A 72,089-nucleotide genomic window follows, 5' to 3' on the forward strand; every position below is an offset into this window, starting at 1 on the left:
TGGATAACCTGTCTATAGCGGCCACCTGTCTATAACAGCCACTCTTTTCGTTTCCCTTGGGTGGCCGCTATGGACAGGTTTGACTGTATATTACAGAGGTCAGTGGGTTCAGCCCACAGAACTCTTGGTTCAGCCCACTGAACTGGTGCAGTAGTCAGGAAGCAAATTGAGCGATAGAGGGCGTATCGGGGATACTGTATGTTCCGCGGAGACTGCGTCTGGCCAGTGCGTCTGGCTTCACGGATCCCCGATAAGAGCGTGAAACGTCAAAAAAATGAAAGACTCCTGAGCTCCGGACAGACGGATCTTTCTGTCTAGTGTTTAACGTGACCCTAGAGCGGGTTCTCTATAAACCCGCTCTGCGTGACCCTATCGACCCTATGGAGTTGTATTTGCCTTTCATTTTCTCCTATTCACTCGGACAGAGCATACATGGTAAAAGATGTATACTTCGGACCTCATTACGGCATGGAGAAGTGTCATTCCTGCCTGAGCACGAAATAGAAATGAAGAAATGCCCTTTATTATCCAAGTTGTGGTCCCTCAAAATTCGAGCTAACTAATGACCTTATGATAGGGAGTACAAGTATACCTAAACCATGGTGTTTGATATGCGTGGGGGTGCTCACAGCTTCAGACCCCTCTCTCTCTCCTCCCCCCCCCCCCTCCCTCTCTCTCCCTCCCTCTCTTTCTCAGCCCTTCTCTTCTCTTTTGAAGAGCATTAATCCCACCAGGGCCGGCGGAGCGTTTTCAAAAGTGGGGGCCCACTTCCGGGTTTCATGAGCTAACAAAAAAAAAAAAAAAAAAAAAAAAAAAAATCCTCACTAGCAAAAAAAAGAAAGAAAAAGAAATAAAAATATGAAAAAAATAACAAAAATAAAAAAGGTCCTCAGCTCATCTCTCCCCTTCCACTTCCGGTTTTCATGAGGTGACAAGAAAAAAAAAAGGTTCTCTGTTCATCTCCCCCCCCCCCCCCCCCCCGTTGTTCCGCCGGCCATGCATTATTCATATTTGTTGTTCTCTCTCTCGTTTGCCCTTCTCCTACAGCCCAGCGGATAGTCCATCATTCATATTTTGGAGTCGTCCGCTGTTTGTTTCTTTGTTGGTTTTAGTCACAATGTAGGCTCATAATTATGATTTTCCCCAAAACAACCAACAATTTTAGTTATTCCTCCTCTTGTATATCAAAGAAATTAATCATGACAATATCAAACGTGGTATTCACAAGTCATGAAAATATAAACAATAATTTACATTACAATAATATAATCATAGAATATGAAAGGACAAAAAAAAAAATAAAGGACAAGATTAAGGGGGTATCGTACCCGAATAGGAAGAGTAGAGAGAAAAGAAGAGAAGAGAAGGGAAGAAAAGTGATAGCAAAGCAGAAATCATTGTAGGCGGCCAATAGAATTATTCTTTCTAATAGTCTTTTACAGGAAAGCTGCAGAACATTACTTATTTCTTCTTTTTGGTTATTTCATCTTATTTTTTTTTTTTTTGAGGGGAATGTAGAACTCTTGATCCGCGTGAGGTTTATCATAAAAGTACAAATGCTACATCCAAAAATGATGTCAAATTATATACGTTTTTGATCAAAGTACCACAGAAAAAAAATCATTATGTGGGACTACACGGACATTGCTAACATGTCTCACAATAATTATGCAGATATCTCAGCAGTGAATAAATATAAATTCCTGAAATTTTCGTGTTGGTGTCCTAAGATATCAATGTACAAAATTTGGTAGAAAATTTTGGAAAACCATCGAGGAAAGTTTGATATATACTATAAGTTTTCATATTTAAAAGATATATATATATATATATATATATATATATATATATATCATGGAATTTGTGTTTCGCGTATAGAATATGAAATTGAAATTTGAAATTCATCGAAAGGATTTTTTTCGTTAAAAATAATGTCCAATCTTTCCTTTTTTAAATGAGGTATAACATGACATTAAGACAAGAAATGAAATGTTTTTAAATAATTTTCAATATATTTGTGTGGTCAAAAAGCTAGAAATGCTGAATATACCCTCGGCAGTTAACGGGATTAATCAAAATGGAGGAAATGAAAGAAGGCAGAATTTACTCCGACAGGTAACGTAATGCCCTTGATAATCCTGCTGTTTGCTTCCTGAAATGGCTGCTGTTGCGCTTCCATATTCTTTGGTACCATGGACCCTATATAGGGTTCATGTTGGTACTATACCGGCTCCGTACATGAGATGGGTGGGTATACCCTACAGAGTAACACTGAGTTGGTGACTATGTGAAAGCACATCGATCCGTTTCCAAGCAGATTGTTTCTTAGTAGATACATACTCTATGCCAGTGTCTGATCAAGAGGAGCATTGAATTGTATCGATATCAGCCTCAATTCAATGTATAATGTCTACACTGTCCTATACATCATGTGACAACAGTGTTTTATCATACAAAAGGGAGGTCAGTGATGGACGGTGGCATCCCTGAGCAGGACACCACTGGGCGGTTTCCCAAAGAAAAATGAATTTAACTCCTCAGAAAATACAGAGAATAAATCAAATCAAATAAAATAAAATCAAATCAAATCAAAATCGTTACCTCCTGGGATAGCTACTCCTATAGGGTTTGTTCATGCACCTTTTTTTTTTTTCGAGTCTGAGAGATTGTTATGACTCACAATCCAAAACATGTTTCAAAACAGCGTTCAAGCAATCGAAAGTTTAATTCATTATGCTGATTTTAAGTTCTTTAAACTGATCTCAGCCGTTGTGTAGCTATCCAACTCTGCAGTTTCACCGGGAAAGTGAAGGTCAACTTATAGGTATACGTTGAAAGTCTCGTTCCTGTAGATATTCTCCTTATAGATCCACACGCTAAAAGTAAATAATAAAATGATTAAAACATGTGTAAGATTCATGCAGAGTCCTTTGTACTTTGTATAACAAAGTAGACAACTTACTTCTCTCCAATACTGAAACTGCAAGGGGAAGAGGAGCCTTCTCGAAGGCAGCTCAGGGCCCCATTTCATAAAACATATTAGGATAGCAACTCTTGCTGGAATGGCAACTTCCCATAGCAACAGCCAATCAGGAAGCTGAATTCTTGTCGTTACTATGACAATTGCCATTCCAGCAAGAGTTGCTATCATATCAACTTTTTATGAAATGGGACCCAGATGTTTTACCGCTCAACAAAATGATTTAATGGTGTGATGTTTTCATTGACACTATACATCAAAACAAAATGTAGTCCCCCTATATAATACATTATGTAAAAGAAGCCATATATCCAGTCTCCAAATAAGATGTATTTCGTAAAGGAATTCACCCTTATCTGTTATCACACCTAATTAGTTTGTAATAGGCTTGTGTATGGCTTGTATCGTCTATTCTTTTTCCAGATTTATTGTAAAGTATCTAAGTTGGTAAGAGAAGTGATGAGGCTCGGACTGGCATAACCAACCATGTGTATTTCTTGATTATTTTTTTCCTCTTTATCTTCTCTTCATTTTTTCTTTATTTTATTATTTGCGTTGCGTCCAAGTCTGCCGTCATTTTCATAATTCCCCATATGCAGTCATTTTTTGTTCTTTCCTTATTATGTTACTTTCAAGTAACCTAATTCTTTGTTTTCTTTCATCTTCTCGCTCGTTTTTTACGAGTCTCTAATTTTGCTTCTATCATCTCTTCCTTAATATTTATGTTTGTTCATATCTAATTCTTTCATTTTATTCTGTCATAAATAGCTTATGATTTTCCCTATCTTTCCTTTTGTTGTTCTTATTTTTATCATATCATTTTCTCTCTATCTTTACTTTTCCCCTTCATCATGCCTTCAGTACTCAGTCATGAAGTCTTATACACAAGGGTGGGGACGCTGTGGCATCGAGTGGATTAGACTCCCGACAGCGACACCAAATTGTGGAGATGTTTTACCCACCAGCGCTCCCCGATCAGGAAGATCCGAATATTCGGTTGTGCATGAGCCTTTCTGGTTCCCCCCTCCCCAAACTTTCGGCCGCTAATGTCTTGAACGAATACAGACGTTACACAATTTGGAAACATGATTATACAAACTCATCTATCACATCATACAGCTTTGAGAGTATAAGGAACCATGCAATAATCACTGCTGGTGTGACATTATGTGTTGAGCTGATGTGACGATATATGCGTGAGAAATCTGCTGTGACATCATGCATCAAAGATGAGATGCTTTGCGTGCATGTTGGATAATAATATAGTCAACGCATAATATTTGCAGCAATTTAGATGAAACGTTTATAATGATGATATTGAGGTGGATGCAAGACATGCTTCTTGTGTTTGTCGGAGAAGGCGTTGGCATGGTAACCACAATTTTCCCAAAACCTTGTGGAACGAACTACTTCCACAGTACGTATTTATTTCAAATTTGGTATGTATAATGGTCTAAGGTGTAGTTATGCAAGGCACTCTTTGTGTTTGCACCCGACAAGGCGTTGCCATGGCAACTGAATACTTTCTTGAAAATCTTGTGGAGTGAACTACTTCCACAGTTGTGACGCAATTGAAATCACATTTGGTGGAAATTGTGGCATTGGGGTATAGATGTGGGGACTTGATTTTTGTGTTTGCCAGACAAATCGTTGCCATGGTAACCACAATTTTATAAAAACCTTGTGACATTTGGGAATCCCTACATAAGCTTGGGATGTACAAGAGCACGGCAGACCTGATCAAACTCACAAGGTACTCAAAAGGTACCACACACACACACACACACACGCACACACACACACACACACACACACACACACACACACACACACACACACATATAACCTTTTATCAAACCCTAGTTCAATTCTTTTTCATAGGACTCTGAGCTCAGCTGCTGGAGCGGAGTAATTAATCACCTTCAGTGCTATAGTTCTAGTTAAAATAGATGTTTCGTTTCGTTTCGTTTATTTCATTTTCAACAAAGAGTGACAATGTACAAACATATCACGAGAAAAGAACATTAATATGGAAATAAAAATACATATTCTGAATACGTCGTAATATCATATAAATACCATGAATTAAGGAAGAAATAATAAACGCGTATAATGGTTATTTTGTATAGGCCTACTGCGCAATGTTGAGTGGAAGGGATGCTAAAAAATAGAACTTGTAATATGCTTTCCCTCAAAACCAGACAAGACACTGAAGTCAAAGTGACTAAAACACATCGAACACTAACAACAGAACTAAAACCTCACAAAGGCTTTCACAAGGTTGCCTTCTTGCAGCAAAAAATGGGGTTGGGAATTAAGGAATCACAGTGCGTTTACTTCAAAACAGATCACTTTGAACTATTACAGGATAAAACATTGCAGATGAGGAGTAACACATTCTCTCAAAAGAAAATAAAAACCTAAAAATTTAGAGAGAGAAGAATGAGCGTACTGCATAGCATCAGAATTACTTTAAACGAACAAATTGATAACAGAATAGATGTAGACCTGGACTGTTGAACCAATCATTCAATGATCAATGTAAGTAACCGATGATTTACTGAATAACAGTTTGATGTGACATGCCCGGATGTGATAATCAACAGTAATACATGCATGTTATAACAATACAGTGAATCATGGTAATGGACCTCGAGAAGCACAGCTTATATTTTGGTTCATTAACACATTTCACTCACACACAAAATACATGACGCAATGTAGGCTCTGGGTCTATCTATCCTTTACTAATTTGCAGAAGCTTGAGTTCCCTCTATTGATATTCCCATAAGTTTATAGCAGACTAGCCTACTAAAATGTCCCTCTTAACTAGACTTTTTACACTTTAATAATGCACGTTCCACAAGACTTCGGTAAAGTAGGCCCTATTTTTCTTATCAAGAACTAGACTTTTTACACTTTTATCCAGATCACAAACATTATCATTTTTATGTTTGTTGTGTATTTTTCCCTTTTGGTCGAAATGCCAAGACTGCCGTTCATCAGTTGTACTGTGAGTAAAATACTTCAATGAGTTTCTGCGCCTGAGAGCAAGAAAGATAATAAGCACAAATTGCTTGTATTTCTGAGTGATACACGCCAATAAAACCAAAACAATTTACCCCTATGTCCGTATGTTTAGAACTACGTGTACCTGTACACTGTACATGTACCAGCTGTTATGCCTGCGTTGTTCGATTGCGCGTGCGCAAAGTAGGTCGTCCGGCTTCGTCTCGCGAAAATAATAAAGATGGCTGAAAAGTGGTAACGTACGAAGGAATGAATGGAGTGATTCTTTAATATTTCATCGTTTCTACTTGCTCTCTTCAAAGCATTGTCCAGTGCGAATCCCTTCCATATTCTGCAGTCTAAAATGAGTGAACTCACGCCCGATGAGGTATGATGACTTGGTCCTTATTTCTCATAAACTTTTTGTTTACTTTTTGTGCCGTCATCATGGATTCATAGCTGATAGCGCTTTTTCGTAGGACCGAACAATACCGAAGTCCCACTGCTTAATAACCGCGTATGGTGAACAGCGCATAGTGAATGAGTATGCAGACTGTGTATGCAGGATTCATCGCTTTGTCTTGATCGACAGGGTAATTGGCCTGTGATAGTGTAATTACAGACTTTCTAGAGACTCCCACATTTTACGTCACCAGAATTTTGGGAATTTACCTAAATTAATCTTTTTTGAAGGCCCACGCCCTGCCAGCGCCAGTGCACACGCACAGCTTCACTAGCTGAGGCTTATGACTAGAACTATGTGATGACTGATGTCGTTATCAGGCCTGAGCTGACTGCAGTGCATGCATGCTGAGCTGAGCTGAGGCGAAGAGGCCGTGCGGAGGTGTAAAAATCAGTGTTGTCAATTTATGCAAAATCATGCTCTATATCCTCTCCTAACCTTGTCAGTGGGTCTCTGGTGCTAGTGTACTTTCGCATCACTAGCGCTTGGCTTGGGTACGGGTTTCTAGTTACATGTACCTCCGCCAATGGCCAAGGGAGGCCGGAGGAGGTTATGTTTTCGTTACCGTTCGTTGGTTTGTTGGTTCGTTTGTTTGTCCTGGTGCAAAATAACTCAAAAAGTAGTCAATGGATTTGGATGAAACTTGCAGAAAAGGTTTAGAATGATACAAGTAACAGATCAATGATTAAATTTTGGTAGTGATCGAACAATTTTTGGGGAATTTATGAAGGATTTTTAATATTTTGGCAGGTAGGGTCAATGAACTTGGGAGCCAGTTCAGGCTGCGCGTATTTGAGGTTTGCATGTGCACACTAAAGTGCGTGCTCTAGTTTCTGCTAGGGCGAGGCATGCCGTGCAGCTGAGGGTTTATGACGTAACAAATAATGCACTTGTCAATGTAATGACTCACCCCACTACCCCCGGACATGGGTGCGTCATTTCCTCGTTTGGTCCGTCAAATTTGTGACCTAGGTGTCCGTCATTTTACCAGCTTTGTCCGTCAAATTTTTGACCGAGGGGTGCGTCAAAATCCCATCATTGTCGGTCAAATTTTTGACCGAGGGGTGCGTCATGGTACGTCACTTGGCTATGGAAAATAACACGCATTATTCTGAACCGAGGGGTGCGTCACTTGGCTACAGCCTATGGAAAACTGCACGCATTTTTGCACGCTACCAGTATACCGTATACGCGTACCGCGAGTGAAATTACGGTGAGCGTTTTCCCGCGGCAAGTGAAAATCAAAGTCGGGAAGCATTTTGGAATAAGAGGGAAAAATGCTTGCCAGAATCTGGCAAGCAAACAATTTAAAAGCCACCCTTTCTCCTCACATTTTCTATCCAACAAACCCATGAAATCACGCATACTCAATCTCAAGTCAAACCAGGGACTTGTTTAGGCTGTGCGAATCTCTACGTACAGCGACTGGGCTGTTTATACTCGCGGGAATGCCGTGGCGTGGTGTGTACCTGCGCTGCAGTATGCATCCACCGGACTAGCAATGGCCGCGCACACACAGCGCATCTGCACACATGTGATTGTCGTATGGATGGATTGCATGCACAGAATACATACTACTGTACGGAATATCGTAGCAGCAGCGTGATGTACGGTGAATGACGGTACGGTGCTTGCAGGGCCAGGGTAAGGGAAACTTGCCGAAACTTTTACAAATTATGCTTACGAACCAAAAGAAAATGAAATTGCTTGAATAAAACGTATGCAAAAATCGTTTCAGTATTTTCGGGGGTGCGTCAAATGTACCGAGGATGTCCGTCAAAAAAGTGACCGAGGTGTTCGTCACTTTCAACGTGTTGTCCGTCAAAAAAGTGACTGTGGTGTTCGTCACTTGCAGCCTTTTGTCCGTCAAAAAAGTGACTCTGGTGTCCGTCAAAAACCCCGTGTGGTCAGTCAAAAAATGACCATGACGCACCCATGTCCGGGGGTAGTGGTGTGCGTCATTACATTGACAAGTGCATAAAGGCTTCTATCTCGTTTGGGAAATCGGGCGACTTTCAGCACACTAAGTATACTTTCAGCATGCTATAGTATAAGTACATGTACGTATGGGTGGAAATCACTGATATCTCTAAAGAAGAACAAGATCAGTGATGGAAATGAGCTGCATGCTTGGCGGAGGTCTGCGCTCTTAAGAGTGCTTTTCTAGTTGAGACATGTTTCTAATTCTGCAGAATTAAAACATCATGCACAGGAACATGTATGGCAAGCAAAAATAATCTTGTTTTTTTTTTTATTTTTGCGCTAGTTTTTGGCTGTGCGAAATGAGTGAAAATTTCAACACCGTGAAAATTTCTACTTTTACAGTACTCTAGGCCAGGCCAGAGCTCACCACTGGATGCTGCTATTCGAGTTAATTAAATTTAGCCTTAGGGCCTAACCTGCACAATGCAGTTTTGACAGGCATTCTCAACTTTGTACTTGATCAACTGTTAATGCCACAACAAACCTTAAAACTAAAGCCTAACTGTAACCTGATTTTAGGATTTAAGGATTCATGCTTGTGCAGTAGCACCAAAGTCTTTATATGTGTAATGTTACATGCATGTTAGTTGTTTTTAGCTGCACATAGAAAATTGTAGAGGATTTTTACCTGCACACTGTACACCCAGCACTTGACAAGCACAAGGTATGATAATACGCCAGCGGCGGACTGTATCAGCTGGAAGAAGAAGCACGCAATACGGTGTTTGTTTGCTAGTCGTATAGACCTGTGTTGAACAGTGAGCACCAAAATGAATATTAATGAATATGATTCATTGCAATGGTTTGAACAAAAGGCAGTAGAATCAGGTTTATTTTGATCTTCATTTCTTTGTTTAATTCATTTCTGGAAGTCTTGGAATGACAGCCAGCTCATGAATACAATCTACAATGTATGGTGTAGATGGTTTTGAACCAATTGCTGTACAAAATGTATATGTATGCCATATATTTAGCAAGTCTAATTTTTTATGAATCAGGACTTCACAACAATTTTGCGAGTGGTTAACTTTGCTATTGGGGAGTCCAGCATTGAATGAAGAAATGTACGGTGCACCTCACATTCATGTCGGGATCAGAGTTATTGTTTTTGCCTGCTTTTAAATTCGCAAATAGCACCCGACTTGCAAAATTCACAAAAATGAAAACCTTGCAAAATATTTGGCCAATACAGTAAGTGTAAACTTCTTCAAGGGCCATCAACTACTATTATATTTATTGTGTTCTGATGAAATTGCAATTTGTGAATGTCCAAGTATGTTTGTGTGTGTTAGATATCGTGGTGCTATTGTTCTATACAACCAAATTGCACAAAAATCTTAGGGTATACTCTGTAGCTTTATTTCTGAACACTCTCATAAATTTGACCCACATCAGTCATCCACAAGCGTTGATATAGACATTGACTTTAATGTTGTTGCTCAAAACAACTTGCTGTGTGCTAACAATCGTGGTGAAAGCCGCCTACAACCTGTACATGATATGAAGCTGAAGTTAGCCATCTACTTAACACTATGCAATGACTCTTTCAAGTAATTGGAGCAAAAAATAATGTACATAATGATTCATAATCATGTAAGGCAAGTTGACTGAAGTCTGATGAGACATGCAGTTTCTACATTGCACAAGACGGCACACATACAGACAGAAAAACAGATACATGTACACTGTAGACACACCGACACCGACACTGACGCATGGCCCAGATCTTCAAAGTAGACTTGGTAGTGTCTTTCTACCTCAATCTTTCCATCACTTTCTGCTTTGAAAATTGGAGATATTCAAAAATTGTAAATCAAATTCTCTTCATTTGTTCATGTAGATCCGCCGCCGCCGTCTGGCGCGACTGGACAGAAACCCAGGGCTCAGCCCATTGACTTCACCGGGCCAAGAGTCTAGAACGTCCAAATCAAGCACACCTGCCTCTCCCACTTCACCCAGCGGGAGTTTGAGCCCCAGCCACACTGCCAGGACTACACCGAGTAGAGATTTTTCAGGTGAGAAACACAGTGCATGGCAAATAAGACTGTACAATGTACATTGTAGATCTATCTGTCAATAATACATGTATGTACACCATGTACGGTTGTATCATGTGACATGTTTGTGCTATGAGTACCATATACAAAATTGGTTTGCAAAAGATTTTTTTTTTTTTTTTTTAGGCTGGAAGAAGTGGCATGCCAAGTCAGCCAGATTCTTTCAGAAAATTTTCATTGTTTTCTTTTCTGAGTTCTAGTTGAAATTTAAAAGCAATACCACATTATTACAGTATAACAAAAATGTTCTTAATGAAAATTCAGTGATGGTGGAGTATCACAAATAATTAGACTATTCACATTGGCATGTATATTTTGCACAAGGATGCAAAAGATGATTGTTTCAATACTGCGATGCCAATCTTGAAATCTGATAAACTTACACAGGTGTGTAACAAACCTTGCCATGAAATAATCTTTTATCCTCGGATGATTTGTGGTTATTGATTGCATGATTGATACATTCAAGTGCATAATAGTATTATACATACACCATATGGCAATGTTCCTTTTGAAAGAACAAGCAAAATATGATCTTCAGGCAAATATGTGAACCAAAAAAGTTGGAACCTGTCCCAAGTTGCTGGAAATATGCATATTGTATGCAATGGTCAGTAGAAACATACATGTACATACAATGTAGGAACTTGCTGTCGGGTACAATGTAAGTGATATACAGTGTACGTAGAAGGGCACTGGACATTTGCTCTTTTAACAATTTGGGAAAATTGTAAACAGACTATTTCGCTTAAATCTCCTGTCATGCCCATAAGTGATGTACAAATGTGCATTTCTGTGTATGTGTACACGTATGTGTGTGAGAGAGAGAGAGAGCGAGAGAACTGAAGCAGCACTATGGCTGTACTCCTTTTTGAAATGCCTGCCCAGATTCTGCTGGTCCGTCGTCGCGGGAGCTAGGCAGGGCTACCTCAACGGAAGGAGGAGAGCATGGCCCCACTGCCCACTGTCAGTCCCCAGTGACTGAAGAGCCCGGTATGCCCAGTCAGGCCAGTAGCGGTGTGGGAAGCTTGGACTCTGAGGCCCCGCAGAGCATGGAGGTGGACTTCCAGTCCACCTGTGACTCGGGGTAAGTGCATTGGATTGGTGGGAGTGTATTGTTATTATTATCATTTATTTAATTGGCCATTCAATTGCAATATGCAATACAATGTCATGTAACATACATGCAGGGGTATACATGTATAAAATGTAACAGAGTGACACATTGGCCAGGGCTCACATAAGTAAAATTCTTTACTCTTACCCGGGGGCATGTGAGCCCGCATATGTCACTCCATATCACCTAATAAAGATCAATATGATCAAATTTGATTCATCATAATTATCAATAAAGCAAAGAAATAAAAGATAAGAAATCGTCTACGTACATTGTACTGTAACAAGGTGTGTACACCAATCGTGTCATGATAGTTACGAATGTACTATAAACAAGATTTGTAGTTGAATACATGTGTGTGTGTGTGTCTGTGTGAGAGAGGTTTTATCCTATAGGGATTGGTTGTTCTTGTTGTTGTTGTTGTTTTTTTCTTAAGAGATATCATTCATATATGTTCACTTGTGCATGTGTATACAGTGGACTCCCCTTATAATGAAGTCCTCGGGACCGGCAGTTTTCTTTCATTATATCAAAATTATGTTAAAACCGAACGAATAAACAATAAAAGTACATAGAGTGGATAACGTTGCTGCCTGAATTTCTACTTCGTTGTAACCGTGTTCGTTAAAATGGGAGTGCACTGTATGTGTCAAATTTGTGAAGCACTTTGACGGAGGACTAACTCTTTCTGATAGAAAAATTCTGGTGACTCTGACTAGAGTAGGTGTGTCTGTGTGTGTGTGTAATGGTGACGAGGGACAAACATATGTGCTTAAAACCAAAAAATAAATAACCTTAGTTCATCTCATTTTCACTCTTTGCCATAAATACCAAAATGCCTTCCATGAGAGTAATTGAAAAGGCGCAATTTGACTCTAAATGATATGAAATACAATATGAACATCAGTTGCTGTATCGATGTAAAACTGTATTTTCCTAAGACTTTTCAAAATCTTCGGACATCTGCAGATCCCTGTCACAGATGGATGTTGATTCTGGAATTGAGACCACAGAAGTAGAAGATGTTCCAGCCAACAAGAAAAAGTCACCTCCTCGTGTGAGTTCATGACACATTGTCATTAAGAATTAATTTCCATATTTGCTTATTAATACATTTAATTATTCATTGTATTTTTTTCTTCTTGTTCATTTTTTTTTTTTGGGGGGGGGGGGCAGTGTCCCAACTATATATTGGTGCCAGACCAGGGGGGCATTTCATGAATAATTTTGTCCTACAAAGTTGTCGGACAAATTTGCTCTTAGCCAATCAGATGCAAGGATTTCAGTAGCTTGTAAAAGTTTGTTAAAAAAATATCTGACCAAACTGCTTTATGAAATGCCTGTCAGATTTATGTACATTGTAATGTGATCTGGGTTTAAATCTATGCAATCATAATTTCTCATTTCCTTTGTAACTAAAGCACTTGAAAAAGCCCACTCAAACGTGGTAGTAACATGCAACATCTTTGGTTTTGTTTTAATATACAATTGCATGTATAGTAGTCTTCCACTTTATACTGCATGATTGATGGTCATCTCAGAATTATTAGTGACAATTTAGAATCCGTCTATTACAGATAAAGGTCATGAGGGTGAGGTGCAGGGATAGGGCCTAATGCTGCGATGACCCATTTCACAAAATACAAAAATGTATTCAAGAATCATCTTTTAGGGAAGCACTGTACACTTTAAAACTTCAAACAAGTGTGAAGTGCATGCCTGAGTTTTCGTGCATTTCTGTTTAATTTTCATTCAAAAACTTGATAAAGAGTAGGCAGACAAAAAATGGTGTCAGCTCTGAATGCTCAACATATTTCCACACAAAATACATTGTATGTGATGCTCTTTCTTCGTTGGTAAGATATTCTTCCTAGTTTTGTCTTTCCTACACATCTGTGTCATGGCATTACCACAAATCAATACTCAGACCTGTCTTGACAAAAGGCTGCATGTAAATGTTGTATGTTGACCAAACTATAGACAAAAGGCTGCCTTTAGATATTGTACATCAACCAAAATATAAACATGGAAAAGTGGACACTGATGAACTCTCACTGTCATTGAAAACCAGAGTAGGGCAAATACTGTCCAATGTCTTTGAGAGATATCACTTGTTTTAGTTCACAGTGTGTGACATGGATTATGATTAGTATTTAAAGAAGAAGAAAGAAGAAGGGTGCTTTTAGGAGGGCTGTACTTTTAAAGGAAATTGCAATGTTGTTTATGTCCTGCAACTTTGACCTGTTACACTGAATACATGTGTGGAAGCACATTCAATCAGTGAATCAGCATTAGATGATATACGCTATGTGCAAACCATTCAAGACCTAGTAATGTACATGTAGCAATGATATCAAAGTAGCATGTAATTTAGTACACTCTCTTTCTGCTGAACTATGTTTGTTTGTTACAGCTGCTGCTATGTGGTGTTAGTGAGCACACCCTACTTACAGTTATATCCAAAGTTTTTAATGTGTCATGGAAGGAACAAGGTCCTAATGTCGTCTACCTCAAAGAACTCGCCACTGAATTCGCGGAGGATCCAAGCAAAGGTACGATCATATCTCTAAAACCCCTTCCATTTCTGAAAAAAAAACTTCATGTGAGATTTCCTGGAATCTCATGGGTGATGTTGTAGCTTGGGTAAACTCTCATGTGAAAAGCAAAGGTCAGCATACCAATAACATGAAGGCTGTTTTGCGCTTATGCCGTAACCTGTACTGTAAAACATGATATCTTTGCGGCACGAAATTATCGCGAATTGGAGCCGACGGCCCTTTTTGCGGCATAAAATTTTCGCGAGTTTCCTGTCACTTTCAATGCATATTGTGTAGACAAGAACTTTTGTGTGCATTTTAATTTTGCAAATCTTGGCTCTCGCGAAATCCTTGAAATTGAAATGCATGCAAACATTCCTCATTTTGCAGTACTTGCACTGCAGATGAGCAGGCAAGAGAAATTCAACAGGGAGCTCATTCGCTAGTATGACAGAAATTTCTTGTGAGTGTACCCGGTTTGATTAACCGTCGCATCTCCCAGGTGATGACCCGAGTGATAAGCGTTTTTTAAGTGTTCGTATACTGTATAAGTTGTTATTTTTGCATTTTCCCAAATGAGGAGGTCATGGACATTTTCCCAAAATTTTGTTTTCGTGATTTGACACCTAAGAGTATCATAAGTGCAATATTACCCTAGCGTACATTGTATGACAAGATTTTTTTGTGTTGTTAAATTAGGTTAGTAAATTTAAAATAAAAGTGCATATCAGAGTACAAAATGTAGCTGCTATCTCTTATAGTTGTATCACATGTTCATGTACTAAGACATTAAGTTTGTGGTACTTTTCACTTGTAAGGTACCTTCAATTTAACCTGGTATTTCTGCATAGCATGTCTTCAAATAGATTATTTTCATGAGTGCCAATGTGCCAACAGTCATAGAGTTCTGTTTAAGAGCAGATTAATGACTGAAGGAACCACAAAGACTGAAAGATTAAAATTTGCTCTTTCGTCTTTTACCATATTCCATGTAACTGATTGTTCCTGTTTGTGAATTTATTCATGACTTTTTCTTCTTTGTACAGGGAACTTTACATACTGCTATTTTTTCCTTTCCCCACTATCAAGTTATTATGCATGTCATCTCTTACAATATCTCTGTCTGTTGCCTTAGTGTTTGGGAGTATGGAGGACCTCGTGTGCCTGATTCTCATGGAAATTTTATCACTGCATGCATCAAGTGGCAACCCATACTCCAATCTCTCTGGGTCTCAGCAACAAGGCACGTCAAGCGGGGCAAGGTAATCGTCAATACACTTTCCCTCAGTCCCTATTTCATGGTATGATTACATTCTGTAAAAATAAAAATCATAGGACATCAGAAAATAAAAAGGGGAATTGCACACAGGTGGTCTTTACACGCAGGTCCAGCTTCATGTTATGTCATAAGAAGGCAATATGCTTATGATGTTGTGGTCTTTCTACCCAGATGGTCCCTTTGTGCAGGTTGGCTGTTAAATGTTAAATTAAATTCTTCCCTGTTACTGCATTTGGCTTGCTGCACTGTGTAATGCAATAGATTAATTTCCTCTCTACCCAAGCTTAGCAGTGATACATAATACACATGCTTACTCAGATGTAGCAATAGTCCCACAGGAAGGTCATTGTGTTATGTTGGGGATTAATAAGATTGCATAACATCTATTCACTGAAGCTGAGTTTAGGGACAGTCTATGTTGAAGAAAGCTCTCAAGTGGATGGAAGGATTAACTAACAAAGCCAAGGGAAGAGTAATTTGAAGTCAGTACCAAAAGGACAAGCCGATGTTTGGTACTACCGCTAATCTCACAGTTCCTTCTCTCCTCGCACAGCTCTGCCACCTTAGCGGCACCTGCAGCTGGCTCACAGCAGTCCAACAGCCAGCTGGAATCCGAGATGCTGGCCTACGTCGTGCAGTGCTTTCAACGAGTCACTGCTGAGGAGAGGTCATCGTCTGAGGTGTGTTCACATTGGTGACTCTTCATCACAAAACCCAAAAAAAGTCACCAGACATGGATTTTTAGCAAAGAGCAGATTCGGAAAGAGTAAACTTTAAGCTTTAATATGACGTATAATTGTCAAATGGGCTCTCCTAGTCTATCTAGATATTCTAAAGAAAGCACACATTATGGAAAAGTGGGTACTGAGAAAAGAAGCTCTGAAGTATAGGGTCTATCTTACTGAGCCGTACTCTGTGCGGTGAATGGGGTGTAATGATCTACTACTGTATACGCTGAATATTTCGCGAGGTTTTTATTTTCGCGAATTTTGCGAGGCGGGTGCTATTCGCGAAATTAAAGACACGCGAAAATATTGACTGTGATCCCCGATTTGAATGCTACGTACGTGTGTACATTTCTCCATTCAGTACAGGACTCCACGATCGCGAATTTAACCACTCGCGAAATCGTCGGGAATTCCCGATTCGCGAAAATTTAGACTCGCGAAATATATGACGTATACATATCTAGCGTGATAAAGTACATTTGGGAATCCATGATCTGCATGCAATGGCTGATTGTGGGATCGATACCTAAATTACTTACATTTTTGCAGTGCATGCAGTAGCTAGCTAGCTAGCTAACATCGCGTAAAAGCAGTCTGGTGCGATACATATAAATCTGGTGCAATGGCGTGTGTGGTATGATGATGGGTGCATGATCAATGAAGTTCAGCTCAATCAACAAAGTGGCTGCTTCAAATAATGGAGGAAATTCGTAAACTACAGCAGAGGTTTAGGATCATTTCAGGAAACTTAACAGATTTTGATGATGATCTGGATAACGAAACCCCTTTTAGGTCTACCAGTCCTAGACCTTCTTCTCTTGAAGTTCTACAGCTACATGCTGGAGCTTGGAGACGTGGTGAATTGTGTGTACGATGTTTACTACAGAGGCCTAATACATTCATACACAGCCTTGCTACCTGCTTCATGCACTGCATGGCACCGGCTGAGAACTAATGTTTCGCGGTTCCAAGAGAGACCCTCGTCATCAATTCATTCCTCTACTCATGTGTCTTTGAATAGTAAAAAGCTTGTGAGGGATATACTTTTTATTAAAACAAATATTGACAGCTTTCTTTTGGGTCATGGATGAAACTTTTTGCCCTCAGTGATTTCTTGACAGTGCCATGCACCTTGACTTCGTCTCAGGGCATAGGACTGCAGAAAATTCCATTCAACTTGTTTAAGTGGACACAGAGAAATGCGGATCATTGTAAAGCATGTCATGGGTCCGTTTCTTCAAAGTTCAGCATGTTGCTGCTCTTGGAACTGTGAACACAATGGACAAAACTTGGAGGGAAGGGATTCCCGACATGCTCTACAAAGATCATCATTTCTCTTTGACCACTGAAGCAAATCAGATAATGTTTTCTGTATTAAGATGTGGGTAATAAGTAACAGTTATATTCATTGAAATGGCATTTAGATTGATTCTCTATTTTTAAAGTTATCATTGCAAAAGGTCTGATTATAATTTTTTTTTGGACTTTTTGTATCTGTGTTGCATTTCAGATGTACCGCCAGCACCCGGCCCTACGGGAACTCCTTCAGGCTGCGCGTCATCAGTGTGTGTGCCACGCTGCTCTCATCTTAGAGGGCCTCTTCACACGGCCCAGGTGAGTATCCCCAGCAGCATTGGTCAGTTTACCGCAAAGCCATGGCCAAATCTAGTTGTAAACCCTGAATTTTCAGGTACTTTTGTTTTCTTGAATTTTAGCAAATAGACTTCCACTTGTGAAAACAACAGTGCGCAAACATATCAACAAAATAAAAACAGAGATTGCCCCGCACATAACACTTGCCTTGGCAAGTTCAGTAATACTGGCATACTCAGTATTACATGTATGTGCATGCTAAAGCTGAAGGCTACTTGCTATTGGGGCCCCCTGCTCTAATTCAAATGGCATGCTACATGCTTTGTAGTACCGGAACATTTTTCTTCTTTTTTTTTCTGAGAGATTTAATCTCATTTCAAGCAGTGTTTTAACGAAACAGTTTGTTTGAGGAGTCACGCCTTCTTCTGATTGTGTGGTTTGTTGTTTGTTGGTTTTTTTGTTGTTGTGTTTTCTTGTTGTGTTTTTTGCAGTTATCATGATAATGAATAGACAAAATAAAAAAGTGTGAAATTACCTACTTGTCATAATGTCCATAAACTGTCATGCATGAAAATATCTGTACATGAAAATTAGTGTTCACAGTATGCATACAGTGTACAGACCTCATTCTGCAGGGAGCTTCTTGAAAATTTCACTGTCTCCTCATGTCTGCATAGCAGAATATTCAAATCTCCCTGATTTAGGGATTACTTTTGGTCATAGAGATGCACGTAGCACACAAGCATTACCCTGATTGCTCTTTGCTATCTTCCTGAATTTTATGTGCTTAAAGGAAACCCAAACCCAAAGAGCAATGTGGATTGAGTGAAAGCAGCAACTTTAGTACATAGAACACATCAGTGAAAGTTTGAGGAAAATCGGACAATCGATGCAAAAGTTATGAATCTTAAAGTTTTCATAAATTCATAACTTTTGCATCAATTGTCCGATTTTCCTCAAACTTTCACTGATGTGTACTCCTACTAATGTTGCTGCTTTCACTCAATCCACATTGCTCTTTGGGTTTCGGTTTCCTTTAATGTTGGCAGCCTTGAATGTGTTGTATTTCCAGATCATATCTCTCAAGTATTCTACCAGAGGCACTTACTAGTGATTAGAGGTCATTTCATTTCATATATTAAACCCTCTATTTGAAGATTACACGATGTTACTCATTCTCCACACAGCGCGGTACTTACTAGCTGGCAGGGCAGAGACAAATCATTATACGCATTGTTGAATCACTTAAATTACATTTAACTAGTTCTATGCCTACTCATTGGTTGCATTGGTCAAGAACAAAAAAACACAAATCTGTACAGGTGGGATGATGCAGTATTGATTGTGTCCACATACCGTTTTTGTATGGCTTTCATCACCTGTAAATTCACAAAAATCTCCCTTCTGTAAGACTTCATGTATGAAAATTCAGATGCTACCAGCACTCCTTGTTGCACCATAGTAGTATACTGTAAATGCATTGTCTGAGTGCAGTGGCAGTATTATCCTTATCAATTTTCTGTGTTTCTGGGAAGTGAGTACAGCATCTACCCAAATTCTTGCGAGCAAATTTTCCAAGAGTTGATGGCAAGTGATATTTTAAAAGCATTCATGAATCAAATTTAGATTAAATGGCAATGCAGAATGGTAGTGGAAAAATTGAAAATGTTCCCTGAAGTTCTGTCGTTTTGTGCGAAATATTTGGGTTATATTCCCTTTTTTGGCAGTGTGGTTGAGTCTGCCCAGTAACACAAGTCACCTCAGTTCTTTTTTCAAATTCAAATTCAAATGAATTTATTAGAAATTTTCTGCATCGAATATATATTACAAATGAAATACAGTCATTTCTTTTTGTTTACAAGACAATAGAACATACAGTGTGTACATCCGAATATAAATCTGAGATATACGTGTACAGATTAAAGAAAAGAATAAGAGAACACATCAATTGGGAACTACTCGGGATAAAGTGAATCAGATGATCTGACTGAATTGTGGCACATGTAATGGGAGTGTGAATGCGGAAGACTGTCGTCAAATAAGCATATAGCTTGAAGATACAACAGCCTTGATTTGTCTCTTTTCACAGCAATCAAACGGATCCCTCAGCCCTTCTTCCCATGATCAGAGAACTCAGCTTACCCCCAAGCTTTCTCCAGGATCTGGTCATCCAGAGTCGCCACAACCCAGCTGGTTTTAAAGCTGTGAGTAGCCAGGAGTAGCCAAACAGTTTTGATCAAATGTGACCTGCTACAACAAAAGGATCCTAAAGTCGTTGACGGCTGAGCCAAGAAAATCGAGTTTGAAGTCACATCATCAAAATTGATCAAAACAATCAGATTTCTGTTTTGGCATAATTTTGTAGTCTAATGTTTTGTCTATCATCTGCCGAAATTTCGAAGCTAAATGATCAAAGGAAAGGCAAAAAATCAGCATTTTTCTGGGCCATGATTTTCTGGCTTCAATGTAACAGAAACGACCCGGTCGTGTCCGAAGATTTGGATTTAGCGCCACAGCTAAACTCTGCCCCTAGCAATGAGGGAGTGATCTAATTGGTCAGTGCGTGGCATCCTGATTAGTGATTGGTCCTGCGTAGACCGCTGGCGCTAAGCTTGAATGAACATCGCAGAGGTCGCAAGGAGCATACCTTCTATTGTCAAGCGGTGAAAACTGTCTCGCCTCCCCTTGATTATGATAGCATCGGAAGGAAAACTTTGAAGGGTTTTTCTTGAAACTCTGATTTCCTCAACCACTCAACATGTGCTAATAAAATCATTGATATCTCCGAAACCGAGTACTTTTATGAGTTGTGTTATATATGACATTAAACTGGAAGAGTAAGGGAATAATGTCATGCCATTTTCAGAAAATTGTCCTCCCCGACTTTCGGATCCTTTTGTTGTAGCGGGTCACAAATCTAGTACAGTACTGTATATGGCATATATTTTGCGAAATTTTTATTTTCGCAAACTTGTGACTCAAGTGGTATTCACAAATTTAACAACACGCAAAATTATTAACTCTGATCTCGACATGAATGCGACGGCACACTTTAATTTTTTTTCTTCATTACCATGCTCCATGATCATGAATTTGACCACTCTCAAAACTGTCTGGAAGTCCTGACTCGCGAAAAATCACTAAACTAAAAATATATGGCATACACAGTAGCCTCTGCATAATCAGGTACCTCTTTATTGAGTATCCCACATGATTGCCAAACATTATCATTACTATTATTATTAGTAGTAGTAGTAGTAGTGGTGGTGGTGGTGGTGGTGGTGGTGGTGGTGGTGGTGGTGGTGGTGGTGGTAGTAGTAGTAGTAGTAGTAGTAGTAGTAGTAGTGGTGGTAGTAGTAGTAGTAGTAGTAGTAGTAGTAGTAGTAGTAGTGGTAGTAGTGGTGGTATTTTGTTGTTGTTATTTGATATTGTCATTATTGTTATCTTAAATATTTTTGAATTTTCCCCCTTCAAATCCAGATATTTCTCCCTGTGATCATGGGTCTAGTGCAAAGCCTCCAACGGTGCTCTCTATCAACGGATGACTTCAGGACTCCACTGGTGGTGAGAGATTAGTAATACAAGTAATCATAGTAGTGGTGGCAGTGGTATTAAAAGGTAGTAATGGTTGTATCAGTGATAGCGGGACTAATAGGGATGGCAGCACTTTGATTTCAGTAATAGTAAAAGGTATAGTAGTAGTAGTAGTAGTAGTAATAGTAGTTGTAATTATAGTTATAGTAGTTATAATTTATCTTATTTTTGTTATGTTGAATCAAATGTGTTTTGTGTTTACCCATGTACACGTGCAAAGACCGAAATGCCGAAGAAAATAATAACAATAATAATAATAATAATAATAATAATAATAATAGTAGTAGTAGAAGTAGTAGTAGTAGGGCTTATACTAGTAATGATGTAAAGAATACTATTAACAGTAAATGTAGTCCTTCAAATAAGATAAGAATAATAGCAACAGTGTAACTTTAAGGAGTTACACATTTATCTCATTATTATTGTTATTACTATTTTTATTTTGTTTATTATTAGTATTAAGTGTAGAAGTAGTGGAAATAGCAATATTAAAATTAGTACAGCGTAATTGTACAAATTGTTGCAGTAGAATTGGTAGTAGCAGCAGCAGTAGTAGTATACATAGAAGCAGCAGTGAGTGATGTAATTGCATTTTTAATAGTAGTACTACTGCTACTGGTGGTGATAAGAGAAATTAGTAGTAACGGTAATAATCACATTAATTGTAAGAAAAATATAACTTATATCAGTCAAATCAACGTTGTAAGAATAGTTGTAGTAGTGCCCCAGTAATAGCAATAGCAGAAACTAGTAAATGGGGCACTAGGAATTGTAGTAACAGTAGATATGTTATACTCGTGGGTTTAGCTTATCACAAGAGAGAATGTGTATGATTTTGGTTATCTATGTACCGCAAGAAGTGTGCTGTTTGAGATTAGATCGTCAGCATGTTCAGCCATATCATTAGTGGTTGTGGTAATTTGAGTTAAACCAGTAATAGAAATCGTAATAATAGTACATGCCAACAAGTATTTTTTTCTTTTTACTCATAAAGCTGTAGATAATAGTATAACCATTGTTCATACAACCACTGGTCAAAATACCAATAAGTTTATATGTTTCACAGTCTGCTAACCTGCAGATTTCCAGATTCATTAAGATTAGGTGATTTCTCTTTTACATCTTGTCTTGGCAGATTTTGAGCGAGCTCTGTAGGATTAAGGACGGCTCATCAAGACCTATATGCAATCTGGTAAGTGTCCTTTCAGGTCTTCAGTCTTCAGATGCACTTTTTAAAAGGAAAAAAAAAGTACTTGAATTGATGTTATGTCATCAAAATTTGATATTCCAACCTAGTTAAAATATACACTACAATATGACAGGAAATTGAATGGTGCATACTGTAATAGTGGAAATTTAGTGGTGTGGATTTTTTTTTAAATTTTATTTTATTTTTTGCATTTCTTGTGACAAGAAACTAGCGCGAGATATGGCACATTAATTTCTTTGCATATTACATGTAACACTACTTTTAAGTTTTGATTCTGCAGAATTAAAGATTATTTGTGCAAAATTTTCCTCTTTTACAGTACTTATAAGGGTACATGATGTGCATGATTACTTAACAGTAACAGTGGTTCTGCTGACTGATTTTAAAGGTTTTTCCAGACCTGTCCTGTCCTGACACTTTCAGATGCCTTATGAGTTTAGAATTGAGAAACACACTAGAGACAAATGAAGCATGTGTCTTTGAAAGCTATTAAAACAAAATAAAACACTACTTTCTCATAATCCTATGCTTCTAAAATCTCAGATGAAGATAGAAGATAGATTAAGCCTTCAGGAAATGCCCCCCCCCCAAAAAAAAAAATAAATAAAATAAAATAGATAAATAAATACAAATAAATAAATGAATAAATAAATAAATGAATAAATAAAAAATAGATACATAAATAAATAAATAAAAAAATAGAAATTTGCAGTGTTGACCCATATCATACTGTATATTTTCAGATGTGCAGGGAAAAACAACTGGTATGATTCGTGTGAGTTTGTAGTGCACATGGGCGTAAATCCCGGGGGGGGGATGGGGGGGATATATCCCCCCCTGAAATGGAGGAGGGGGGGATGGCCTGTACAATCATCCCCCCCTGAATTTTGAGGAAAAAAATGGAGGAAGCAGAAATGTGATTGTAACAATTTTGACATAATTATTGCATGACGTTTGAACGCCGCCTTCAGACAGGTAACATAGCTGAACAGTATTGTATCTTTTAGGAAAATGTATACATAATTTTCTCAAGCGCTCGCTCGCTTCGCTCGCTCGCGAAGAAAGTAACATCGACATACAGTCACTGTAAGGTATGGCTCAGACGTTGACAACGTCAAATAGTATAGGCCTACATGTAAACATGCTATATGACGCGAGTAACTGGGGGCCATCTGCAAAATATGTACGAAAACAAACAAACAAACAAACAATAACAAAAACTATATCGTCATAATTGAACCCCCTCCATTTCCTGAATCATTTCTGAGAGTGACTGATTACTCAGTCAGGATACATCTGTGGGCATTCCCAGGGAAGATCAGGGGCGTCAAATCTATCTCGGCGGGGGGGGGGGGGGGGGGCAAGGGGGCAAAGGGGCATTTGCCCCGCCCCTTTGGAAGTGTTTAGGCAGACAAATCATTTATCCCCCAAGCAATTCCCGAGATGAGGACAAATCTCGAACTTTCTGAATGGAAAATTGTCCAAATATCCCGAGAACTATGCACCAGATCGTTGTATTGCAATCATAAGCATGCAAAAGCTCCGCTATACAGGATCCCTTTCGATAAACTTTGTACACTTTTTATTTGACATTGACGTATATATCCCTAATTCATCAAAGAATGTGCAGCAGATCTTTCACTTAACAAAAGCACCCTCATATGCAGAGGCGTCGATCGGGGGGGGGGGGGGGGGGGGGGGATGGTTCTCCCATAAAAGTGGCACAAACAAAAGCGAAAAATATAGCTACAAACGGCAGTTTTTGGAGTGTAAAATATCAAAATTCTAAAGCTCGCTCGCTCCTTTCGCTCGCATTCAACCATAATGCCATTCTCCTGATGTTGCTGCCAGTGACTGACAGCAGTTTTCGGCCGGTGCGCCCCCCTCAATTTCCAAAGCAAAAAATATAGCTACGAATGGTAGTTTTGGGACTGTAAAATGTGAAAATTTTGAAGCTCGCTCGCTTCGCTCGCTCGCATTATAAATAATCATTATGCCATTCTCCTGATGTTGCTGCCAGTAATTGCCAGCAGTTTTCGCCCGGTGCGCTCCCCTTTATTTCCAAAGTGAAATAATACAGCCACAAACAGCAGTCTTTGGACTGTTAAATGTCAAAATTTTCAAGCTCGCTCGCTCTGCTCGCTCGCATTTAACCGCTATGCCATTCTCCTGATGTTGCTGCCTGTGATTGCCAGCCCCCGCAGTTGCGCCCGGTGCGGCTCCCCTTAATTTTCAAAGCGAAAAAGTATAGCTACAAACGGCAGTTTTTAGACTCTAAAATGTCAGAATTTTCAAGCTCGCTCGCTCCGCTCGCTCGCATTTAATCGCTATGCCATTCTCCTGATGTTGCTGAAAGTGATTGACAGCAGTTGCGCCCGGTGCGGTCCCCCTTAATTTCCAAAGCGAAAAATATAACTATGAACGGTAGTTTTGGGACTGTAAAATGTGAAAATTTTGAAGCTCGCTCGCTTCGCTCGCTCGCATTTAATCATTATGCCATTTTCCTGATGTTGCTGCCAGTAATTGCCAGCAGTTTTCGCCCGGTGCGCCCCCTTTATTTCCCAAGCGAAAAAATACAGCCACAAAGGACAGTTTGGGCGACTGTAAAATATCAAAATTTTCAAGCTCACTCGCTTCGCTCGCTCGCATTTATTCATTATGCTATTCTCCTGATGTTGCTGCCAGTAATTACCGGCAGTTTTGCCCGGTGTGTCCCCTTAATTTCCAAAGCGAAAAAATACAGCCACAAACGGCAGTCTTTGGACTGTAAAATGTCAAAACTTTCAAGCTCGCTCGCTCCGCTCGCTCGCATTTAATCGCTATGCCATTCTCCTGATGTTGCTGCCAGTGATTGACAGCAGTTTCGCCCGGCGCGGCCCCCCTTAATTTCCAAAGCGAAAAAGTATAGCGACAAACGGCAGTTTTTAGACTGTAGAATGTCAAAATTTTCAAGCTCGCTCGCATTTAATCGCTATCAAATTGCGGCCATTCTCCTGATGTTGCTGCCAGTGATTGACAGCAGTTGCACCCGGTGTGCCCCCCTTAATTAGAAAAATAAATAAGAAAAGAAAATAAATTTTTCACCAAAAGTGTGCACCAGATCGTTGAATTTCAGGTCTGAAAATGCAAAATCTTCCTCGTGTGGGAGAGGGATACCCCCCCCCCCCCCCCCCACACACCCTCCCCCCGTTCGGTCGCTCCGCTCCCTCTCACAGATATTCCAAAAAAAAAAAAAAAAATGTCTTCATACTTTTAAGGTCTGATTTTCCGCCGAAAGTCATCTGACAAGCAAAAAAAAAAAGCAACAAGAACAAAAAGTCTTCATATTTTTGCTGCCACTTTCCTCCCACTTTATATTTCATGCAAAAGAGTGGGACATCCAGTCCCTGTAAAGTGTGTGTGTGTGTGGGAGGGGGGGGGGCACCAAGCTTCTTTCCCCCCCCCCCCCCCCCCCCCCCCCCCCCCCCCCCCCCCCCGGGTCCGGTTTTACGCCGTTGGTAGTGCAAGGTCTCTTACATCTTGCATCCTATACCTGAGAAGGCTATGTTGAGCTGCTGATATTTGAGGCCCTTTGTGAGAATTATTCTCATGACACCTCCTCATATTCATGGAAACTAGTATTCCTGACCCCCCCCCCTTTATTACATACATACAAACAAACAGACAAACAAGTGAAACTTGCTTGAATGACCAGTGACTTCACAGACAGAAGGGAATAGTGGATGTAAATAGCTCACATTTTGTTCTGTCCACCCTCTCCTTTCTCTCTTTTCTCCTCACTATCTCCTCCTCCCTCCCTCAATTCATCTCTCATTCACCCCCCCATCTCTTTCCTTTCCCTCCCTTCTTTCTCCATCATCTTTCTCTCTCTCCCTTGCACAATTTCTGTCCCTTTCACTCCCCCATTCCTCCTCTTTATCTCACCCTGTTCCCCCTCCCCTGTATTCCCATCTCCTGTCTCTTTAATATTTTGCCTTTTCTCTTTTTCCCCTTCCCCACTCCTCTCCTTCACGCACACACACACACACACACACACACACACACACATATATTCTTTCTCTCTCATTGCTGACCTTACCCACCCCCAGCTCTCCAAGTCCCCTCTGTGGCTACCAGAGCACGTCAGCAGCGCTGCGGGCCGGGAACTTGAACAACTCTCACTCCTGGGGGCTTGCCTCAGACTTTCTGTATTTGCTGAGGATGACGTGAGTATAACATGTTTTATGTATCAAAATTGATTATCTCTCTGTGAAAATTAAGAGCAAATTTTTCTTTCTTGTGTAGATGATAGTTTGATAGATGTATTAACATTTCAACTGAGATTTAAAGCCAATGACAGAGATTTTCCCTGAATTTTTTTTTTTTTTTTGTAAAGAATAGAGTTATGTACACTTCATGTTGTTTCTTTGTGTAATCATATATATATATGCTATGATTCTTGTAATTGTTTTCTTTTTGTTTTGTTTGATCGGTAATGGAAGAAAAAAAAGATGACATGAGGAAAATTGGGATCAAATAGAGAACATCTTTTCTCCAAGTAATGTATTTTAGTGTACAAGTCATAAAAGACAGTATTTGCTTGAGTATTGCAATTTTGAATATATCTTGCACAGCATGCTTGATTTCAATTTGCAATATTTCATCACAGTTTGAGAGCAAATATCTGATGGGATAATTTCTGAAGACTTCAGGCCACCTGACAGCTGAGGACAAAACCCATCTGTGAAAGAAAAGAAAACTATTTGATGAAATTAGCTGTACCATGACTGTGTTGGAATCTTGAGATGAATAATAATAATAATAATAATAATAATTGCATTTATATGGCGCTTCATACTGACGTTTCTAAGCGCACTTTGCTACTCATACAAATAGATTAGAAAACACAATAACATTAACAAAATCAGCGTTAACAGTAACAAAAGAAGAAGAAAGAAAAGAAAAGAAAAGAAAAATACATGTGATACAATGGTACAATAATTGATAACTGTGTGCGCCTCCAGGAGAAAAAAAAAAAAAAAAAAAAAAAGATGAGATGAAGTGCAGTTTTGTTTTCTTACCAATATTCAGTGTGATTTCTGCATTTACATTATGTATGAGAGTACAATATTTCACATCATATGTAAACATGACACAAATGTTTGTATAGAATGAAATGAAATTACTGGGGATAGTGTCCATTCCCTCCAACTGTGTATAGCCAAACTGTTTTGATTTTACTTTTCCTCTCTTGGGAAGTTGCACTTCTAATTAAGTTCTTGTAAACACACAACAACTAAAAAAAAAAATAGAATAAGAAAAAAAAATACTAACACTCAATTAGGTGGGTTATTTTATGATAGGTGAATGACATTCTTTTTTAAAATTTGTCAAGCCACGTAGTGATATTGATCAGAGAAGAATTTTATTCCACTTGTTTTATCATATTCCTACCTTAGCAAAGAGTTGCGGATAAATACTTTGGCGCGTCAGTAGAAAACCCGAGGCTAGCGATTGAAAATCTCCAAAGAATACTTGATCAAGTCCAGGTGAGTTTAGCACTGATCTGTCTGTCTCTGTGTGTGTCTATGTGTCTGTCTTTTTCTCACTTTGTCACTGTGCATGTTAACCCTTTAACTACTAGAGTTGTACTCTCCTGTAGAGTTATACACAGTGCACCCAGATCCTAAAGCAGGACTGCACTATAACCTTTTTTTTTTTTTTTTTTTTTTTTAAACTGGTCCAACCTTATCCTGTCGGATCAGTAGAAACAAAGTTCTACTGTACAGTTTACTGGTGTAAATCTGAAATCTACTGGTCCTCTGTTTTCTTTTCTTTTCCTTTCTCTCTTTTCTTTCTTTCTCTTTTCTTTCTTTCTTTTTTTTTTTTTTTGACTGGCCCCGACAATCTTATTTTCTTTTTACAGATCATGTCGCACCAATAAAATTTTTGCAATTCTTGAAAAGTTACTGGCCCGGCAGTGATTTTCACCGTCTGGGAATGCAGACCAGCGCCAGTGTTCAACGTTGCCTAGAGGCAAAGAGATAATAGCCTCTGTCATTTCTACAGTGTTGGTAGTTTCATTGTTTAGGAGCTACCCTGTATGACAGTGTAATGGTGATATGTCTGCCACATATCCTGACTATCTTGCAAAAGCCATAGTTGCACAATACTGTAGAACCAGAAATATTTGCAGCATGACATTTGTGCAGATTGGAACTGACAACTTTTTTTATGCCTCTGCCATGAAGTGTCACCAGAGGCATTATGTTTTCGGGTTGTTTATGGCATGATATTTTTGCAAATTGCCCTGACATTCAATGCATAGTGTAGTGTAGGCAGAAACTTTCATGTGCATTTTGATTTCATGAGCCTTGGCTCCTTGCAAAATTCACGAAAATTTCATGCATGCGAACGTTTCTGCTTTATCAGGATTCAGAATAGGGGTGACTTCATCTGTATGAACAAAGTGAATTACGTAAGCAATCAGGTCCTCGAATTGTTGGCTAAAAAACTTTATGAGCATTTTTTGTTTAAACTTTGTTTTAATGGCAAGTCGCCTGCATGTGCTAATAAATGATAGTAAATATCATTTATAAAGCGCTTATTACGACAGTTTCTAAGCACTATAAAAGCATCTCGTAATGGAAAAATAATAATAAATTGTGTTTCTTGTGACCATATTCTCTACAGGCTCACCAGCATCATATTATTCACAGTGTGCTGGTGAATAGTGACACGCGAGAAGCTATGATGTCATTCCTTGCCAGCGTGCTGTCCAGGAACAACAAGCGTGCCCAAATTCAGGTGAGTCCAGCTCACAGAGACTTGTTACTCAAAGAATTTAAGTTGATCTGAAAGTTGAAGTGAATAAGTGAAGAAAAAATTACCATTTGGAACAAATTTATATGCTGTTTTTATACTACAATCTTGGAAAGGACAAAATGTAAGACTTATGCTCATTTTACAACGGGGAATGCAACAAGAGCAAAGAGAAAATTTATACGATGCAAGCACTTTAAATGAATTCGGGAAAATTCGGCAAAGGTTTTACTGGCATCATTAAATGGAACAATCAACAGCAGCAAACAATGTGTGACAGCTTAAACACTAATTGTAAGTGCATTCATTGCTACTGAAGAAGAGGTTAAATTCCTTTGAATGACACTAATCATGATATTCTTCAACAGAAAAGGTTACACACAATGCTACTTTACCAGTGCCCAGCTTAGAAGCCATCACTGGAGAGGCATAGTAAAGATTTTAAAACATTGACTTTTGCCGAAGTGTTTGGGTGAGTGTATGAGAGACATGGAATTTTTCCTTTTATATGAAAGATTGTCGTTCTTGTTGATGTTTTTCAAAGCAGATCATTCAAATGACACAGAAAAGCAAATGGAATATGATTCAGACATTAAAAAAAAAAAAAACTTTAATATGCCGTTGTTGACTAACAGTGATCACAGTGTATATTGAATCAAGGAGTCAAATACAAAGACATTTTGAGATTGAATGAGTGGATAGGCATTGAATTGACTTCAAGTGACTCAGAGCCAATTAATTTGTTCAGGGGAACCTTGTCATAATGAGCTGCAAAGGACCTCTGAAATTTCCTTGTTACTGAGTATATCGGGTATCTGGTTATATCAGGGATGAAAATAGAAGAATATAAAAGGAAAAGACCTGCGAAATTACCGTGCTATATCAGGTATCTGGCAATATCCAACTTAGTTATAATGAGGTAAACTCAGTCGGTAGCGCATCTGCCTCACGATTCAAAGGACCCCAGTTCGATTCCCGGGTCCCAATGAGCAATGTTGTGTGTAATCATACCATCCCATCCAGTAAGACGTAAAATATTCTGTCCCTCGGATAGGACATAAAATGGTGGCCCCGTGTGTGAATGAGTCACAACCCATGCACGTAAAACATCCCGCTTTACTTATTCATTGCAAAGAGCAAGATGTTTAACCCGACGAAGTGGTCCCACTTTACATCCAACTGGAACCCATGAAAGACAAGCTTTTGCAGCTGAATATGGGCTATCCAGCCTTGCTTCTCAGATGGAGATGAACCAACCAAACAAACAAAAACAAACAGGGCCCTGTTTCATAAAGCTGTTCGTAAAGTTACAAACAACTTACAAGTGACTGGTGATCAGTTCTGAATTTCAGTAATTCAGCACAAGAACTGATCACCAGTCGCTTGTAAGTTCGTAACTTTACGAACAGCTTTATGAAACGCGGCCCTGGTTTTATGGTTATTTGCATTGAATGGTGGAGGGACCATTGTGTCATCTTGCCTCCTTGACCCTCTTCTGCCCAACAGGTTGATGAGAGCCAGGTGGCTGGGGATGGCTTCATGCTCAACCTCCTGGTGGTCTTCCACCGCCTCAGCCAGAAGATCCACCTGGCCAAGGTGGACGTCCTGTACCCGCACCACCCCAAGGCCAGGGTGGACGTCTCACAGGAGACTCGTATGAACATGACGGAGCACGAGGCCCAGGAATGGCTGAAGAGTCTCAGTAAGTGGCACCTGTTAAAGGGGAAATCTAGTCCAAATGTAAATCCCCCCCCCCTCGGTTTCGCGCTATAATTCTGTAACGCGAGAAGGCATCGTCGCGAGGCCTCTTGACTTTATTTGTTCAAGTCTCGCGTAACTTTTGAGACCAAATTTGCAACATCCGTGCATACTTTTGCGAAGCCACGCCCATTTTTGTAACGGAATGTCGCCCCAAAACGGGCACAATTTTGTGATTTTGTGTACATTTCCTATGGAAAACAGTGCTCTGTCATGAAAGTCATAAAAACCTGATTATTTTTACAATTAATCACTTTCATTTATTGATTTTGTGCTAATTATGGTAGAAAAATGGTCAGTGACAATTTCCAATGAAAAAACAAAGAAAAAACAAAAGTTGAAAAACAAAGAAATACATAAGAAATTCTGAATCCATCCCCCAACAGCCCTGCCCCTTTAGGGATAAGAAAGAGTACAATGTTACGGGTTCAGTGGTAAAATTTTGATCGAAATCGGGTGAAAAATAAGGAAGTTATGATATTTTGAAGTTTCACTATTTTTTCAGGAAACAGTTCTTGAATGGTCGATATGAATATGCAATTGGCAAAGTGATCATGTCATACCCTCACAACTTGCTATATAGTTTGTACATGAAGTTTTGAAATGTTTATATATCGTGTGGCACTGCCCCTTTAAGCTCACATAAGAAGTGCGGACGTTCATCACCTGTCTCCCTTTCGTTTCCCCTCCATTAGAGTCCAGCACGTGGGTGGAGCCCAAGTTCCCCACGGAGTGTTACTTCATGACCCTTCACTGCCAGCACCTGGCTCTGCTACCGGCCTGCCGGCACTACTCCCAGCGGATCCGCACCCTGCGAGAGCTGGCGCGGCTGACGGAAGACCTCCAGGGCCAGGAGTCCCAGTGGAAAGGCACGCCCCTGGAGCGCCGCAACCGCCAGCTCATCGAGAGGTGGAAATCACAGAGCAAGGTGAGTAGCATCCTGCTGTGAGTAGTTCAACAAATCCACGTATTGCTTATAATGTAACATCTAGCATACTCATAGTTTTTCAAGGTTAGCAATTAATGTGCAGGTTTCATGCTGCAAAAAAAAAATTGTCATTGACTTTAATTCGCAAAAGTTTCTTACCAGGACTGTTTCTTATGTTACAGTATTTTCCATTTGCTTGAATCTTTTTTTTTTATGACATGGTAGTCCTATCATAGGGAGAGAGAGAGAGAGAGACATGAAAAACATTGAAATGAAACGTTCAGTCAACTATGTGTAAGTCAATCTTGACGGGACTGAGGAAAAAGCATTGACCGAGGCAATATACGATAACTGCGTAAGTCGAAGAAAAATTGACTTGCGTTTATTGTTCCTATCAGAACCGCCATCTGATTGAGGTCGGCAGAATTATAGAGTGCCCAGGCGACACCCTGGTGCCCTTTGCCAGTGATTGAGTACACTTTGCTGTGTAGTTAGACTTTTTGTAGTACAAAATGAATGATTTTCCTTTTGTAACTGTCAGAATTTCATCAAATTAAGCAATTAAGCGATTAGCAGAAATTTAACTTGAATAGAGAAATAATACATGAGGCTATGAATTGGTTGGGACTGTTTGACTTAACCGATTACTTGACACAAGTTTTGCTGAATTATAAAGGATTATTACTTCTAGATGTCCTTATACTGACCCCAAAGCCTTGTGAAGAGACTAGTAGCATGGCTGATCACAAATGCGGCTCATTCATTTTACAATGTTTTGACTTTGTTTGTTTGTGATGTACTTACGAATTGCTTGCATGTGATGATAAGCAGTGCCAGGTTGTGGTAGTGATAAGGCAAAAAAAAAAAAAATATCGTTTGTTTGCCCTTCGCGACTGATCAGAAATTTCATGTCCATTTTTTTTTTCCTCTCTTTTAAGTTTATTTTTTCCCACAAATTTCATCTTTTGCAAATTTGTTAACAGTTTTAAACCCAAAATTATCCATTTTAAGCTAAAGAAAGAATGAAAAAAAATTCTAAAAATGTTTTTTTTTTCATCTCATCGACCCGTCGTAATCATGTTCGGGTCGCGTGGGGCCGCAGGCTACGTTTTATAGCATGCATTGCATGCTAGCTACCTTTTTGGCTCATGTGCGTGCATGCGCACGAAATCCAATCAATGCGTGCATATGGGCATAGGTAGTGCGCTAGCTAGCTAGCTACCGTACCGGCCGCGGCGCAGCACAGCGCGACTGCCAAGATGGCTACTTTTGCAGCATCCATTACCAGCTGTCATGGCACCAAAACTGTTTGGAGTTCAGTTGCCAGCATCTCACTGGAAGGTACTTTTTTGGAGCTGTTTGCATATTCAACAAAGATGAACGTTATAAGTGTTTGTCATTGAGTGTTTCTGCCTCGCCTACCGGGCCCTGACAAGACGTAAATTTGAATGAATCCCTTGGAGTTTTTAGTGCATTGACATGGAAGAAAGGGTTAAAAAAAAAGAAAAGAAACCCCCCCCCCCCAAAACAAAACAAAACAAAAAAAAAACCGACCTACCGACCCTCTTGGGGTTTTGACAATTAAGGGCAAACAAACAATTTTTTTTGGGGGGGCCTAATACAACAGTTCTTCTCTGTATTCATTGTGACCAGCCAACCCCCAAAGAATTGATGTGGTTTTGTTTCTAGCCTGGTTATGCAACATCTAAATGTATTCACTGATTCATAGCTTCTGGTCAAATCCATTGTCAAGTACTGTAAAACATGATATATTCGTGGCATGAAATTTTCACGAATTGGGGCCGATGGCCCTTTTTTCGCGGCATGAAATTTTCGCAAATTGCCACTGGCATTCAATGCGTACAGTGTTGACAAGAACTTTCGGGTGCATTATAATTTCATGAATCTTGGCTCTCGCGAAATTTGTGAAATCAAAATGCACGCGAACATTCCTTGTTTTACAGTATTCAAATTTGTGTAATACCCATGTACACCGTATCTTCCCAATTCAGACTTCATAAAAATTATTTAAATTGATTGAAGATTAAAGCATTAGTTTCTCTGAGTCTTATTGTAAGATTGATCTTCATTGCTGTGGACAGAAAATCGAGAAGGCCAAGGTGTGTGCAGATGCAGGCCTTCTACATGAAAGCCTTCTGCGAGGCTGCTTCCAGTTCTACGGCACGGTCATGTCTCTCTTAGTGGAGCTGGTCAGTCCCAAGGGAGCAGCGTAAGTAACAGCAAACATACTGCCAAGTTTACCACATGTCATCTTATATATCTTTCCGTCTTATTTTCCCGTATGGATTTAGAAAGAGACATGCTAAAGAACAACAGCATGAGGGAATGCTGCACACTGCAGTACTACCTGAAGTAATAGTAGTAGTAGTAGTAGTAGTAGTACCGAACATGATTTTGGTTTTTTGTAAAAGTAGGAGTTGCATTATCAATGAGTAATTATAACCATTGTTGAGATACAGACTTATTTACCTGGGGTAGAACTATAAGTATTAGAATTGTTACTTAAAGTACAAACATGGTGGTAATAGAAACAAACATGGTGGTAATAGAAACAATTGTATTGTTACAAGTAGAAGTGCTGTCAATATAACACCGGTTGGTGCCTTGCCAGCAGCTAAAACTACCTGTAAGATATTCAAATTGATGAAGTTCTTGCGTCAAGTTGTTTTTATTGCAATTGATTGACTAATTGCCGTACATCAATGTAAATAAGCACTGAATTGATCAGTGTTTGAATAGTAGCCATGACGAAAGAAATCATGGGCATACATACTCGAGCAAGATATGAACCTACAACCTCCCAATCACCAGACAGGCGTCTTATCCACTAGACCACCGGGCTTTCGCCTAACAGCCAGTGCTGGTTCTAATCCTTATACATGTAGCATGCAGCGGGTACTGCGTAATTATTCAGATCGATGAAATTCTTGCATTGAGTTGTTTTTATTGCAACTGATTGACAAATTGCCCTACATCGACATAAAAGGGACTGTGCAGTACCGGTTGAGGTGAGGATTTTTTTTTGTGAGATAATGAGAAACCTCTTATGAAATATGAAAGAGCATGTTATTTCAAAAATGATTCAATGTTTATTTGATGAAAATTGACCTTGAAATGGCTGAGATGTCCAAAACAGCAATCCTAATAGAATTGACAGGCCATGACTTTTATTAGGATCTCTTTTGTTTTTCCTTGTTTTTAGATGTCTCAGTCATTTCAAAACTGATTTTCATCATATAAACTTTTGATTCCCCATAGAATTGTATTTAACTTTTCATGGAGTGGTTTCTAAATATCTCGCAAAACATTACAAACTGAATCCTCACCTCAACCAGTGCTGTACAGTCCCTTCAAAGCACTGAATAGTTTGATGTTAGTCTTCCCTTCTCTCTATCTCTCCATCCCAGACTTCCTCTTCCTGCAGACATTCCACCAGCTTTCGCTGCTCTCCCAGAGTATTACATTGAAGACATCGCAGAGTTCCTCTTATTCGTCATCCAGTGAGTGTTTCCAAACAGCTTTTTTTTTTTTTGTGTGTGTGTGTGTGTGTGTGTGTGTGTTTACAGGGAAACCCATTCTCTTAACCCATTGTAGACTAGTCCCAAGTATACTCAGGCAGGTGTCTATGGGACATGTGTGTTGTAGCGAAATCAGCTTGTCCTCAACGGATTAAGTCAGGTTGACTATGATGAACTTTAGTAACACGAAATGGCTTGGTGAAAGTTTTCTTTGGATCAAGTAAAAAATTTGAGGAATTTCATCGTTTAAGGTTTTTTCAATGATATCATTGATATTGTTCACATTTTCTTTGGGTGTTTGAGCAAACTGAACCGCACCTTGTTGTACCGTACATACCCATACTGTGCCAGACCAATTGCGCTGGGAGTGTTGGAGGGCTCTGTAGAGATAGTGTACTTGGAGCACTCAAACACATCCTTATTCGTCGTCTTTTGTGATTATGGGGAAACCCTAAATTCAGAAAATGAGTCAGTTGAAACAAAAAAGAATTGTGGCAGCTTTACTTGAAATGAACGAGAAGTAGGAAACGTGCACCATTTCAATGGTTCAGATTTCATATGATAATGTTGATATTCTTTACGATCATGCCGATCATGATGTTTCTAATCTGGATTTATCCGCTTCTGATTTTTCTTGATAATGTTGATATTCTTTACAATCATGCCGATAATCATGTTTGTAATCTGGATTTATCTGCTCCAGATTTTTTTGGTAATGTTGATATTTTTTACCGTCATGCCAATCATCACCTTTCTAATTTGGATTTTTCCTCTTCCGATTTGTTACGATTATATTGATATTCTTTACAATCATGCCGATCATAATGTTTCTAATCTGGATTTATCTTATTCCAATTCTTTATGATAATATTGATATTCTCTGTAATCATGTCAATCATGATGTTTCTAATCTGGATTTTTTCCTCTTCCGCCCCCTAGACACACCCCCCAGATCCTGGAGGACACAGCACAGCACGACATGATTCCCTTCCTCCTCATCTTTATGTGCTCCAGCCAGTATCTCAAGAATCCCTACCTGGTGGCTAAGCTGGTTGAGGTAAAGCTATGAATGTATCCACCCATCTCTCTGTCTATCAATCACTTTATCTCTCCATCTATCTATTCATCTATCTGTCTATCTATCTGTCTATCTGTTCATCTATATATTTATCTATCTATCCACCCATCTATCTTTCCATCCATCTAGCTTTTTATCTATCCATCTATCTGTTCTCTGTTTGTCTATCTATCTATCTGTCTGTCTATCTATCTGTCTATCTCTCTCTCTGACTATTTATCTATCTACCTATCTATCTATCTATCTATCTGTATATCTTTCTATCTATCTTTCTATCTATCTATCTGTCTGTCTATCTATCTCTATCTATCTATCTATCTATATATCTGTCTGTCTATCTATCTCTATCTATCTATCTATCTATCTATCTATTTATCTATCTATCTATCTGTATATCTTTCTATCTATCTTTCTATCTATCTACATCTGTCTATCTATCTATCTATCTATCTATCTATCTTTTTTCTTTCTTTCTTTCTATCTATCTATCTATCTATCTATCTATCAATCTATCTATCTATCACACTGTGCTCATCTGATTTTGTTACATGCTTCTTCCCTAAATCACCTTTCCATTTGTGCCCCAAATTATTGTTTGCTCGTTTTGTGTTATGGAATACATACATTATTCTATCTATGGTGCTGAAAAAGTTTGTCGTTCTGTCAAATAGTATCAAGTGGTGCTTGCTACAACACACACAAAAAAATGTTCCCTCTCTTGGGAGATCGTTTCAGAATGTTTTACTGTGGATGAACATTACACAAGGTCTAATATCACATGATCCAGATTATCCAATCATTGGCCAGTATCTGGTGAACCCATGTGATGTTTTGACGTAAAGTTCACATTCATATTTAGGAATAGTTATCGCTCTGTACCGAGGAACCAAAATTTTTTGCGTATTTCTTTTTTACAATGGCATGTCCATTCTTCATTCTGTTCCTGTTCAATCGTTAGTCGTCACTCACATTTGACGCCGACTTACATACATGTATGCATGACTGACCATTTCTCCGTGGTTTTTTTCCGGTCAGGTCTTCTTTGTCCTGAGCCCTGCTGTCCAGCCCAAGACTGCCAAGTTGTTTGAGGCCATTGAACTCCACTCCCTGGCCATTCCTCACCTTGTTCCTGCCCTTATGAAATTTTACACAGGTCAGTCGCACTCTTGTTTTCTGCTTTGATTTTTGTTTTGTTGCTGTTGTTTTTTCTGTGTGTGTAGGGGCTGGTTACCCAATGCCCATGGTATAACGTGGAGCTGGATGGGATTGCTTTAATAACACGATGAAGTGTCTCTTTGGAATACAGCTTTAAAGGTCCTGTTTACCTTTTGGAGCAGTGATTCAAAAAATTTTCAAGATATCACATTTGATGTGTGATGCATGTGTGTAGGTGTGTTATATCACAAAACATCCTACCATATAAAATTTTTGCAATAAAGCCTAAAATATAAGGAGATATCAGTATTTTTCTCAAACCATAACTGTAGATGGTTTAGTCTGGAAACATTTTTATTATAACTATTATTCACATTTTGTGTATTTAATAATACCTAACAGCGGTAATACGGGTTCAAATTTTTACAGTGGTTGTTTCTATCCCTAACTCACATTTTAGAACTATTTTAAAGCACTAATGCTGGCTTTCTGTTTCATCTGCAAATAGTAAATTATGCCTTAAAGATATTTTCATGTTACAGAAGAAAGCCCTCAGCATTACAGTGTAATCACACTTTGATCTTAATTTTACTTCAGGTAATCTCAAATTACTCTTTTTAAATCAGTGGTTTGCTTTTTCTTGCCCCAAACCCCACCCGTCAAAAACAAACAAACAAACAAACAATTAAACTTTGAAAAGTCATTGGGGGCTTTTCTATTTTGAGTATTTAGCTCCAGAGTGATTGATTTGTTTTGCTTGTTGATGACATATTAGTGTATGTTCTGTCTTTTGACAACATGACATTCAATCATTAGGCAAATTTAACCTTTTTTTTTTTTGTTACATTTGCAGACATAGAGACAACTGGTGCCAGCAGCGAGTTTTACGACAAGTTCAGCATCCGTTATCACATCAGTATCATCTTCAAAGCCCTGTGGAAGATCCCTCTCCACCAAGATGTCTTCGTCCAGACTAGCGAGTAAGTTTATCAAGACTATTAGGCAAACAGAAACCCTGCCAATAATTTCAACTATGCCTTGAATAAATGTAGTCAACATCTGTTTTACATACCAAATAAATTGAAATGAAATTTTGTAGTAGTCGGTCTTGATCACGCTAGCCAGTCCAGACTTCAGATGCTGCCATAGATATCTGCTCTGTTATCACATTAAATGGAAATTTACTGTATACATACATGTACATTTACAAATTACTTACAAACCAAAGAAGTGCAATTTAGTACTATGGGGCAGTTTTGGCACTATAGGGCTGAAGGCAATTGTTGAATATATGCCCCCCAATTTCGGCCTATCAGAAGCAACGATTCATCAAATGAGGTACATATGTTAGATAGTATCAACTGGGCACATTGTGCCACACAAAAAGTAAGTGGTAATCACTGCCAAAATGCCATGCATTATGATTGTGGGGCAGTGTTTCTAACAAGCAAGTCTGTATACAACTTGTTCTCTGACATTAACCCTGTCGGGCCAAATATAAGATGGGGTAAATAGAACTTTTGAACGATAAGACAGGATACTGACTGAATGTTTGATTTGACTTCTCATAGTTGCAGTAAAGCCTCATGTAAATCTTTTTCAGGGTAATGTAGGCATTGTCAGCATTATTTTGAAGAGATGTTGAATAGTGCAGGTCAGGTCATTTTATCCTCATGCATGGTCACAGAGCTTCAATGGAGTAGATTTGGCTTAACACTTTATGTGCCAGGGACTTTGGACGATATGTACTATGCTGTGGGGGGCTTTCTGTGCTAATCAGCACTCAAGGCACACGAAGGGTTAACAAAGATGACATTCCTCTCTATCCCTTTTGTGTGTCTCGCAGATTACAGGATGCCAACTTTGTGCGCTTCATCAACATGCTGATGAACGACACCACGTTCCTGCTGGATGAGAGCATCGGATGCCTCAAGCGGATCCACGAGGTGCAGGAAAACATGAAGGACAAGGCGCGCTGGAGGGAGCTCTCCCAGGTAAGGGTCATTATTGTACTCTTTGTCGCCATCGTTTCTGGATCGCATAGAAATTATATCGCAGGGTATCAGCAACAAAGGGAGATCTTCAAACGAAGCACTTTTCTTTTTAATAGTCATTCAAGTGTATTGTTTTGGCGGTGTAATGCTGAGCAGTGAAAGAATTTGATAATGTGTGCCCGAATTGATGTGGAAAGCTAGTGTGCGTACACATCGCATATGGCAGCAACGCAGCAGCCCATGCGCTCACATTGGTGACAAATTTATGTGATAATGGCTAGTGCACTAGAAATCATAACATTATCTTGGGCATTGTGACACTGACAGAAATATTGTGCGAACAACTAGTGTGCATGTTATTTTCTGTGTATTACCACCATTACCTTTATGACGTTATGTTGGCAGTGTGACCTTGCCTTCAGTTACTACCAGTGGGAACTTAGTTGTGTACAGTGACAATGGCATTTCAAAATGATTATGTCTGCAAAGGTTTATTGTTAAATGCTCACAAAGCATTGCAAATTTACCAGGTTGCTTTATTGTTCCCCGTAAATTGCATATTTTACTCTGCATCTTCAAAAAATTGTCATGAGAAAGTAAAATATATTGCCTTAAAATGGTTCAAAAGGATAATTAGCTAACTTTAATAATGGAAGTTTGAAGTCATATCTTTCTGCATGTAAAATGTATGTAAAATATTTACCATGGAGATGTGTGGAAAAGGTGAAGATATTAAGTGATGTTAATTTGCCTGATTATTTACATTCTTTTTGCCTTGTCAAATAGCAGTTCAGCTATTTGAGATCTAGTGTTCACAGAATCGTCACCCCTCTTCTTGTTGATCTCTAAGAATAATATACGTGAAGTGGTAAAAAGAAGTGATTCAAATTGCTGGTCGTCATTCATGTCAAAGTAATTGATCAGTCTGAGATGTATCTTTTTGTCAGTCTTGATACACCAGCAATACAGTATGTCCCCCCCCAAAAAAAAAAAAAAAAATAAATAAATAAAAAGAATAAAGAAGAAAAAAAAAGAAAGAATACAATCGGATTTTCACTTTGATAACTTCCAATATGGTTAAACTGTCTTAGTGCTATCTCGGAGTCTTAAAATATAACGTCTTAGCTACATTTCGCAGAAAACCTCATTCAATTTGGTTAAGTGGTCACAGAGAAATGTGGATCGTTGTAAAGCATATCATGGGTCTGATTCTTCCAAGTTTAGCACTTGGATGCTCTTGGCAATGCATATCAATGGGTGAACACAATGGGCAGAACTTGGAGGGAAGGGATTCCTGACATGCTCCACAGAAAAATCCTCATTTCTCTTTAACCACTGAAGCATATCGGATGTAGTTTTCTGTAAGATGTGGGTATTAAGTTATACAATGTAGTTTCATATCCTGAAATTATATTTCGATTGACTCACTGTTTTGAAAGTTATCGTTGTGGAGGGTCCTGTTCTGATTTTTTTTTTTTTCGGGGGGGGGGGGGGGGAGGACATACAATATTCTTCCTGGTGTTGAAAAAAAAAAAGAAGAAAAAAACATGAACAAAACTGAAATGCTATAAATATGTGATGTGATTAAGAATATTGTTTTATTTTGGATGTAAATCCTCTTAGTAATTTTGAGATTGGTTTATGTGGGATGCAATTATAATATGTATGATATCTGAATCAACCTCCCCCCCCCCCCGACCCTCCTCAAAAAAGAAATGCCCAGAAAACAAGCCAAAAAAGAAATTAACAGGTAAGAAAAGGTATGTACGAGTAATATCCAACGAGTGATTACCTTGTGTCCCCTACAGGAAGAGCAGCAGTCGCGGTCCCGCCAGCTGTCCTCAGACCAGCGCCAGTGCCGATCCTACCTCACTCTGGCCAACGAAACGCTGGAGATGTTCAACTACCTGACCGTTCACATCAAGAAACCATTCCTCAGACCCGTGAGTGGACAAATCTCACGTTCATTCATGTTCACATCTCTACCCCCCCCCCACCACTCAGACAATGAGTAATGAGTATGAGGATTACATGAATTCAATATGCTGTGCTATGTTAAATTTATAGCAGGAATATGGGTTCTTATTGTCATTTACTTGTGTTGTTTTGGAAGCAGATATAGCGCATAACTTTCCTTCACCCTATAAAAATGGGGAATTTAGCCCCTCTATATTAATTTCAGGATTATTTGGAAATGCGAAAAGATCATGCGATACCCCTTATTGTCTTTTGTCTTTAGAGTCCATCACAACCTTTGGTACTTAAAGGAGACCTCCGGATGATTTTCAAATTTTTACATTTGAACATATATAAATTAGTTATACTGGGTACAGAGTTTCAGGATTTATAATGATTGGGATGAAAAATAAGAATGTTTTCGAAGTTTATAACAAATTGCAATGAACAAGGATGATGACATGGCAGCCTCACCATAAGAATGCATGAGATGTGGCTCAAGGAAGCAGCACAAAAGAAGAAGGCATGCATAGATTACACACAGGTTAGCTTGCAAGCATGCGGTATTGTAATGGAATGACACTGCTACATATCTGAGATATGTGAGGCTCCTATGTCATCATTTTTGTTCAGTGTAATTTGTTTAACCCTAAAAAGACTGGGCTATTTTGGTAGCTCGAAAGACGGGGGGGGGGGGGGGGGGCCCCCCTTCAGATCTCGGCTGTGGATCGCACGATCGCCGCGAAAATTTGCACAATGGTAGTGTGCGATGTAATCTACAAGATCGTATATTTAAATTTTCCAAAATAGTCTTCTTTTATTTTATTTTGATTAATTATGCTAATTTATGCGAGAAATCGGACTCTTTGATCTAAATCAGTAAATAAAGCTCCAAAAGTGCTCATTTTTGGTCTAATTACTCTTTGTGGCATTCTTAGCAAATGCACTTGAAAAAAAATTCGGTATCAAAATCAATTTCTTATTTATTTTATTGTTTCATGAATTATGTATTTCTTTGTTTTTTTGACCCTTTGTTTCTGTTGTTTTTTTTTAACAAACTTTGTGGCAGACACTTTTTGAAGCATAATACTCCTAAAACAAATTAATTTTAGCCATTGAGAGTAAAAATAAGCATATTTATGTGAATTATGTGAAAAAAATCAATTTGCATTGACTTTGTACACAAAATCACATTTTTGAGCCATTTTCGGCCTCACATGCATGTACAAAATGTTACGTAACTTCTGAACCGTACCCCCGGGCGTCACAAATTTGGTGTCAAAATGTGCAGGAAACTTGAAAGAAAAAAGTCATAAAGCATCGCGGCGAGAGCATTGCGTGTTGCAGAGTAATCACGCGAAATGTCGAGGGGGGGGGGCCTTTTAGGCCCCCCCCCCAGTCTTTTTAGGGTTAAGGTTTTTGAAAGTACTGTTTCTCTGCTCAAGAACCACAATAAATTCTACAAATCTATACATCAAGCTGTTGATTTATGTACTACATGATGTGAAATTATGAAAATCGTCCGGAATGCCCCTTTACTATATATGAACCACAAATTACATTGAAAATTCACATCACACTACAATTTTGCATATTTTCTATTCATTTTTGTACAAAAGATAGCAGTGAACTGGAAGAACTTAATATATTGCTTTTAAGAATTGCAAAATTTTGCTTTTCCAGTAAGATGAGCCACAATATGATAGGAGTGACTTGTATAAATCATACACTGTATAGTGAAAACACAAAGATACAAAAATGTGAGAAAAAGAAACAAAATGAATAAATGAAGCGTAGTCAAAATTAATCCCTGCTAATTTATGTTCAGTTTCAGAATATCTGTACTGATAATACCTATGAGTCACACTAGCTATCATTGTAAATTACATCAAATTAAGTTTGAGCTGAATTGGCTGATAAAAAAGAGTACAGTGAGATTTGATGGCACTTTTTGTCCCCGCCGAACGAGTTCGAGCAGGGGACTATGAAACGGGCTCCGTACGTGTGTGTGTCCGTGTGTCCGTCCGTGTGTCCGTCCGTGCGTCCGTGTGTGATCAAAATGTTCAAAATGCTACTCCTTCGCCATTTCTAACCCGATTTTGATTCTGTTTGCTTTATATGATAGCACTACATGAGAGCTTTGAAACTTGTATACAGAATTTCAGTTGTGACCTTTGACCTTGACCTTTGACCTATATTGTACATTTTGCTTCAAAATGCTACTCCTTCGCCATTTCTAACCCGATTTTGATTCCGTTTGCTTTATGTGATGGCACTAGGTGAGGGCTTCAAAACTTCTACGCAGAATTTTGACCTTTGACTTCTTTGACCTTTGACCTTGATTTTTGACCTATATTGTACATTGCCTACAAAATGCTACTCCTTCGCCATTTCTAACCCGATTTCGATTCCGTTTGCTTTATGTGATGGCACTAGGTGAGGGCTTCAAAACTTCTGCGCAGAATTTTGACCTTTGACTTCTTTGACCTTTGACCTTGATTTTTGACCTATATTGTACATTTTGCTACAAAATGCTACTCCCTCGCCATTTGTAACCCGATTTCAATTCCGTTTGCTTTAAGTGATGGCACTAGGTGAGGGCTTCAAAACTTCTACACAGAATTTTGACCTTTGACTTCTTTGACCTTTGACCTTGATTTTTGACCTGTATTGTACATTTTGCTACCAAATGCTACTCCTTCGCCATTTCTAACCCGATTTCGATTCTGTTTCCTTTATGTGATGGCACTAGGTGAGGGCTTCAAAACTTCTACACAGAATTTTGACCTTTGACTTCTTTGACCTTTGACCTTGATTTTTTTACCTATATTGTACATTGGCTACAAAATGCTACTCCTTCGCCATTTCTAACCCGATTTCGATTCCGTTTGCTTTATGTGATGGCACTAGGTGAGGGCTTCAAAACTTCTACATAGAATTTTGACCTTTGACTTCTTTGACCTTTGACCTTGATCTTTTTACCTATATTGTACATTTTGCTACTAAATGCTACTTCCGGCGGGGACATATATTACGCACCGCGTGATTTCTACTTTTCCTTGTTTTGTGTAACCCCCATCCAGGAGCTGTGCAGCCGTCTTGCCGTTATGCTGAACTCCAACCTCCAGCAGCTGTGCGGGCCCCGTTGCAACGACCTGCGGGTGGAGAATCGGGAGAAGTACGGCTTTGAGCCGCGCAAGATGCTTGACCAGCTGACCACCATATACCTCAATCTGGACAGCCAGGAACTGGCCGAGGGGATAGCCTCAGATGAGGTGAGAACACAGAGATTTTCGACTTTCCAGTGATGGTGATCGTTCTGATGGTGATGACGACGATGATGATGATGATGATGACAATGACAACAACGATTAATCAGACAATGATAATGGGATGACAGGATTTTCGTTCTGTTATTTTTTTTTTTCATGACAATAAGTGATGACTAAGGACCTTCTTCTCATTTGTAACTCTGAGTAACTGTCCACTGTCTTGTCAATTTGCCAATTGATTTTGCTGTTCTATTGTGTCACCCCACCTTGCTTTTAACCTGTTGAGGACGAGTCCCGAGTATACTCAGGCAAGTGTGTATGGGAAATGCGTGTAATAGCAAAATCAGTCTGTCTTCAACAGGTTAATGGGAAAATGTTCTTCGGTCAAGAAGTGTGAAATTTGTGCTTGCCTACACAGCGATCGTTCTGCCAGGACATCTTTGCTGAGGCGATCCGCATCATGAACCGCAGCAAGATCAAGAGCTCCAACCAAATCCAGCAGTTCGCCAATCTCTCCCAGAGGGCACAGAAGATTTCAGAGCTCAACCGGCAAAAGGACATTGACCTCGAGGATGCCCCAGATGAGTTCAAAGGTCAGTGCTCTATTTCCTGCCATTCAATATCCAGAAGTATACTGTAAAACAAGATATTCTTTTGCGGCATAGAATTTTCACGAATTGGAGTCGACGACCTTTTTCGTGGCATGAAATTTTCGCAAGTTGCCACTAACATTCAGTGCATACAGTTTATTGTAGACAAGAACTTTCACATGCATTTTAATTTCACAAATCTTGGCTCTCATGAAATTCGCAAAATTAAAATGCACACGAACATTCCTAATTTTACAGTACATATGTAGATAACATAAACGTAGCATGCAAACGCACAAGGTAGTGTAATACAAAAGCCCTTCAAAGTATAAGTATACAGAAGTGTACTGTAAAACAATTTTTTTTTGCGGCATAGAATTTTCACATATTGGAGCCGACGGCCTTTTTTGTGGCATGAAATTTTTGCGAGTTGCCACTAACATTCAGTGCATACCGTGTAGACAAGAACTTTCATGTGCATTTTAATTTTGCAAATCTTGGCTCTCGCAAAATTCGTGAAATTAAAACTGCACTCGAACATTCCTCATTTTGCAGTATGGAGATAAAAGAAACGTACCGTGCAAACGCACCACAAGGACGTCTAATACAAAAGCCCCTTCGATTCTTAATGCTACCACAAGCCATTTTATGTGGTGAAACATTTGCAGGTGCTTTTGTGCTTCAGTTAATTCAGTTTGATGCAATTCTTACCTGACACCGGCATCACCACTAAGAAATTTAGTAGTGCAAGGTTCACACTGACAAGATAACATTACATATGCTGTTTCTGTCTTCAGTATGATATTTCGCAAATTGGGACTTGCACTAAGTTTTGTAAATGGTTGAATTTTCAATGCAGAACCGCATTGTGTGAATTAAAAATAAGTATGATCAATATTTGAGATAAAAGTTATTATGAAACACCACAGAAATTTTAAAAAGTGCATTTGTGTGAGTACAGGAGGCAGTATTTTTCGCAAGTTGTAAATTTCCCAAATATCAAGCAACTTGCAAAATTCTCTACATTAAAAACACCACGAAGTATACTGTGAATGTAGTACGGAGTGTATTGGAAGAAACTTCCGTCTACTCCACAGCAACTGTGAAATATTCAAAGTGATAATAATGTTTATTGGGGTTTGTCTTAAAGGTACTTTTTACCTTTGGGAGCAGTGATTTAAAAAGATTTCAAGATATCACATTTGATGCATATGTGTAGGTCTGTTGTATCACGAAACATTCTACCGTATAAATTTTTTGCTATAAAGTCTTAAGTATTAAGAGATATCAGTATTTTTCTCAGTAAACCATAACTGTAGATGGTTTAATCTGGAAACACTTTGATTATACCCATTGTTCACATTTTGTGTATTTAACAATACTTACAATTGGTTATACAGATTAAAATTTTTACAATGGTTGTTCTCTCTCTAACGCTCATTTTAGAATTATTTTGAAGCACAAATGCTGGGTTTTTTGTTTCATCTGCAAATGGTAAATTATGCCTTAATCATGCCCTCATTTCCTAGATCCCCTCATGGCCACGCTAATGTCAGATCCCGTGATGCTGCCCTCGGGCAACGTGATGGATCGTGCCATTATAGAACGCCACCTCCTCAACTCCCAGACGGACCCCTTCAATCGGCGGCCGCTCAGCAGCGACATGCTGCAGCCAGGTACTCCACCCAAATCTCTTCTTTCACATCTCAATCGTTCACTCTCGTTATTGCTCTCCTTCGTTTCTCCATGGTATTTTCAGTGTGCGTGATCACGTAAATGCAAATCGGAACACTGTGCCAAGTAAAACTTGTCTTCCTTATGTTTGTCCTGTGTTGATGAGGTGTTTTGAATTTGCCTGCAATGCTCAAATGCCTAATCTCTTGCATGCTTGATTGCATCTACACGTGAAAGCTTATTTTCTGAGAAGTTTGCTCTATTGTGACTGCCTTTCCTGCAGATTGCTTACTTTGAAAGTAGTTTTGGACAGGCTGTATACATACTATCACCTGAAAGCTAAAAATCTTTAAAATTCCAACATACCACAATAAGAGAACCGATGTTGTGAGATTCTGTCTGACTTTGTCGGTGACAGTAGCAAATGGCACTAGTTAATTGCTCCTCTGCCCTCTGCCTATACCTCTGCACAGTGTATGAGAGGTTGTTTGAGTCTGTGTAAAGCAGTCAAAGTGTTTGTCATGTTGTCGCCTCTGACAACCAGAGTAGAGTCTCAGATTCCCTCTGAAGTTGAAGTTGAAGTTTATCAAATTATTATGTACAAAATAGAATAATTTCAAATACAATTTTATGTATAACACAAATTTATGCAAGATATCAGCATATCAAATACAATTTGCATGAAAGTGTCTTATGAATAATCTACATACAAATGTAAATCTACAGCCACTGCCTGATGCAAATAATCATACAAAGGATACATATAATATACTAAAACAAACAAAATAATAAAGTGTACAGTAACTAATGAAAAAAGGACATTATTACTTTACAAAACCTTGAGATATTTGACAAAGTTTTTTAGTGGAATTAAACAATTGATTGTATTTAAATGTGCTAGGATATTTCCTATAATACTTCTTGAGAAATGTTTTTCGTTTTGTCTTTAAGAAGGGACATACAAACAAAAATAATGGAATTCATCACCAATATCATTTTTAGAACGAGTACACAGAAGTTCAATTCAGTTCTCATAATTTGTTGAATTTTCTCCATCTTCTCCGTCTCTCACACAGCCACAGAGCTGAAGAAGAGGATAGAGGATTGGATTCTATCCAAGAAGCAGAAATGATGTCGCCAGGGGGCGGGGCGGGGCGGGGCTCGGGTCTCGACGGCACTTCCGCCATCTTTGGCAGCCGCAGCCTCGGGTGCCAGTCTTCATTTCAGACCCGTTCAATTTGAAAGTGCTGGAGACACGGCCATCTCTATGCAGTAGTGCAATTTGACTTGTCGCCAAAACCGTGCAGAGTAGTTATCATGAGCTGTAGGTAGACACAATGTACTTGTAGCCTGCTTTTAAATGCAAAGTGACATAATACGATAGGAATTTGTATCTACTAGTATAATTATATCTACAATGTGTGTCCTTATATCCTGTATGTATTTAAATGAGAGAGGGGAGACTTTCTGGAGTTGCTGAAAGAAAGCTGCGTTTCTATGACCTGCCATGGCTATCAATCAAGCTTAGAGGAGAATTCAAGATGCTGTGGTTTTCAGCTTCCCTCTGGGCTTGACTGTAAAGAAATAGATGGAAAAAGTAGATAAAGTTGTCTGTGGTTTCATTCACATGCATGGTACTGTGTAATCACTAAAGGCACTGTCTTGTTGTCGAGTAACTCTGTGTGGGGTATTAAGGATTTCCATTCATTCAATCAGCCATGTGTGAGTCAAAAACTTTGCTGTTGAGAAAAGTGCATCACCCAACAGGAAATTGGAGTCTTTACTATCCGTTTGACTTTGGTTTGAAGAATTTTTGTCTGCATTAAAGGGAAAAAGTGTATTTATTTACTGAAACTATCCATATCATTCAATTTATATCACCAAGTATTCCCCTTCTGAGTGAAGTCGTGTAATGTGAGAACAATCTACTCTCCTTGTTACAACTGTAACAGTGGAAATTTTCATGCAGGTAATTTTTTTTTTTTTTTTTGCACTCAGCTGGTTAAGATAGATTTTGCATGTTTTCAATTCGGTATAAAAAGTATAAAATACAACAAGCACAAAATTTGGATGTTTTGTTTTTCACTCTTTCATGATAAGGCGCAAAATGTGCGAAATGTACAGAAACTTACACTTTTACAGTTCTGCCGAGGGAAAGGAATCAAACAGATAACCAAAGAAATTCTTTGCTGGATATTCCTTAGGATTCAAACTGTCTGATAATCCACCAGGCTCATGGCTGTTTAGGGCAAGCCTGTGTTCTCTCCAATTTTGTTTGATGGTTTTAACCTTTCATGTTTAAATTAGACTTTAGATCAGCATGTCCTTGGGTTTTGTCTGTTAACCCTAACCAGGCCGGGCTTTTTGGCCTGTTCTGTGGCCGGGGTAGGGTTGATTCAAATCCCCCCCCCCCCCCCCCCGCGAGATCTCGGCCGTCGATCGCGCAATTGCCCTGAAAATTGGCAAGTGCATTACTTGTTGCGTACTCTACCAAACTATAAAAGAAAAAAAAGTGAATTTTTCATTTTTTATATTTTATATTTATGCGTGAATATCGTGAAATATGCGTGAAATCATAAATTTTGCTCTAATTAAAAAAATAAAGCTAAATCTGGTATCAAAGTTAATTTCTCATGTATTCTATTGTTTTATGAATTTCTTATGTATTTCTTTGTTGTTTGACTTTTTTTTTCTTTTTTTTCCACAAAATTTATTACAGACCCTATTTTAATCATAATTATGCTAAAATTATTTGATTTTAGCCATTGAAAGTGAAAATAATCATATCTTTTTGAATGAGTTGAGAAAACTCTGTTTGCATAGACTTTGTACACAAAATCACGTTTTTGAGCCATTTTCGGTCAGACAAGCATGTACAAAAAGTCGTGCAGCGTCGTAACGGTATGTCCGATTTTCGCGAAAATGGTGTCATAAGATTTGCAAGACTTGAAAGTAAGAAGTCAGCAAGTGGCCCAGTCAAAAAATCTCGCGCAGCAGAATGGTCGCAAAAAATGTCGAGGGGGGTTGATTCAACCCCCCGGCCCTTTTAGGGTTAAAGCAGGCGAATGTGTCTCACAATTCTCTCTCAGCTGGGAAGTAGAATTCATGTTACCACTGTAGGATTTTTTTTTTGTAGTTCTGGCTCAGAATGAAAAGGCCAGAAGACACAAATGAGATAATGACTGTCCGTCAAAGTTTTCACATCGATCAGATGATGATGAGAGTTGTGAGGAATGTCCCTTGTAAAGAAAGCCCTCAGCAGTGATTATTACTGCCTTTTAAGCACAGACTCGTCCTACTGTACCACTTAAAACCCCTCCCTTACTACCCCCACCTGTTCCCATTTTACTCCCCTCCCGCTCCCCCTCCCTCCCCATGACACACCCGGAATGAATTGCTTTTATGTATACCACAGAAACTCATCAGTAATGCTGATTATAAAGGAGGTATGATGGCCACCTTTGGTGTCTGTTTATGATCCGTACATGTTTCATCAACCACTGCCTACGTGTTGAATGAGGAGGATGTGATGGTTGCAGTTTAGATGTACCGTAGGAAGATAGCATGCTCAGAAGCACAGGCAAACAACCAAGCTGCAACAAGAAGGCATTTATCATGAAGTCGGAACAGTATTTTGATATTTATTTGTATAATTCTATAATGACGCATTGCCGAGGTTTGCTCATGATTTGTACAGATGTTTAATGGTATATAGAGTATGAGAATTTCTTCCTAGGTGTCTGAGTTCTTTTGTTGTATGAGGAGGGTGAAATTGCCCCACTGTAAAGACTAGCACATTGTTTCTCACTTTATACTGAGCTGAGAACCGAGTTCTGCTGCCATGCGGCGCTCTTCCAACCCCAGATTGTGGAATATTCAAACGATGGTGAGTAAGATACAGAGGCACTTGCTCAAGACTGCAGCCATGCTTTGCTTTATGGACGACACTGGGCTGTTCAGACAGACCGTATGCCACCGAGACGACACGATTCCAGCCGTAAGGATCCTAGACGGAGCATGTGCGCTTTGCAGGCAAATTATGTTAATGAGAGTAATGTCATTTCTCCTTGGATGACCTGTAACCAACTAAATGTCCACATCAGGATCTTTGATGGACCTCCTCAAACAACCAATAACAAACGAACAAACTTTGTAGAATCTTGCAGATCTATTAACCAGGTGTTAGTTGTTGATAATCTCGTAGATGGCATTTGTCAGATCAAAAATGACTGAAGTTGTGTGTTGTACAGTTATCAAAAGATATGGTTGTCTTACGTTACAATATGCTATAGTGTATTAGTCAATGTTTGTATGATACATAACTGTTTCATTTGAACAGCAGAGCTATACTATTCTTTCTGAAGATATGGTGCAAAAGCAGATCATCATTATAGTATTTATAGTGTCGCCACTTTGTTCAGTGTGTGTTGCTTGTGGCCAGGCTTGATGTAGTTCAGCAAAGAGCGTGTTTTGCCCGAATGGGTAGCAGTGATGATGTAATGTTGATATTTCTTAGCGGTGGCTGTCTGGCCGCCATTTTTATGCACCCGCTTCAGAGTTGCCCCTTGCATGACTCAGGCGGATGGGAGCAACTCTACAAATTTTGTTTTATCTGTCTGTTTATGTGGATCAGAACGTCGCTGGGGCAACAAGACCTCATATCTACAAAATGTCAAATGTTCAGGAGAGCAAAAAAAGAAACCAAAAACATGGCAGCCAAAGCACTGTACCAAATGGGATAGCCTTTCCTTTGACATGCTGTGTTGGCTTCATTTTTTGGGTAAGACAGCTGGGATTTGGACAAGACATCGCTTAACTGATTATCTGACCATTAGTCCAAAAAAGTCATTTTCACCAAAATTTGAGGTTCAGGGTCTTGTCACCCCAGCAACGATAAGCATACAAGCAAGTATTGTGAACTGCCATGGGAAGTAACAAGGCTTGGCCGGCATTGTCATTGTTTTCAAAATTGGATCATTATCGACATCTCTCCTGTGCATACCTTGCACTTTAGAATTTTGCATCCAGATGAAAGAAGTGTTCGGGCAAAGGGAGATTCTGATGTGGCCAATTGCAATATTCACACACACGCACACACGCGCACACACACACACACACACACACACACAAATGTGATAAAAGTGCGTGGACGTGTTTAATGAAGACTTTGTTCATGCACTGCACCTGGAATTAACAGACTTGTGTTCTTGGTGTTGTATTAAATGAAGGACAATGTTCTGATCTGAGTCTACTTTGCCAGCTGGCCGACTACAGTGTGCAGGTACCATCTGTGCAAAGCGTTCCCCTGTAAGCCTCGTACTGTTTTTCTTTTGTTTGTTTGTTTGTTTTTGATATGGATACCCCTCTCCCCTTTTGTCAATGGGATGGGGGGATCCCCACTTGCAAGGTGCACCAGAAATATTGGACACATGTTTTGGATTTTTTTGCAAGTATTTAAAGCTGTATAGGGGCATTCTTGTATGCCCTGTGGGGTTTGAAAACATATTATCCTTTAGATAATGTGTATTCTTGTGGATGAACAGATATCATGGTACCACAGGGTTGGAACCAACTGACAGTATAGATTACTGTGATCGTAGAAATGATTTTAATGTTTTGTTGAAAGTAATTTGCATGTTTTTAGCCTTTTGGAGCAGCGTTAATATGCCTGTGTTGCCTAGTTCAATTTATATTTCTAACCTCCTTACTCTTGTGATGTTAATCATTTTATGGTCTTGAGGAATATGAGCCATGTTCACGAGACAAATGTGTTGATAGTGTGAGTTCATTTGTGAGTACATCCATGCTAGTGAAAGTGGGCATCTGTGAGGCTACACCGTCATACTGACTGCAGACACACCCAAAGTTTGGATGCTGTCTGGTCAGTCGAGAGTCAGAAGGGCACTAATACCCAGACCAGAGAGTTACTGTCCTTTCCGTACTCAACCAACGCAAAGTCCTTGAGTCAGTTTTGCGTAATGCAGACCATGCCAACGTGCGCTGAATTTGGTCTGAGTAAGCGTGGTTGGAAGAAAGAGAAGTGGGGTGGGGTGGGGGATTGGAGTTTACAGTCTAGCAGAAATGTGTTTTGCGCATAGAGTAAACAGTGTCGTATGCCATTATAACATTTCTGGCTGTTCATGCATCCTAAATTGGGTATCAAAATTCGTATGCTAAGATATAGTCCACATTTGAAGACCCTTTTTAGTGTAGTTAGTTTATGTGTTTGCATATGTGTGTGTGTGTGTGTTTGCATGTTGATGGTGTTATATGGGGGAATGGGGGGGGGGGGGGGGGGAGAGATTCCACACGGCCAAAGTACAGACTTGATGCCAGTACAGAGTTTAAGTAACAAAAGTCACCAAGATTACCAGCTGATGGTGAATTTTAAGCAACTAGAAACTACCTTTGATTTCCAACCAAGAATTGATCCAAAATAATTCAAACAAACAGACCTGCTGGCCACTCCATAGGATTGAGACAGCCATAATACTCTTGAGAAAAGATCAATGTTTTTTTTAAATATATTATGTAGCTTGCTTTAAGTGTGAGCTCCATGCCTATGCCAGTGGGGGGGGGGGGGGGGGGAATTATTAAATGTTTAATGAATGAAGGCAAGGTTTTTATGATTATTGAGTTTGCAATTGAAATCCCAACATGATGAGGTTTGTTCGTACCTGCAATCATAATGTATGTGAAGACTTATACTGGAGTGGTGGGTGTACATGGGATTTTATTCAATGGCAGAGTACTTTGATGCTGTATAATTTATGTCTATATTTTATATGTTACTCCAAACACACAACGTATTACAGAGCACGAGCCGGTTCTGCCAGTGGTATATTTGAATAGACTACCGAGGCTTTTTCGTGTCTTGTTATGTTTGAGGTCCAAAGTAAAGATCGTGTATTCTGCCAATTTGATAAAAGCATAGGACCTTGTTCAGATATTACATCTATTTGTTTATGTAAGTGTTTTATATTTATTTGTGGGGGATAGCTTCGTCTGTTACAGGATATTAGAGTAATAGCTACCGGCTTCAGGGATGTTAACGTTGTTGAGAAAAAACAGATGTTCCTTTCTTACTCAGAAAACGGCTCTCCTGTAATCAGTTTGCCGAGTTCCATACCCTTAATTTGCCATGAAGTACAGTATATGTAACAATTTTATCTCACAAAAAGTCATTTGTAGTTAGATATGGAGATTACAATTAGCATTATTTTAGTGATTATGAAATCCCGATACCATGACTGTATTGTGTAAATCTGTGTATATACCAAAATAAACAAATGTGGGATGTCTGCGCGCATCAAGAGATTATCGACAACAGTTTATGCGTGTAAACGGAAGATATAGGGGCGTTTTGAAGTGTAAAAATAAAACACTTCTTGGAACATACATGGATGTGTCGAGGTCTTGTCATTGAAATGGGAAGTATGACATCAATGGCGGATCCGGTGGGGGAGGGGGGGGGGGGCACCAGGTGTGTGCTCCCTTTAACTTTGTTTAATATATATGAAATTAAAAAAAATGAAAAGGGGTGTGTGCGCCCCCCTTTAATTTGTTAAAGAAACCATCTTTGTCAGCCGATTGTAGTGCCACCAGAAAATTGCTTTCAAGCCTTTGTGTGTGTGCTTGTCAGCTTATTAAACCCTCGAAGTGGCACCAGAAATACTTCCCCCCCCCCTTACGGAATTCCCGGATCCGCCCCTGTGACATGCTTACTGTGTTTCTATAAATATAAGGTAAATGGATGTATATGAATACAGAGTTATGTCACCTACCGACACATACACATAAAATGTAAATATTACATCCCTTCACTAGTATGTATGTGTGTCTGATGTATGTGTGTACACGTGTGTATGTATGTATGTATGTATGTATCTATCTATCTACAATTATATCTGTCTGTCTACCTACTAGTAGAGAAGTCGAGGAGACTATTTTGCAATCGTATCAGTTCTGCTGCAGTATATGACCTTCCCGTGAGGATTTTTCTTTTCTTTTCTCTTCCTTTCTCTTATGAGCTCCTCAAGACAATATATTGTGAGCTCACTCGTGCAGGCATAATGAGTATAGCTTTAGGAATAGTATACGTAGTTTGATCTTTATATTGATATCAGTATTGCCTTGGGCAAATTAATTTCATAGAGCCCCATTAATTTTTATTTTGTTTTCCAAAGACAACAGCAACACAAATTTACTAGTATAATTCATCTATCTGTTTATCTATTAGCCTATCTATTCTATCTTTTGATTTAGTCATTTTTATTCATTTTATCTTCATTTCCAAGCCATATACATGTATATAACAACCGACAAAATACACTTTCTACGTATTAGAAATTTTGACAGCAGTTAGTTAACGTATCAAACTTAGGCCCTAATTATTCTTTTTCTTTTTCTTTAACGAACTCAACTTTCATAACTTTACTTTTCAGGTTATCACCTGTTCACCTTTCCACTCGACTTTGTTGTATCCGACTTTATTACGAGTATCGTTTCATCGGGTCTATGGTTGTGTGTGTGTGTGTGTGTGTGTGTGTGTGTGTGTGAGTGTGGGCGGTTGTGTGTGTATGACATACTTTTATTTCCACAACATAATTATCCCTGATTACAAGCGACAAGCGGTGGGACAAGTCTCAATCTTGGCTGCACTTGTAAACGCACTCGAGCTATCACCCTCCTCAGAGTGATACACTTATTCATCTTCAGAAGCGGCGACATGAGATAACGAATCTAAGCGTTTTTGTCCGTGCTTCCGATGTTTCTTTTTATCATTAAAGGCGGAGGCGTCTCGCCCGTTGATTGGATAATTGTTGGACTCTGTGGATGTGGCGCAACGCTAACAAGCTTATGTGTGTCTGTGTATCTGTCTGTCAGTTAAGAATTATTCCAATGACGCACAAGGGTAGGAGAAATGGAGTCACGCGACGGAGTAAAATGCGAAAGAAAGAAGAGAGAGAAGAGATAAAGAACGGGGAAAAAAAAGATAATTACTTTGTCTCTTCAGAGATGTGCCAAAGCCGTTGGGACATTGCACGCTGTTTGCGTGTTCTGTCGTTGTTTGATTAATTCAATTTTAAGCAGCCGATTGCGCTCGAATAAGGAAAACGCTTTAAGATATGGAAGAAAAGAGATATATAATCTTTAATCGTTGCTCTCAGTGTAATGCCGAAAGGTTCTTGACCTGTGGGATAGACAGAATTGAGATGTGTGATCTGATTCCGCCATTCGTTATCAAATCAATGTTTGTCCCCCTCCCGTCACGCAAAGTTGTCATAACTCACGAACTACGTTAACAGCTGATGGACAGAGGAATGATTTTTGTGTTTATCTTCTGTTTCTGCGTTTTGATGCTGAAACAGAGTACTCAGAAAGATTCAAAATTCATCATCCACCATTTGGAATTTGCTTCCAATATACATATGTACGTCGTATAGAAAGGGTCTACCGAAAAAGTTGTCTGGCTTACACAGTTTGCCATGATAATGTTTTTTTTTTTTTTTTTTTTTATAGTACTTTGAGATCAAATTAATTGTAAACTACTGTAATTAAATTGACAGTTTGTTTGTTTGTTTGTTTGTTCATGTCCATCTGAGAAGATGGCTAGATAGCCCATATTGAGCTACGTTAAGCTGGTCTTCCATGGGGGTCCAATTGGATGTGAGGTGGGACCACTTCACCGGGTTAAACACCCTGCTCTTTGCGATGAATGAATGAAGCGGGGTCTTTTACGTGCATGAGTTGTAACTTTCTCATACACGGGACCCCCATTTTATGTCCTGCAAGATATTGTTATGAAAGTGTAATTTCATATCTTGATAAAGTATGATCTAGTTAGTAACCATGCCTTATTGCATTACGGATAGATGGCCATATGTACTGATACGACCGATGACTGACTAGGAATAGGATGAATATATATAGGACTAGAATGGCACTATGCCATATGAGACTGTTGTTTTAGGTTATGTTAGGAGTAGGACAGGCCATGTTTGTCCTGCAATCCATCACTCGCCTGTCACGAGTATTCCTGGATAGGGCTATTGATTCTCCCAGATTTTTTTTTTTCGATCCATCCTGTGTGGTACTCTCCTGTGGTACCATGGTAATGCTATGTGGTAATGCTGTGTGGTAATGTCCCAAAATACCACAGGACAGTTCCTGTGGTACTGGTCCTGTGGTACTATCCTGTGGTACCGCCCTGTGGTACTGCCCTGTGGTACGTCCCAAAATCTCTCTCTCTCTCTCTAGTCACGTAGCATACAAACATGCAGGTGTGGTTCGGATGAGAGAACGCCATTGTTACTCTAGTCACCTGTTTGATGTCATCAAGCCAGCTTGCTGCAGGTCTTCGTCTTTTACGTTTTCCCTCAACCATTCCCTGGATGATTGTTTTCTGAAGGCAGTCATGTCTGGTAGCATGGCCAAAATATGTCAGTTTTCTGGCCACAATATCAGCCCGTAGTTTCTTTTCCACTCCAAGCTCCTCTAGCACCCATGTATTTGCTCTTCTTTCTTTACATGGTATCCTCAGTATCCTACGATAGCACCACATCTCAAATGAATCCAGTCTCTTCTTGTCTGCTGAATTCATTGTCCAGGATTCTGAGCCAGATGATGACACGGCAAAGGCTGTAGATCTTAATAGCCGGACCTTGAGGGCGGAAGGGAGTTTACTTTTCCAAAGCTTTGTCATACCTTGTGCCACATTCCGGGCCATTGCTAGTCTTCGTTTAATCTCCGGTGAGCAGTCCCCTTTGGTGTTTATGATGGAACCTAGGAACTCGAAGCTTTCCACCTCTTCAATGACATCACCATGTAGAGAAAAGACACCATCTGCAAAACTCCGTTTTCCATCTACAACCATGATCTTAGGGCGTGTTTATACAGAGAAGCAAAATACGCGCTCATGCCGGCTCATGCCGGCTCATAACATGCCGGCTCATGCGAGAGGACCTCTCGAATTTTGCTCTGTATAAACACGGCGTATGCCGGCATACGCCGCCAAATGCAGGCTCATGCGAGAGGTTCCGTCCGCCACCTTTTGAGGTGGCCGATGCGAGAGGAGCCTCGCGTATTTTGCTGTGTGTTTATACAGACGACCGAAATTCGAGAGGTAACCGGAAAGCGTGTATTTCAATATCTGTCATGATCGAACCACGTCTTCTCCTTCTTACTGAAAAACTGGATTTCAGTTGATCATTTGGCCGGGTGGTTGTCAAGAGGAACGTTACAAGAATGACCTTCAAGCTTGGTGGTCCTGATGACTTTGCCGGTGCCATCTTGATTTTTTTCATTTTTTCCCATCATGCAATAAACTGCACTGCGAACGTGACCTATGCTTGACACAAAAATTCGATAGGTCCGGTTCAGCTGAGGTCCGCTCGCATCGGCTCGCATGAGCCGGTATTTTGACTTCTGTATAAACACGAGAAATAAGCGCTCATGCGGGAGGTGAAATACCGGCTCATGCGCGCCGATGCGAGAGGCTCCTGTATAAACACGCACTTTCAGCATTAGCCCCCTCTCTTCACTTGCTATTTTCACTGCTCTGAGTAGATCCATCAATTCTCTTCTGTTGTTGCAAACCAGGGTGGTGTCATCTGCATACCTGAGATTTGTTACCCGTTGGCCACCTATTGTCACTCCACCAAGGAAATCTCCAAGGGCATCTCTCATAATCCGTTCAGCATAGATGTTGAAAAGCTGGGGCGATGATATGCATCCCTGTCAATCCCTCTACCAATCTTGAACCATTCTGTGTCACCTCTGCTTGTTCGTACTGTAGACTCTTGATCTTCATACAGCTTGCTGATGAGCTTCACTATATGACTAGGAAAACCCATTTCTCTCATAGTGTTCCATGATTTTACATGACAGACACAATCAAAGGCTTTGCTGTAATCAATAAAGCACAGGTAGAGTGGTACAGAGTGCCCTCGGCAATTCTCAATGATGTTTCTGATGTTGATGATATGGTCTTTCGTGCCTCTTCCTGCTCTAAAGCCAGCCTGCTCTTCAGCTATCTCATTTTCCATCTGCTGTTTCATTCTGTTGTTGATGATCTTGAGTAGTATTTTGCTGGCATGGCTTATTAAGCTAGTGGTGCGGTGGTTTGAGCACTCCTTTACATTTCCCTTTTTAGGTATCGGGATAAAGACCGCTCTTCCCCAGTCCTCAGGCCATTCCACATTCCTCCAGATTCTGTCACAGAGTTTCCACATGATGTTCATGCCTTCCTCACCAGAGGCTTTCCATAACTCGCCTGGGATATCACCCCAGCCTGGTGATTTACCGTTCCTAATTTCTCTCATTGCTTGGCGCACTTCCTCCAATAACGGGGGTGGTTCTAACTCTTGTTCCCCTAGGTTGCTGTTGGTGGAGTCCACCTGGGTCTTCTGCTCGTAGAGCTCATTGCAGTACTCGGTCCATCTGTTCTTTATGTCTGTGCTCTCTGTTAGGGTGGTACCATTTCTATCATTGATGACATCTGACCTTGCTGATGGTTTTTGAGTAACTTCTTTGACTAGACCAAAATACCACAGGACAATTCCTGTGGTACTACCCTGTGGTACGTCCCAAAATACCACAGGACAATTCCTGTGGTATAACTGTCCTGTGGTATCGTCCTGTGGTACTGTCCTGTGGTACTGTTCTGTGGTAATTACCACAGGAGTACCACATGACTTTTTTTGTAAGGGCTATCCGAGGGACAGAGTGTTTTGCCTCTTGCTAGAGGGGACGGTATGCTTACAGACAACATTGCTCAGTCCAGACTCGGGTTCGAACCCGGGCCCTTAGGATCGTGAGGCAGACGCGCTACCGACTGAGCCAACTCACCGCCCTAGTTTTGTACACGACTCTTTGACCTCGTTTACAATGCGGGGCTGGGACGAGCCGCGACGAGCCGCGGTCTCCATACAGTAAAATTGAACAGTTTATGCTGGTGTATTATGTGAAGTATGTTTTGGCTTTAAAACGTTTTCAGGAGTGCATTTCCTCCAGTGTCATAAATCTGCTATCAAGATCAGTAATGGAATTAAACAGATGCTTGAAGGAACACCATTTACGCGACATTTGTTTATCAATATCTATGTATTCTGCCAATCACAAAAATGTTGCAATTTGATGGACATGACTTTTGTTACTCATCAATGCAAAGTAATATTATATCAAATCGATTTCTGTTAGATGGGAATTTCCCTAACGTTGCGTGCAACAGTTGACGAATGGATGCGAACACGTGGTGCTCTCTGTGTTTGCAAGTGACCACATTTTGTATGCTGAAGAAATAAAAGAAATAAGTTAACATCTGAATGCAAATCATTCAATCCTCATTCTGGTATCCTTAAGAGTATTAAAAAATCCAGGTAGACTTTGTTCCATTCTGTGTGTAAAAGAGCATTGATACTTACTACGGTTAGGATAAAACGCGAGTCAAGGAATTACGTATTATAATGATTGATCTGCTGCTAGTTACTAATTGTCTCAAAATGATTTTTTTTTTTGCTCAAATAATACGTCAAAACGAGTATTACTAGTTAGATTTCGTCTCAAATTTATCCTAATCAAATAATTTCTTTCATTCAGTTCCAGTAAAGATATATCGATACAATTACATGTATATTCGTTTATTCAAGAAAGTCTTCTACATTCTGTAAATAGGCCTATAAAACCTCAACCATTATATCGACATAACATAATTATTTCTTCCAGAAAGATAATGTTTGTGAGAGAGCAAGACGTTTGCAGAGAAGCAAAAAACAACAACGACAAACCCGACGTGAGTGCAAAGGTAAACTCTGATATAACTCTGGAGCAGGTAAAGAAATGGAGAAGAAACTGAACAGAAAGCACGGGAGAAATAAAAGAATACTTTCAATGACTATTTTGCTTTTATTCCGCATTCTCTGAATGTACTTTGTTCGAATCAAGTCAGCGAATTTTGGGTACACCGATATCCGTGTCTTCTCTCAAACGGATTTGATAAAATTCTTTCCAGGGGTGACCTCGAGACGGAACAACAAAGAGAAGGTTCGAAATCGTCATGTCGTGTTAAACAAACAAAACTCTTACCACATTGACATATCATTACCCATTCCCAAAAAGAGACATAATAAGTGAAAACGAGTGTTTAGTCCTCGTACACTTACTCTGCATGAGAAAACAGCAAGAAGATATCAGAAAACAAAGATACAACAGACATCTATTGGACTCACTTCTTTAGGGAAAATAATTAATGAAGTCATGCTTTGATACTTGCCGCACGCACAGACGCAAGACGAATGTTTAAAAATGAATATAATAGTTAAATTATGGCGACTTTGTTTCTCTTGATGATACATATATCATTGAATGTGTAATACAGAAACATGCTTGGAACACTGATAACTGCACACCGTACATCTCATTCTATTCCCTTGTTCAAAACGTTGAAAGAGCACGTATACTAAAGTTTTGTATGATAACTATAAACTATAATGATTGTCGTGTCCCTCAAAATACGCGTTTACTGATGAGATGGTTTTGTCGGTAGATTATCATTTCTTCTGAGGAGGTAAAAGTAACAAGTCTCTCGGGAAACTTAGCAGGTTCTAAAGATTACATAACAGGAGGGCTAAGTTGAAATTACAATGTCGCCACTTTTGATTTCGTTTCTTTCCGACGAAGCTAAGGTTAGAGCGAACTTGAAGGACTGCCGCTCCATTACTGAGATTTCGGGTCTGTATAAAAGCAGTTTCAATTCAAACTGCTATCAAAGTAATGCAAGAGCACAGTTGACAACAACAGCAATAACAAAATTCTGGCTCTCTTTGATGAATATGGACGGCGCGACTACACCCCTCTTTGCCGATGGTGGAACGGGCGCCGTTTTCGACGACGAAGGCTCTCACGAGATCAATAACGGAACGGACGTCGCGATTACAGAGTTATTCCGGACCGTTCTGCAGGAGTTCGAGCAGACGTCAGCTACCCTCTTCGGGACCGAGGACGCCAGCGATCTGGTTGTGGCGGGAAGGCAGTCTTTCGAGGTTCCTTTTCTCGCCTGCGTCATCATTCTTGGAGTCATCGGAAACTCGCTGGTCGTCGCCGTCTACAGTCAAAAAGGTCTTCGCGTGACCAACGCCGGCCTGCATATACTGAACCTAGCAGCAGGTGTGTACAAACCAAAATTTCATACAAATAAAATGATCATCCTAGTTGAATTCACTTATCATTAATTTTACTGTTAAGATCAATATGTTAATATCATAAATAACTAACATCATTTTATTATTTTGATAATTATTATTCTTTATGATGATTATTATTATCATCATTATTTGATCTTAAGTTCCCATCACCGTTTCTGAACCGCAAAAACCTCTCCGCAGAAACAGATTGATTAGTTTCTTCCTTTCAAGATATAACTACTTAGCTCTCAGTACATGTATTCCAATACAACGACAATGTACAACATTGTGTACTTGAAAAACTTTTCTATTTTGACGCCAGATGAAAAGACGGATTCAGTGCAAATCTACTCCATGTTTGAAGTTGATATTAGTGATCACACTCAAGCGCAACAAACACTGACATTTTCACGAAGATTCGATAGAAAAGAGAAAGTTATGGCTATTTGAATCGCTCAGTGTCAGACATTTCCAAGAACACCGAGTTAGGCTAATGTCACATGAATGTATCGAAGGCAATTACAGTGGTGACGCGACATTAATTTTGCTCCTGCGACAGTCGTCCCAGTCTTTTAATATTCTAATTCTCCGAGGGCTTAGGGTAAGGGCTGTGATATGGTTTGATGTGAGGATTAGGATTAGGATGAGGATTAAAGGGATACGTTCTGGGTAGAATTCATGTTTGGCTTGGTTGTGCAAACATTTCATGGGAGCAATTGTCGCAGGAGCAAATGTCATCGAACCAGTTAGGCTACAGTAGTCTCCTATTTACATGACTTATCACGCCCTAACAAGTCATTTATCTTGCACATAAATCTTTTTCTGATTTTTTTTCGGACATTAATTTTTAGAAGAGGCAATACAATCGTTTCCTTTACATTAGATTGTCAATAAGTTGTAAGGAGTCAGCAATGCTGACACTTCATAATGTCGTCTTGAACGAGGCGGGATGAACGGCTAAATGAACAAATCAATACCACTCTCATGTTTGTCACTCGGTCATACGAAGAATCAGTGCACGACGGGCTTTGACAATGACAATAATAATCTGTAGGCCTACCCTTGTCCAGCTGCTTGCACGCCGGCAGTGGCGGATCCAGAGAGGGGGCGCATCGGGCGCGCGCCCCCTCTTTATTCTTGTTAAAACAAATGAGATAAAAAGAACAAATGGGGTCGAGTGCGCCTCCTTCAGTTGTTGGTTTTTGTTGTTGTTGTTGTTGTTTTCTGTTGTTTTTTAAGGCGCCTCCCCTTTACGGAATTCCTGGATCCGCCCCTGCGCCGGTATGAATATAATGGAAACCAGACCATTCATGAATGACTGGGAATGGGGTCCTTTGTTCATTTCATACAGGCGATGTGTTTCTTCTGGTAATTGTCGGTGGATTTCACATCACCGAATTCTACTACAGTACCTGGGCCATACTTTGGAGAACAGATATCCAATGCGTCCTCCATCGATTCGCCCGGTTTGTCGGCTTCAACATCACCATTTTCGAGATGATGGCCATGGCAGTCGACAGGCAAGTAGATCACACATCCCTACTAGCGCTTTGTATCCAGTGGAAAAGGCGCTCTATAAATGTCTACTATTATTATTACTGCATATTTATTTTGACCTTAGACAGAGGTAAAGGGGAAGAGAAAGAGCCTAAAGAAAGAAAGACAGAAAGAAAGAAAGAAAGACGTGAGAGAGACGGGCGAGAGGGGCAAATTAAATTCTAGTTAGAAAAAAACCCACATAAACTGGACAGGTAAAACGTTGCTATTCCATAATGCCATTACACATTGTGACTATTCCTACAGCTGTAAATCAATTTATGGCACTGCTGTCATATTTTCGTTAGAAGGTCAAAATACCAAATGTAAAGAAGTCAGAAGTAAACAAATCTTACAATCATGGAACAATGTCAGAGGAACAATTCACGACATATCAAGTGACTGTATCAATCCAAATGCTGTACATAACATTTAATCGTCTTAAATTATGATTATTGTAAGTACATCACACATCCCTATTTGTTATACAAGCGCTTTGTATGCAGTGGAAAAGGCGCTCTATAAATGTCTACTATTATTATTACTGCATATTTTTTTTTGACCTTAGACAGAGGTAAAGGGGAAGAGAAAGAGCCTAAAGAAAGAAAGACAGACAGAAAGAAAGAAAGACTTGAGAGAGACGGGGCGAGAGGGGCAAATTAAATTCTAGTTAGAAAAAAAAAACCCACATAAGCTGGACAGGTAGAACGTTGCTATTCCACAATGTCACATTGTGACTATTCCTACAGCTGTAAATCAATTTATGGCACTGCTGTCATATTTTCGTTAGAAGGTCAAAATACCAAAGGTAAAGAAGTCAGAGGAACAATTCACGACGTATCAAGTGACTGTATCAATCCAAATGCTGTACATAACATTTAATCGTCTTGAATTATAAATATTGTAAGTAAACAGTGTGCGTGTAGTGGTGAAGTTTATTCCTATAAAGATGTCTTTGAAATTTTACCGCCTATATATACACTCAGCAAAAAAAGAAAGCAAACAATTTTTCAAGTTCATATTTTCCTGGATGATTTGGATGAAAATCAATGTATTACATACCATATTAAAGGTAATTTAATTGGCTATCGAGCTAGTAGGTTAACACAAAGGGAAACTTTATGCATGAGCGAACACGCTCATTTTTGCCGTCCAAGGCACAAAAGAAAAAATTGCAAAATTTGACATAATTTATTATTGTCTTTCAGTTGGCAATGCCCTTCAGATAACAATGACAACAAAAAGCCAGTTTAACTCAATGAGAGACATGAATGAAATAGCAAAAACAAGACAAGTTTTTGTTCTCTTTATAACCTCAAACAAAAAGAAAGTGGGAAACTAAAGGGGGGAAATAAGAATTTTCTGTCAGCTTAAAGGTACTAGCCCACATTTGCAAACCCACGAAAATCAAAACTGCATAAAACAGGTCCAATATGACTTCAAGTACAAGTTATAACAGTAACATACCTCACCTGTCGCTCTTTGTCTATACCATTCGATAAAAGAGAGAAAATCATCGTTTTAAAATCAATTTTCAAACCGGGTCATCCCGACCCATATTTGTCTATACCATTCGATAAAAGAGAGAAAATCATCGTTTTAAAATCAATTTTCAAACCGGGTCAACCCGACCCAAAATCGAATTACGAGCACGGGCTATAGCTACGTACATTGTACATGTAACACGTACGTGGACCGGAGCTAGCGAGCGTTATACGCATGCATACGGATTACGGTGCATTTTCATTTATTTTTATGAATGTAATGGACTAATTGGAACGAAATTTTGCACAGGTGTTACTGCAATCATACCCAAACTCTATGCTAACTTTGAGACCAATTGCTGCAGGTTTACAAATGTGGGCTAATACCTTTAAACTTCAAACGACATAGGGAGTTATGGCATAAAGATGATTACATAAACAGAATTTCTTTATTTCAGTCTTTTTACTTAGTAATTCATGAAATAAATTTAAGAGCAATATATTATTGACAATTTTCCTAATTTGAAAACAAATTGAAATTTCTACCATTTTTGTTCATATTGCTGCTTATCTTACTTCATTTGAATTTGGGTTTGACCCAAGATTCTTCTTTTTTTCCCTTAATTTTGGCCTTTATTGATATTTTGGGCTTCAAAGATATTATGGAGATCAAAGGTTTATTTTTGCAACTTAATTAATGTATCTAATTGTGTTAAATTTGTTTTTTGTTCTTATTGTTATATGGAAGAGCACTTACGCATGAATGACAACTTGTTCATTTTTGCAATTTTTACTTTTTTGCCTCGGGAGATAAAAACAAAGGTGTTCACTCATGCGTAAAGTTTCCCTTTTCATTGACCTACCAGGCTGATAGCCAATCAAATTACCTTCAATATGATATATAATACATTAAGTTTTAGCCAAATATTCCGTGAGAAATGTAAACTTGAAAAAGTGTTTACTTTCTTTTTTTGCTGAGTGTATATATACACATTGGATGTATCTAATTCGACATTTGTACCTCTGGAAAATTGCCTCTTTTCAACGAAGCAGTTTAAAGTCATATTCTAACATTTCCATTCTGTGGACCACGTTTTTTTAATTTCCAGAGATTGACGTTCCAATCGTACATAGAAAAGAAAGATTTGTATTCTAAACTCTTAATATTTAGAATAGACCTGTGGATTTCCAAATCTCGACAAGATACCCTGCCATGTCGTGAAACATTTATCATGTAGCAATATTACAAGCAGATTGATCACTTTCTTCTCGGTGTCCAAGATAGAGCTAAAGTATATTGATATTTCATACTGGATAACTAAGTTGCCTATCATTGCAAGAGATGATGTCACCTTACTCCCTCGTTATTCTCCTTTTCATAACTCTTCTTTCACCTTTTGTATACTTGAAGGTACATCGCTATCTGCCATCCCTTAAAGTTCAGGATTTACTGCACGACCAGACGAACGAAGATGAAAATGATTGCAACGTGGATTGGCGCGTTTCTAGCTGCGATACCAATTCCGCTTAACATCGGGGTAAGAGATCCGAGAGATACACGTGGTCCTATAGTAGTTTAATCTGTAGAGAATAATGTTCTCCCCCCCCCCGCCTTTTCCTGAAATGAGGACGACATGACAGTCTATCTAATCTCACACCAATTCAGAAACTTACAACTCTGACACTCCGATATGAGCAAGTTTATTTAGATGATAATCAGGGGCTTGTTTCATAATAAAGATTGAGTCTAAGATTGCGATTGATGCAAAATTTACGCTAGATCTGTTGTGAAATAAGTTTATGTGCTTTAAATCAATCTTTATGAAACGGAATTACGATCAGAACTGATTCCACGCTTGATGCACTGACTTACGCTCAATAAATCGAGCGTAAGATCAATCGCAACTCCTTATCATACAGGATCCAAAATTCAATGAAATTAACTGACGCCATAAAGTTCTACGTATAGACTGTTGCGTCAAGCAGTTCTAACCAGGAGGTGACTTGTTAAAAATCAACGTCGTTATGATTGAAATGCCATTTGATTCAGTTATCTGCTGGTATAACATTTATTGTGATATAAACACACCCTTTCAAAACTGACAGAATTCTTTGAACATTCCCATCATTGGTATGAGCTGTGAACCAGCCGTCTATTCGTCAGAATAACCACTGCCTTGATATGGAAATATGGGTGATTTTCCTATTCCGAAGTTCCAATGTTATCCGAAAATGAAATACACGTTCTTCATTCTGAAATGCACAAGTTCCGAATACCTAAATAAGATGTTCATTAATTGAAAATGAAGAAAGAAAAAGTTCGCTGATCCAAACATTTGTTACGTTAATTCGGAGGTTCGTTATTCCAAAGATTAGTAATTTCAAAAATGAAACGAGATCTGTTATTTCGAAGGTTCGTTAATCCGAACATGAAAAGAAAGTGCATTCTAGCGAAATTAGCGAAACTTCAAAATGTCAGAACGTCTTTATTTTTCACCCGATTTTGATCAAAATTTTACCGTTGCATTCGTATGATTTTACTCTTTCTTATCATGCAGACTAACTAATATTTGGACTGGATTTCCCCTTTAACCAATGTAATATCTTAGATTATTCAATGTGTGTATACATAAGTGTGACTGTGTGTGTTTGCGCGCGTGTGTCTATCATCTATGTCACTGGTCTATGTGTGTGTTCACAGCGCGAATACCGGTATTTTGCTATGATCTTCAGAACACAAAATCAAAAGCAGGTTTAAGTACATGACACAGTCATAACCACTATTTGTTTAACCATGTGATACATAACTATTGTTTAATAACTCTTTGGAAACAAATTATATTTTACCTCGATAACAATGTCATATTCATCTGAGGAAATAGTAGCCGCAGCAACAGAAGCTAATTCGAGACTGTATCTTTTCCAGTTTTTCTTCCATCTCTCTCTACCTATATCTCTTAACATGGACCTGGTCAGACTAAGTATGGTGTGTCGGTGATTAGCGCGGAGTACAGAGGAAAGACTCCCTATGCCTGCCGAGGGTTAGCCGGCTTCCCCTATTGGTACGTGGTGGCAAAGTTGGTCGACGTCAGTCTCGTTCTCTTCGTACTCCCAGTCACCCTCACCGCGATCATCTACACCGTCATGGTCTTCTACGTTCGCCGGAACAACCGCAAGTTTGTCAAGGTGATGGGCAACACTCGACCTCCCGTTTATGATGTATAATAGTTCTGGCACGTTTCCACGACAGATCTTCCATAAACCTTTGATCCTGTCGCCTTTACGCACAATACTTACGATTGTCTGATTCTTTTTTTCCGGTTGTATTGATTTATAAAATAATATATGACGTAAACTTACAATGGAAGCAGGGTCTATATCTGTGTTGTAATCATGAGATCGTGCACCTCGCAGTCAGATCAATACCAGAAATAAAGTGAACAGTTGAGTTGTGCTCCCAGTACACCCACAAGTGTTTTAGATTAGAATAATGGTATCACAAAATGAAAAGGCCAGGTCATTAAAAGAGGAAATCCGCCGAAAAGAAGAATAAACTTCAAAAGAAAGAGAAAAATATTCCCCACAGAACGATACAAAAATGACAAAAATTAGATTAGAAATAAGGAAGATATGATATTTTGGAATTTCACATTTTTTTTTTTCGGAAAACACTTCTTGAACAGTCGTTATGAATTACGATATTCAAATCAGCAAGTTGACGATGTCATGCTATCACAAGTTCTTATTCCTTTCATACACAGAAATGACCCAGAAGAGAAAAACCCAAACAAATATTTCAGCTATATATAAACTTGCCTTGAAAGCAACCTAAAATGAAAAAAAAAATGTTAACTTTGATACATCTTGTTATGGGAACATGCATTTACTTGTATTAGCTAACAATAAAATTTCTTTCTTTTTTTTAGAATTTCAGCTACAACATACATGAAAAATTGTGAGGGTATGACATCATCAACTAGCTTATTTGAATGTTTTCCAAAAAAAAAAATAAATATCATAATATCTTCCTCATTTTCCATCCGATTTTTGTCATATTTGTATCGTTCTGTATAGAGAAGATTTTCTATTTCCTTTTAATTTCGTCTATTTTCGGGGTGGATTTCCTCCTTAACCCTTTGCGTGCTTTGAGTACCGAATAAACACAGAAAACCTCATAGCATTGTACACACTGTCCGAAGTCCCTGACACAGAAAGTGTTAAGGGGATTTGAGGACTTTATCAAAATAATGATTCTCTCGAAAGTGAAATTGATAACATGAGAGATCGAGCAACCGCGTGAACAAAAAAATGAATGTAATCAAGAACATGATGATGACCCATTTTCCCGCCAGATGTCGAGCCAAGAAAATAAACTCCGATCACACTGGAAGACAGCCCGAGTGTTGCTTATCATCTTCGTGGCTTACGTTGCTTGCTACGTCTTCTCGGTTGCTCACATCCTGGTCCAACTCTTCGACCCTTTCAACAGATCAACAATCCTCGCACACGTCAAGAACATAGGTGGGTAATTAGCTCACCTGAAGCGCGAAGCCCACTGCTGGTTGGGATATTTGTTTGTTTCATTTTGTTTTGTATTGTATTGTTTTGTTATTTTTACTTCACTTGCACCTATTTTCCTTTCATTCCACTTAATCATCCGCTTTATTGAATAATAACTGAAGTAGCCTAATACCGGAAACGGATATAAGAGACTGGTGCTTACAACTATCACTCCAAACCCCGTATACAGCACCACAATGCATTTGTCATATTTGTCATATTGGAGACACTGTGGTATAGTGGATACGACGCCTGGAAGTGGATACGACTCCTCCCATTCGGAGGACCCAAGTTCGAATTCAGTCCAGCGTAGGGACTTTTTGTAAAAACAGAGTATAAAAATCGCGTTTACAGAACATACTCAAATTTCTTGGGAATTAAACGTAGTAAAAAAAAAAAAAATCACCGTGAAGGACTATGATCATAACTTATGAAAACTTCATTTTACTGTATGTACGGGCAGAGCGACTTTCACTTTACCATTCGTCTGAAATGTATTCATTAAAAGCTTAAACGTGATCGCATTGTTCGAGCAATAAAAATTATTCTCATATTGCTAAAAAGCATAGAAGAAAGGGAAAATGTAAGGTTTACTAAAGATATGTTTCAGGGGGCACACTCGAGGACGCGAGGCTACCATCTATACACTAAATTTCCTCATCAGTAAGTATTAGTGTATAGTCAGGGCTCGACACTAACGGTGGCCCGGTTGCCCGGGGCCACTAAAAATGAAAGTCGGGCCACCAAATTTCAAAAAAGGGCAAATTTTGGTGGCCCGCCTGGGGCCACCAAAATTTTGGGAAAAGCATGTTAATAAATTCGTAACTTTTTGCGCCGGAAATTAGCAGATAAATTTGTTCAAAGGATGGATGAACAGGACTGAATGAATGCCTGAGAGTGAGTGTTGCAAATTTGTTGAGGTTTATTTATGAGTAGATATGTCCAACTTTCAATTCTTACTATGATAAAGCTTAAATATTTGACTCATCAAAAAAACAGGACTTTTAATGTTTTGAGGGGTTTTTTTTTTTGCTTTTTTTTTCGGGCCACCAAATTTTCCTCTCGGGCCACCAGAAATGTGAAATTATGAATCTTGGTGGCCCCATCGGGCCACCAAAAAGAAAAGTTAGTGTGGAGCCCTGGTATAGGTATTATAATGTATATTAATAATGTATTATGATTTTAACCGCATTTTCAGGTATGAAATTGACAACTTTTAGACAAGAAAAGTGCCTTTATTGCTCATTTTGGTCTTTAAATAAGGGGGGGGGGGGCAAAAACTCGTTTTGCCCCAACTACCTACCACTACCACTAGTGGTAGTGGTTGTTCCCTCCTTGTGAATGGCGGGAACAAAGATCGTCGTATATGGAGGTCTTCAAGAGCAGTAAAAATTTTCTGTGTCGTTCTACGCTCAAGAGACGTCATTTTTGTTCTCCTTGTTGTTGTCATGAGGGTAATTATGAATATTACATCATTTGTTTGTTTCTTACAGGTCTGTTGTCCCCATTCGCCAATAGCTTTATGAACCCTGTCATCTATTTCATCATCAACCCCCGCTTCCGGGTAGGTCTCGGCAAACTCTTCGGGCTGAGCCCGAGCAAGAAGCAGGACAGATCTCAGGTCAAAAATAAACCAAATACCGCCGAATCGGCAAGTAACAAGACGGATTCGACCGCTGTCCCGTCTAAAGTTATCTGAAGACGCGCTTTTTCTCTTTGTGATGTAAAAACTGTATTAAAGATGGACTTGTGATCTTATGTGCACACTCATATACACTCATATCTACATTCGTAGTATGCTAATCAAACTTTTTAGTATTGATACAGTTGTAAGGGTTTTGACCCTCTTTGGATGGGGTGATTGTAAAAAAAAGGGGGGGCTTTGAGATATTTTAATCATCGTGAACATGATTGGACATTTGGAGGAAAATAGACCTGTACAGTGACATGATATATTCTATGATCTAAATGATACATTACAATATATAAGGATTTGATCTCCCAATAATTTTTTTTTTCTTTTGAATCACCA

General features: G+C 39.1%; 2 protein-coding genes across 2 annotated transcripts; both read left to right on the plus strand.

Moving 5' to 3' along the window:
* The first annotated feature begins 6,226 nt into the window (after nucleotides 1-6,226).
* LOC140238434 (ubiquitin conjugation factor E4 B-like) lies at nucleotides 6,227-49,709 on the plus strand. The gene is made up of 27 exons (XM_072318340.1): nucleotides 6,227-6,377; nucleotides 10,276-10,450; nucleotides 11,381-11,579; nucleotides 12,579-12,666; nucleotides 14,023-14,161; nucleotides 15,282-15,381; nucleotides 15,979-16,105; nucleotides 17,664-17,767; nucleotides 19,836-19,950; nucleotides 21,227-21,310; nucleotides 22,476-22,532; nucleotides 26,639-26,755; nucleotides 27,989-28,078; nucleotides 29,223-29,336; nucleotides 30,858-31,053; nucleotides 31,805-32,037; nucleotides 34,140-34,267; nucleotides 35,466-35,558; nucleotides 36,516-36,633; nucleotides 37,690-37,807; nucleotides 38,663-38,789; nucleotides 39,656-39,803; nucleotides 41,612-41,746; nucleotides 44,843-45,034; nucleotides 45,450-45,624; nucleotides 47,151-47,297; nucleotides 48,372-49,709. The coding sequence occupies exons 1-27, from the start codon at nucleotides 6,354-6,356 to the stop codon at nucleotides 48,425-48,427; spliced, it is 3,399 nt and encodes a 1,132-aa protein (XP_072174441.1). The 5' UTR covers nucleotides 6,227-6,353; the 3' UTR covers nucleotides 48,428-49,709.
* A 12,417-nt stretch (nucleotides 49,710-62,126) lies between these two features.
* Nucleotides 62,127-69,975, plus strand: LOC140238563 (thyrotropin-releasing hormone receptor-like; the record flags this gene model as incomplete). The annotated part of the gene is made up of 5 exons (XM_072318463.1): nucleotides 62,127-62,460; nucleotides 63,829-63,997; nucleotides 66,909-67,035; nucleotides 68,474-68,683; nucleotides 69,850-69,975. Coding segments are annotated over exons 1-5 (966 nt in total), but the record flags the coding sequence as incomplete, so codon positions are not given.
* Between the last annotated feature and the right edge of the window lie 2,114 nt (nucleotides 69,976-72,089).

Source organism: Diadema setosum, chromosome 15 (genome assembly GCF_964275005.1).
Source record: "Diadema setosum chromosome 15, eeDiaSeto1, whole genome shotgun sequence".
NCBI classification, from domain to species: domain Eukaryota; kingdom Metazoa; phylum Echinodermata; class Echinoidea; order Diadematoida; family Diadematidae; genus Diadema; species Diadema setosum.

Coding starts and splice junctions, on each gene's coding strand:
- LOC140238434 (XM_072318340.1), top strand. CDS start 6,354: ATGAGTGAACTCACGCCCGATGAG. Junction 15,382..15,978: donor TCCAATCTCTCTGGGTCTCA/GCAACAAGGCAC, acceptor CTCCTCGCACAG/CTCTGCCACCTTAGCGGCAC. Junction 31,054..31,804: donor GGAATGGCTGAAGAGTCTCA/GTAAGTGGCACC, acceptor CCCCTCCATTAG/AGTCCAGCACGTGGGTGGAG.